This window comes from Triticum urartu, chromosome 1, assembly GCF_003073215.2.
Source record: "Triticum urartu cultivar G1812 chromosome 1, Tu2.1, whole genome shotgun sequence".
Lineage (NCBI taxonomy): Eukaryota > Viridiplantae > Streptophyta > Magnoliopsida > Poales > Poaceae > Triticum > Triticum urartu.
The window spans coordinates 442221323-442293411 of NC_053022.1; the positions used below are offsets into that span (position 1 = coordinate 442221323).

General features: G+C 46.6%; 1 protein-coding gene and 1 long non-coding RNA gene across 4 annotated transcripts; both read left to right on the forward strand.

Moving 5' to 3' along the window:
• The first annotated feature begins 2280 nt into the window (after nt 1-2280).
• LOC125535174 lies at nt 2281-57552 on the forward strand. Of its 3 annotated transcripts, none has more exons than XR_007294594.1 (3): nt 2281-2652; nt 56135-56770; nt 57121-57552. It is a non-coding gene; the product is annotated as an uncharacterized LOC125535174 (long non-coding RNA). The 3 variants fall into 3 exon arrangements; XR_007294595.1 differs by lacking the exon at nt 2281-2652 and having other exon boundaries at nt 55921-56260; nt 56461-56770; XR_007294593.1 differs by lacking the exon at nt 2281-2652 and having other exon boundaries at nt 55285-56770.
• A 2279-nt stretch (nt 57553-59831) lies between these two features.
• Nucleotides 59832-64160, forward strand: LOC125517172 (probable serine/threonine-protein kinase PBL7). Its single transcript, XM_048682362.1, has 6 exons — nt 59832-60342; nt 60431-60678; nt 62361-62764; nt 62832-62964; nt 63408-63497; nt 63603-64160. Exons 1-6 carry the CDS (start codon nt 59982-59984, stop codon nt 63786-63788), a joined length of 1422 nt encoding a protein of 473 aa, XP_048538319.1. The 5' UTR covers nt 59832-59981; the 3' UTR covers nt 63789-64160.
• The last annotated feature ends 7929 nt before the right edge of the window (nt 64161-72089 follow it).

Consider the following 72089-nt stretch of genomic DNA (forward strand, 5'->3'; position numbering starts at 1 on the left):
CTCCAAAAATCTGTGAGTTCTCTATTCCGAGTACCTTATCTGCAGAGGCTCGGGTTACACTGGAAAGCAGAGAACACTTGATACAAAAACTCAAGGAAAATCTCTTGCAAGCTCAAAACAGGATCAAGTACTATGCTCACATGAAAAGATCAGAAAGACACTTTGAAATTGGGGATATGGTGTATCTGAAGGTCCAACATATAGACAGAATGCATTTGGATTGAGAGGATCTCTCAAACTCCGATCGAAATTATATGGACCTTTCAAAGTACTGCAAAAAGTGGGAAATGTATCATACAAGCTACATCTGCCAAAAGGGGCTGATATACATCATGTGTTCCATGTCAGCCAATTGAAGAAGCACATTGGGCATCGTGCCGTTCCTTTGCCCCATGTTCCCTTGGTTACTCCGGAAGGATATGTCAAGACATACCCAGTAGCTGTCCTTGACAGGCGCATCATACAACGGAACAAACAACCTGTCGGCCAATGCTTAGTGCAATGGGAAAGTTTAGCTCCAGATGATGCTACATGGGAAGATGCAACTTTTCTCAACAACCATTTTCCAGGTCATCGGCTTTTTCACCTTGAGGACAAGGCGATTCTAAAGAGGGCGGCATTGTCAGGACCACGACCTTGCCTGACAGGAGCTACCAACCTAAAGAAGAAACCAGCCACTCTGAAGAAACGACAGCCAAAACAGATTCAGAAGAAGGACGGCCCAGATCGCTCGAGAACGCTTCAAGTCAACACGGACGGTCCAGATCGAAGGACGCGCCAGATTCCACTGTTCCTTGTCAAGCTGCTGTCATTCCTGGGTTTTAACCCACTGTAACATTCTGGAGAAGGACTTGTAATATAAACCCGACTCGCCTGTGAGGAGGGGGACAAAAAAGAATCATCTAGCTTATCTCTAGTCTAGCTTAGGGTTCGTCCTTACCATGTACCCACACTCGTCCCCAATTCGGGGTATCTACTAGTAAAATTCCCCTAATCAAGACGAGCGCTTACAAATTCGTGCCCCGGGTGCCTCAAATCATCCCCGAGGTCTCACAGTCCTCCTGACATCTTCTTCCTTCTCCAAAAATATTTTCTTTTATGTTCAATTCTTCGTCATATGATCATTTCCTATCACCCCAGTGCCTTTCGCTTGAATTCTTGCTGATGCTGGTTGTAGCTTCAAACGGCTTCGCCTGCGTGCCTACGTAAATTTGTACTGAGCGATGTCATTTTGAAATAAATAAAAAAACTGAATAAACTACAGCCCATCAGACGAGAAAAGGCTGATTCTGCTAATTCAAGTTTGATGTCTGGCTAGGTGTCTTGTGTAGACTTGACATAGGCTATGTTGGACACTAGCAAGTGTTCCCAATCACATCTTAGAGAAATTCAAGTTCGATGCAGGAAACGTTTGCTCTTTCAAAATCAATGCATTGGTGAGTACCAAGCTGAATAAGGTTTATTATGCATGCTGAATAAGGTACTGAAATGATCTGAATTTCAAACTCTGTTTTCTTTGCTTGCTTGGTAGTACAGTCTGCAGTACATAACACATCTTCTCATTTCTTCTGTTATAGTTACATTTTTCAGAAACTTCTCAGAGGAAGAGACAATGGGCTTTAGAGAATTTGACTCCCAGTATAGTGATAAATAGAGGGATAATTAACCTTGAGGTCCTAAGGGCTGCTTTATAAAAGCTTTGTACCAAATTTACTGAATTAGAAATAATAGTTGATAGAGCTGGTATGTTAATCTCATAGCCCTGACGTTGAACATTTTCTTCTTTTGTCCTGTATATGCACACTTACCTTCCTATAAGTGTATGTACATCCTCTGTAAGGAAATATAGGAGCGTTTAGAATACTAAAGTAGTGATCTAAATGCTCTTATATTTCTTTATGGAGGGATTATTAACTAGCCAATTGCTTTCATTTAATTATCATTATTCTGGAACATGTTGCTCACTTGATATTAAACATTTTAATTAGAATAAGCTATCCAAGGAGGTTTTATTAGGAAAATTAGTTTATGTGACTTTTTTTATTTGAACAAGCATATGCATCTCCATTTTTTCATTATTAGTTGTTTATTTGTATAGTTGGAACATTAGTTTGATGTGAATTTCAGCTACCTGCTTGTTATTGGAACTGCAAGAACTCGCTAGCTTTTGTTAAAAGAAATGGAATGTGATGGAAGTAAAAGAAGATAAGGTGTTTTTGTTGATCCTTGTGTCTGATTTTAGGGTGTGTGTGTGTGTATGTGTGTGCCTAATCACTGTAAATAGTAAATACTCTACACTTATGACAGCGAAATCCTTGTGAATATGGACAGATGGAGATGTATGAACGGGTAGTTCTTGCAGTTACTTATTCAGTGGACATATGGTGTAATTATTGTCAGTTTGCGATTTCAACATACAATGACCCAGATGTCATCAGAAGATAGCAATTGAATACCGAGACTATTCTGATGAAGTTTTTTTAAATATATTTTTATAGTGTCTTGAGTTTTGTTAACTACCGCATTTTAGGCTGTATGTGTATAGGAATACATACATGGCAAGAAGGGATTTTACAATACCTAGGACCTGAACAGGAATGCTTAATGAAATGCTTTATAATATTTTAGCACTGTTTTTCGGCAGTCCTTGTGGTAGGGAAGTGATCCATTCTTCGAAAACTCATCTACTACTACTCACCTTGTAGAATTTTTTATTTTGCTGCATATTTGATTTTATCATAAAATGAATGGATTATTCTGAAGTACAGTGTAACCCCCCCCCCTCAACGATTATTATTTGAGCATTTATTGATTATTATTCTTTTGCCTCTTGCTATTGCTTGCTAAAGGCACATGCATACACAAATCTTTCCTTGTGACATTATTTCTTCTGCAAACACCTAGCAGTGTAATTTCATGAATCAAGTAAGATTCTGCTATTTGTCCCAAAGAATTATCTGATGATACCTTTTCCCCTTTCCTTGCTATATCTACTGGATGTTTATTCTTTTTGAGACAAGAACACTTACTTTTGGCCTACTTATACTATCGTGTCGATTCCTAATTTATGAGTGAATATGGATTGTGGACTGCTTTTCTTGCGTTTGTGGTGCGTTTGTTCATACCCTTTCCAGGTAGAGTAACATGAAAGATCCATACACTACAAAAACAATACACTTCCATGATGATACGTGTTTGTCACAGTACGTCGCGTTTTTTGTCATGCATGTACATCCATGACAAATTTATGACAGAATCAAGATAGTCATACCTGTGTTGTCATAGAAGTGTTCCATGACATTACCAAAATTATCATCACGGAAGTGTCCACTTCCATGATGATTAATCGCGCGTCACAGAAGTGCTTTCGTCAAGGGTGACCGACATGTGGCATCCACCGTAACGGAACGACGTTAAGCTATCGCATCGGGTTTTGGATCCGATAACCCGTTAACAGCCCCGACCAATGGGCATTTTCCACGTGTAAAATCATCATTGGCTGGAGGAAACACGTGTCGGCTCATCGTTGGGACAGATGTCATCCGCTCATTGGACCGAAGGCGCCTATGATACGGCGACACGTGGCACGGCCCAACAGAGGCCCATTCATGTGAAAAGGCCGGCCCGTTTGACTTGGTCAAAAGGTGGCGGGCCGGCCCATGGAAAGTCTGTTAACGACCTATTCGCATATAGCCCATTTACAGCCCGCTAACCCAGGGCCCGTTACGCCCTATCCGAATTAGGCCCAGTAGCGTCATCTGGGCCGTCCAATATGATTCAGCATGTTTTAACTTCCGGCCCATGTGTGGCCCATGACTTCTTTCGGCCCATATGAGGACCTTTATAACACTTGGCCCATTAACGGCCTGTGGTGAAACTGGCCTGTAATGAACAGTGTATCACTTTATACCCATTAACGGCCCGTTATTCCATTAGGCCGTTTCCAGCCCAAGTTATCTTTCAGCCTTCTCAGGGCCCATTGATTCTTGGGCTCATTTGCAGCATTCGGTTACATACGGCCCATTACTGTCATTTTCTGCTTGTGGGCCAAATTCAGGCCATCATTACAGTCGGCCCGTTTGCGGACCGTTAATACGTTGGGCCGTTTTCATGTGAAAAAACTCGTTGCGCTGTTTTCATAGAGTTATCAAATACGGCCTATTAACGGCCCGTTATGGTCCACGAATAGTACGGCCCATGATTGGCAAAATGATGATACGCCTGTTAGAAGGCCCATGGATCCTACGGCCCGTATGAGGCCCATGGATAGTACGGCCCGAAGAAGGCCCATGGACCCTACGGCCCGTAGAAGGCCCATGGACCCTAAGGCCCGTATAGAAGGCCGATGGATCCTACGGTCGGACGAAGGCCCATGGATCATACGGCCTGCAGGAGTCCCATGGTTACAACAGTCCGTGTGTTGCCATGATTATTTTGGCCTAGTTACCAAAAATAGGCTATTGTGGCCACTAGAAAAAAACAGAAAAAGAACTGCAGTGACTACAAGAAAACAACTAAACAAGACAATAAGGAAATAAATAAGCAAGCAATTAACGCTAGCCTATTACCGCTATTACACATATTACATCCATTGGGCATCAAAGTTCGCCACCAGTGCAAATATAGGGAACAAAGCAGCACATTACATACACTGGCCGTCAAAATTGGCCACCAGTGCAAATAAACGTGGTAGCAAAACAAGAGCATAACTGAAAAAACTTCAGAAGAGCTCAAGAAACGTTATCCTGGGTATCCATCATGCTGGCAATAAGCTTAGCAAGCTGATTAGCTTTGTCCTGTTTGGCGCTAAAATCCTCCAACGCTTGCTGTTGCACCAGAAAGTATGCACCTGAATGCTCCAGGGACTTCCACAGTCCTTCCACTTCTTGTCGCAGCACAGCTGATCGATGTCTTTCAGCTTGTAGTTGAGACTCAAGAAAACCGAACTGATTCAGACAGTGAGTTTGAATAGCTTGTCCAAGCGGTAGTGGCCAGTAACTCGAACACTAAACCAAGACAGGACTTTGGGGTTGTCTCACTGTCTTCAAGATAGTCTTCCTTAGCTGTTTTATCAGCTTTGTTGGAGACCAACAAGGATGTGTCACTATCCTGAACCTTATCTGCATTACTTCCTTTACCATTGCTTAATAAGGCACTCTTCCCCAATATTTTGTCAGCATTCTAAAAGAAGAAACAAGCAGACACATAACAAGTTTAGCATGTACTAGTATATGAAACTCATTTCGGTGAACCAGTTCATTAGTAAGGTGGACAGGATTAAACTACCAAGTCTTATATTGCCAAGTGCTAGTACATAATAAAAGCATCAAACAAACATATATCTATGTCCTATGGTCACTGCATTGTCTTGCCAAATCAAAATAGAGACACGGTTCAAATCATGTCAGTTCAAGACAAAGCAGCAGTGAAAGAATACAAAGCGTGGGAAACTACACGCCACAACAAGATTTCAGATGGGTGCCACGGGTCTACATGTACAACAACATTATTGGCTTTGTTGTGATGCTAGTAATGTGCATGATATGAAAGTCAACTGTATACACAATTGAAATTGAAATCAACAGAGCTATTGATAAGAGCAAACCTGTTAAAGAAACATGCGTGAACATACCTGTTGTGCCATTGGAGTTTCGATTGGATCCTTCAATTTAAAAATAAGTTTGTATGAGTAAATACAGTGATACAAGAGCAAAGCAATCATAGTTAAAAAAGGCGCGCTTAAGCGCGCCTAGGCTCTAGGCGTTGGCAAAACGCATTGCGCATAACTACGCATAATCTTGCATAACTGCGCATAAGCATGCGCTTTGGTCAGTAAAGCACAAGGCGGTGGAAAAACGCACAATTAACGCCTAGCGCTTTTTTGAACTATGATAGCAATGGAATCTTAAATTAGAACCGTTGTTCTTCAAGTTTAGGCACTTGTTCTACATGAACAGAGTACAGTAAGACGCAATAATATAATACTTAAAATAGAAAATGAGCTCATAGACCTTACCACATTCTTGGTTCAGGACCAGTACAGAACAAGGTGTTCCCAGTCATCGTCTAGTAAATGTGTCTCGGGAGAACGTAAGGGAATTTGATGAGTTTCCTTGCCGGTGAAGTACGTTTTCTTCAGGTAATTCCGATACTGCTACCAAGCATTCTTGAAGATAGCAGAGGTATTAGCACAGGTTACCTCATCCTGAGTTTCCAAATCGGTCCTTCTCTATAGAGAAAAATGGGAAAAATTGATGTATTATAACCATCATGGAGGTAGGATGTATGGGACGAAGCAAAGTAATTGCCATGAATAACATTACTTACACATAACTCCTGGACAAACACCTGCAACTGGCATTTTCCTTCATCTTCAGTATAATATTTCCAAGATGGGAAGATACGCACATATGATTTAACAACATCAAATGCGATAGATGCTAAACTACGACTAGCTGCTTGTGCTTCCTCCACAGGAATAGGCGTACTAACTGGTGGAGTTGGGGTTCGCCGTGATAGTACTGGCCCTTTGGGCACTGGAGCTGCCTTACTAACTGCTCTTGTTGGGGAGCTCTGTGGTGGAGATGGTGCTGTGTCAACAGGAACTGGGTTACTATCGGCTGGGGTTGGGGTTAATTGGGTGAAGCTGGTTCTCTGTCCATCGCAGTAGGGGTACAATCTGCGAGAGTTTGGGTTATGTGTGGTAGGGCTGGTTCTTGTGCATGTACAATCGGGGTGCTATCTCCACCAAGAGGTAGCACTGCTTTATTTGAAGACCCTTTTTTAGTCCGCTAGATACTGGCATCACCCGCTCCAATTCAAATGGCTGATAAACAAGAAACATAGTTGAATGTACAGACATTGTATGAGAGACAGATGCAATAGATAGTGTGGAAAAAAGAGGGCATGAAATAGTTGACATGTATATTGTTTAACTAAAATGGATAGCATGACATAATTTCACATATATGATGTCTATCTAAACTGGATAGCATAGCACAGCATAATTCAAAGATATGATGAATAACTAAACAAGATCGCATGACATAATTCACCTACATGTTATCTAAGTAATCAGGATCGCATCATTTAATTCACATATGTGATTTATATGTTAAGCAGAGGGCATTCGATATGATGTCTGAACTAAGAACATGGTGTTGAATATTGTGTATATGATGTCTAAACTATGCAATGCAAGACACCGTATCCATGATATGAGAGGTATAACCATGCAAGTTAGAGCATACACCTCAGTGGGGGAATAGGACTGGTCATCTGTCTCTGAATCCATCTCTAAGGAGCTATCGGGACCCAACAAGAGATTTGCTTCGACAGGTAGCACTGTCTTCTCTGAAGGCCTTGTTTTCACTTCAGATTTTTCCATCTCCCACCCAAATGGATGATTCACAGGAAGAGTAGTTTAATGTACAAACATTGTCAACAAATGGAAATGTAATGAAGAAAAGGATGGGCAAGATATCATTCAAATATATGATGCCTAGTTAAACAGGATGGCATTGCACATTTCACATATATTATGGCTGGCTAAAAGACATGAGACTGCATAATTCCCATATATGATATAGAAACTAAACAGGTGGCATTACAGAACATGTCTAAACTAAGCAGATGACATATATGATGTCAAAAGTAGGCACTGCAAGGCAACATATGCATGATATGACTAACATCATCATGCCAAGGTAGAGCAAACACCTTGGGGGGTAAATAGGACTGGTCAGTGGCGTCTGAATCCGCCTCAGAACAGATATCTTCCTCTGGATTACAATCTCGAGAGGGTGGGGAGGGTTTGCCATTGAACCCACCATGGAGCGATGTCTGCACGACATTGTATTGCCGCGCAAAACTCTTCTCTTTTTCTCTACATGTTCAGCATGACTGTGTACAATATCTGGCATGCATACGAAAAAAATATGGTGATATTATGTAAGGAGAGCATGCAGAAATTTAGAGTGATGGTAACAACCAGTGGATCGACGTTTTTCCATTGAACCAAAATAGCCCTAATGGATCAACGTGAATGTATAGTAATAAGTGATGCAACAAGTGTACAACCTCTTTGCCGTAGTCGTGTCGACCTCAGCATCATTGGGTTGGTCGCTGAAGCAGTTGAGGCAGAGGTGGTTGTCGGAGGTGTGGAGGAAGATCTGAGGAATCTGTAGACGGCGTCCAGGGCACTGCTCTGTTGTGATGGATCGTTCTGTCGTTGGAGCAGCTCCGGTGAGCCGTAAGACGTCAAGGCTGAAGCAGCACAAGACAGATATCGTCAATCTCAAGTGGGATTCTAATAGCATCTCCAATAGATGATGTAAAATGGATGTAAAATTAACATCGCCAAAAACCACCTGACTACAACAGATGAGGTAAAAACTGTTGACTATGAACTTAACTGTCAAAACTGAAATTTACTGTGGAATATGAATGCTACTGTCGAAACTGAACGCAATGGTAGCAAAGAGGCACTTGACATGTATTTTAGGGAGGGCCTGCAGTTCATCCTCAACCTGCACCCCCTGAGCCGCCAGGCACCACCGGCCGAACCGCCGGCCCCAACGCCGCCTCACCGCCCCGAAACAACTCGCCACCGCCGCCCCGGCCAGCCCTCTAGGTCCCCCGCCCCCACCCTGAACCCTAAGATAGATAGTGGGGTACCTCTCCGGCGAGCCCCCGTCCCCGCTGCGGGTGGTTCTTCTTTAACTCCGGCGAGCCCCCCCCCCTGTTGGGGAACGTAGCAGAAATTCAAAATTTTCTACGCATCACCAAGATCAATCTATGGAGAGACTAGCAACGAGGGGAAGGAGAGTGCATCTACATACCCTTGTAGATCGCTAAGCGGAAGCGTTCAAGTGAACGGGGTTGATGGAGTCGTACTCGTCGTGATTCAAATCACCGATGATCCTAGCGCCGAACGGACGGCACCTCCGCGTTCAACACACGTACGGAAGGGAGACGTCTCCCATGCCTTGATCCAGCAAGGAGGAGGGAGAGGTTGATGGAGATCCAGCAGCACGACGGCGTGGTGGAAGTAGCGGGATTCCAACAGGGCTTCGCTAAGCGCTGCGGGAGGAGGTAGATGTGTCACGGGAGGGAGAGGGAGGCGCCAGGCCTTAGATTGGTTTGCTCCTCCTTTTTCCTCACTATATATAGGGCCAAGGGAGAGGGGGAGGCGCAGCCCTTGCCCCTTCCTCCAAGGAAGGGTGCGGCCAAGGGTGGGGAGGAGTCCATCCTCCCCAAGGCACCTCGGAGGTGCCTTCCCCTTTTAGGACTCTCCTCTTTTCCCATCTCTTGGCGCATGGGCCTCTTGGGGCTGGTGCCCTTGGCCCATATAGGCCAAGGCACACCCCCTACAGCCCATGTGGCCCCCCGGGGCAGGTGGCCCCACCCGGTGGGCCCCCGGGACCCTTCCGGTGGTCCCGGTACAATACCGATGACACCGAAACTTGTCCCGATGGCCGAAATAGCACTTCCTATATATAATTCTTTACCTCGGACCATTCCGGAACTCCTCGTGACGTCCGGGATCTCATCCGGGACTCCGAACAACATTCGGGTTACCGCATACTAATATCTCTACAACCCTAGCGTCACCGAACCTTAAGTGTGTAGACCCTACGGGTTCGGGAGACATGCAGACATGACCGAGACGTTCTCCGGTCAATAACCAACAGCGGGATCTGGATACCCATGATGGCTCCCACATGTTCCACGATGATCTCATCGGATGAACCACGATGTCAAGGACGTAATCAATCCCGTATACAATTCCCTTTGTCTATCGGTATGTTACTTGCCCGAGATTCGATCGTCGGTATCCAATACCTAGTTCAATCTCGTTACCAGCAAGTCTCTTTACTCGTTCTGTAACACATCATCCCGTGATCAACTCCTTGGTCACATTGCGCATATGATGATGTCCTACCGAGTGGGCCCAGAGATACCTCTCCGCTTACACGGAGTGACAAATCCCAGTCTCGATTCGTGCCAACCCAACAGACACTTTCGGAGATACCTGTAATGCACCTTTATAGTCACCCAGTTACGTTGTGACATTTGATACACCCAAAGCATTCCTACGGTATCCGGGAGTTGCACAATCTCATGGTCTAAGGAAATGATACTTGACATTAGAAAAGCTATAGCATATGAACTACACAATCTAGTGCTATGCTTAGGATTAGGTCTTGTCCATCACATCATTCTCCTAATGATGTGATCCCGTTATCAACGACATTCAATGTCCATGGTTAGGAAACCGTAACCATCTATTGATCAACGAGCTAGTCAACTAGAGGCTTACTAGGGACATTGTGTTGTCTATGTATCCACACATGTATCTGAGTTTCCTATCAATACAATTATAGCATGGATAATAAACGATTATCATGAACAAGGAAATATAATAATAACCAATTTATTATTGCCTCTAGGGCATATTTCCAACACCCCCCCCCCCAACCCCTGAAAATCGACTGACCCAAAAGTCGATTCAGTCGACTGAAATGTGGCTTAATCGGAGCAGAGCAGCAACAGGAGCGAGGGGGAGAGCAGCAGCAGCAGCAGCTGGGCGAGCGAGCGATCGAGCGAGAGCCGGAGCAGCAGCAGCGCGAGCGTGCGAGAGCCGGAGCAGCAGCAGCAGATTCGGCTGGTATGGACGCTGCCGCCGAAGGGGCCTCGCACTGGGGGAGAGCCGCCGTGGAGATGTCGCCCGCGGCGCCGGCTTCAAGGTAGCCGCTCCATGGCGGTGCGGGATGGAGCACTGTCGGCGCCGGGAGGTCGAGTTAAGGAGAAGGTGCAATGCGATGAGTGTACAACCTTTTTGGTGGCGCCGAGTAGGCCTTGGCTTCGTCCGAGGAGTCGGTGAGGATGCTGCGGTTCCGGTGGAGCAGGTTAAGGCGGCTCTGTGGGGATGGAGCAGCCGCGATAGACGAGGCGATCGTCGGAGCAGCTCCTTGGAGGTATAGGACGGGGCGGCTGAACCGGCGGGACGGCGAGATGGACGACGGATCCTCATCCGGGGAGGTGGACGAGGGACGTCGAGCTGTTGCGGTGGACGACGTCGTCGGGGAAGAGGCTCTGGCTGGGCAGCGGTGACGTGGCGGACGGAGGAGGGTGGGGTTTCGCGGCTGGAGCGGAGAGGTTATGGTGGCCTGGGATTTCGAATGGCGAAAAGGGGGCGATGGGTGGGGGTGAAGCATGAATTAGGGACGCGCTTGTCCAAAATGTAGGGTGTGTTACAAAAGTACCCCCCACCGATTTGAACTAGCGGCCCTTTCGGCTCAGGGTTAGAAGGGGGATTTCGCGTGTCGAGATTTGGCAGCTGGAGGGAGTTTTCGCGCGTGTTGTAATTTCGGGATAGCAAGGCGCGGGTTGTGAAGGCGCCAGTTTTGGGAGCACGATATCTGAATTTTCAGGATATAACAAGACGCGGGTTGAATTTTAGGGACAAGCCTAACGTGTAGTAATATTGTGCTTGTACGTACCAAATCAATTCGCACTTCCCTCAACCAAAAAGAAAACGAAAAAAATAAAACTATTCACACCACACAAAGAGAGAGTCTTGCCTCGTTTTACTATACAAATGCTATTCAAAGCTACTCCCTCCTTCCATCTATATAGGGCCTAATACGTTTTTCGATGCTAACTTTGACCAAATATTAGAGCAATGATATATGACATGCAACTTACACAAAGCACACCGTTAAATTCGTCTGTAAAAGGTTCTTTCAATGATATAATTTTCACATTGTGCATGTCATGTACTATTAATCTTGTCAATAGTCAAAGGCGGTCTTAAAAATCTCATTACGCCCTATATAGATGGAAGGAGGGAGTATGAATCCATGTTATGTCCGATTAAAAAATGTCGCTTGCTGTATAATGCATGTAACCTACTCATACCAACATTTGAGTGCATTCCAAATGTCTATACTACCGCTGCAATTCGAACTAAATTTGAATTCGTTTCTCTGTTTCAATAAGAATCTACAATCATGATTGTTGCCAACTTCAACCATCATAGTGTCCTTGCTATCTGCCAGATATAAATCGGACGGCCTATAATGTAGGATGGCAGGCACACCATCATTAACAACTCTGTTTTTTTATAAGAGTAGAGATAAAATATATTAAATGTAGTATAACATGTTCATAACCACACCATGTGTATCACCGTTATATATATTCACACATGCGTCGGTTTGAAACACTATGATAAATTCTTCAAATATCCGAATTCGCTTTTTGTAATGAAGTATATATGATCTCTATTCGTCTTTTACACCCACACAACCCTCTTATCTTTGTAGCTAGCGCTAACTTTCTCTTGTGCATGCACACCCCCGCATCCCTCTCACCCTCCCTCATCATTCTCTAGCTCCATCGCGCAAATTCGTCTTTTCACTTTAGGTCATTCACCCACGGTGTGTGTAGGCCCCCCAGCTCCTTCTTTACGGCACACATCGATCGATATGCCTCTCTAGCCAAGTGTGCCTAGCACAAACACAAGCTTCCCCTCTTCTCTTGTCACCGTCCATGCCTCACTCCCACCACTCTTTTCATCGTTCTCGTACTCGCACACTCCTCCCCCCTCGATATAGTATTCCTCTCGTACCACCTCCTACATGCATCCCTCTCTCTCTATCCTTCTCCTCGTGCCACATTTGCTTCTAACACACACATGCATGTATACCGATCGATCTCCCAACATATACCTAGATCGACTTTAACTACCCCCCCCCCCTCGATCGACGTACCTCACAAGTTATGTCTCTCTTTTCTCTAACAAAGGGCGATTGATCTTCCTATGTAGTTACGTCTGCTTACCACAGCCACATCGTCCCCCCTCATCATTCGTGCATGCCTCCTGACCCGTCTCTCACACGCACATGCACAGACAACAAGAATCCATCTCCTCTCTTATTGATATTGCGGGCGTGCCCTCCGTTTGTCTAGCAAGCCTATCCCACCATTTGTTAGAAGCAACTCCACTACCACCCCCTCCAACACTATAGCTCTGTCTCCCTCCCAACCTTATTCCTCTCCTGCACATATGCATGGATGCCGATCGATCTCCCTTAATACATGAGGCAGATCGATCCCCTTAATACATGAGGTAGGCCTCTCTCCTCCTCCACACGTATACCAGCCATTGTACCTCTATAGTTAATTGGGTCTCCCTCTTCCCCCACCACACACCGATAGTCGAGCGCTGCAGGTAGGTATCCATGCCACAGAGACAAACTGCACATGCCCCATCTCACGTTCCAGTAGGCCAGCCACTCTATATCTTTGACGTGGGCACACACAAATTCGATGGCACTCTTTATCGATCGCGCGCGCACACACACACATCATCATCCCTCTCTTCGATTCTATGGACACCTCAAGATGCATTTGTATGAGTAGTTTATCTTGTGAGAGAAAAGGTTGAACGAGAGAAGGCCTTATTTGCGAACGTGGAGAGACGTGTGGGTATTTTTTTGCAAAATTGCCATAGTTTCTTTCCTATCCGTTAGATATAAATCCGACGGCCGATATTGCAGGATGGCACGCACACCATCATCACCAACTCTGTTTTCTACTCCCTTCGTCTGAAAATATTTTTCATCGAAATGGATAAAAAGAGATGTATCTAAAACTAAAATACGTCTAGATACATTTCCTTTTATCCACTTTGATGACAAGTATTTTCGGACAGAGGGAGTATTTGTCTTTTCAGAGATTTCAACAAATGACTGTGACCGGACTTTACCAACATACTCAAAAAAGTAGTCCATAATTTTGATGTTACCCTCTTTTCTTGGCGGTGCAGTGCCATCTGGATACCTCATAAATAAATAAAGTACTACATGATACTAATATATGATACATGGCACAGGAGTACTAAGTATTATTAATACAGTTTTGCTAGAACTCATCTAGATGAGATATAATTTGGTCTCATTCATCTTTTATAGCCATTGGATGTGATGCTATATAAGATGCGTGTGTGCTGACGTGGGTTGTATTTGTTCTTGTGCAACGAACTAACCACTGCATGTCATGTTTGATAGTCTCAAGTCATTAAAAGCATACAAGCCCCACATCTCTTCTTGGTTGATTCCTCTATTTATGTCAAAAAATAAGAAACAACGTGAGAGTTAATGCACCACGCCTATGTGTTTACTATTTGGTTTTTGTAAGATGACTTAATACTCACCTAGACGGAGCGAGTATTCGATTTGACAGCGGGCGGCGCAGTTCCCGATACGGCTTTAATGCAGACGAGGGAGGGAGTAGCGGTTCCCGATATGTTGAACAGCCAATGCATCCTCCTTCAATTAATGCATGGGGGAAGTAATGGGAGGAGGTCCATATGTGATAGTCCATTTGAAATCTCAAAAAAGACAAATATTTAGGTACGGAGGGAGTAATATATTAGGAGTATATCAAAACAATAGTGATTTCTTTCAAGTTTGTTAACAAATACTACTATTCTGCTACTTTGGATCCGTCACAATGCACGGGCGCATTGCTGCTAAAAGGAAAAGGCATGTCGCGTTCGCGTCACACCCCCACACGCCCGAGAATCGGGCGTACAACACGGCCCGTCTGGCACGACACATAGCTTAGGGAAGGCATGTTGCCTAGCATTTTCACTTTCATGTGGGACCGGTGTTGAGCAAACCGACACCCCGCCCGCCGCCGGGTTGGAAAACAGAAATAAGGGGAAGATCTAGTTGTAGCACGGAAGCCAAGAAATTTGGTGTCAGACGGGGCTCGTTGATAGAGTAGGAGCATTCCGTACTAGTACTACTCCTACTAGTACCAAGTTTGTACTCCTAATACTATATTACTAGTACTACCACTATACAACTAGTAGGTACGTGCACGGCACAGCATCGTAGTTACAAAAAACAGGAAGATCTTGTTTTGGGTGATTTATCTTTTTTTCAATCAACGTAGTATGAATAATATGATGTGGGGGGCACCCATGAAGCTTATGTGGCTTGGTTGAATGGCTACGGAAGGTTAGAGAAAAATGAATAGATAATGTGTTTAGAGTGCACTCCACTAAATAGATATACTTTGGATCCATTGCAATGGACCGGCACATCTATATCTATACCCCCTATATAGTGTGTGAAAAACTTTGAAAGTTGGTTGTTGGATGAAGCCAATCCGACGGTACAAAGATGGCAAATCCAAGCACTACTGGCTGTTGGATATCATCCACCAGATTCTGCCACATGTATAATCTAGAAGAGTCCATGGTTGAACTTAATTCATGACTAACTTTGCCACAACTAAGCTTAGGCAAAGTTATTAGTTCTTCAAAATGAGAGCCACAAGTTGGCAAGCCTAAGGGAATCTTGCCACATTTTTTGTGTGTATGTCATGTGGGGCCTTAGTGTGGCTTGCCTAAGGTGTGGCTTGAACCAAACACTCACCTAAGTTAATCAAACTTGCCTAACCTTACATTCCACCAGATTTTGCCACATGTTAGAATCCAGAAAGCTCCACATGTAGAAGCATAATGCACAAACCACCAAAATCTCATGCGCGCAATGCATGTGTACCTTACTAGTACTGGTTGGTAGTAGTAAGAAACAAATTCCAGTTTTGGCACGAGCTCGTACTGCGGGAGCACCACAAGGCCTGTCGCGGGAGTTACATTTCCCTCTCGGGGCCCACGGGACTGAACTTTAGTGGCTTAGTGCCCGGCCTATGAGTCAATGACATGCGGACCTTAAATGCGGCTAGCCCACATGTCATTCTCATGGTGGTGGCGTGGTTCGCGACTCACTCGTTCGAGATGAACCGGCGGGTGGTGGCATGGCCGTGGCAAGGGTGCCACAGCTGGGCGTCGGGGCGCTACAAGGCGTAGATGGCCACACCAGCGGGTACTACCAGTAGTACATAAGTACTCCAGCTGAGGATTGATGCCAGGGACGAAATGTGTCACAGCCGCTGGATGAAAATTCGATGGTGCGGGAGTACGGATCGGAGCACAGCAGCGGAGCAGGCAAACCGCGTCCAATCGGGTGTGTCTGTGGTAGAAAGTTGATGGTTGCCGCAATTCAGCTGGCCCGCATGTCATGCACACAAAGGCTAATGAGCGGTGGGGCCGAGAGGGATGAGGGGAACATCGGGGGATGAGGATCCCCTGACGCGAACAATCCTACCATTCTGTCACTGACATGTGGGACCCATAAGCGTGGGTCCCACCTGTCAGCGAAGGAAAGGCAGGGCAAGGCAGTGATAGGATTAGATGGCTAGTCTAACTGAAGTAGTAGATGATTATTTAAAGAGGTTTGAAGGATTAGGATTAGATGGCTAGTCTAACTGAAGTAGTAGATGATTATTTAAAGAGGTTAAAACAATGTGAACGCAGTGGGGTTTGGATGCAAATGAAGACGAAGGGGAGGTGAAGAAGCCGAGGAGAATCGGTTCCCGATGGAGAAGTAAATGGGAGAAGTGGCGTGCAGGCGGTTCATTAGACGACTAGGTAGACTAAACAAAAAGGCTATGCAGGTAGATTAATGAGTCCTACCTGTTCGTGTACGTGCCCATCCTTCCTGATAGGTGGGACCTATGCAAACAGATAAAAAAATGTGTCATAGTTTTTTTTGAGCGCGTGAGTGGGAGACACAACATTCTCTGGTTAAGGAATACTCCCTCCGTTTAGGTGAGTATAAGTCACCTTATGAAAATCGGGTTTTCCCAAAACCTTTAGGCGTGGAGCATTAACTTCCTGCTCGATCCCCTCCCAGCCTCGTTAGCCAGTGTTCTCTTCCTCTGTTGCCGTGTTCTACCTTTCCATTTTTCCTCTTCTCAAGTGTGGAATGATCTGCATGCCGCCCTTGATGCACCAGAACGACCACTGCATGCATCACGGAAGGGCCTTGATTGGGCATGCACGAGAATTTGGTTCTGCTCGCAATATGGATGATACCTGAACGATGAAGTGAACAGGCATGCTAGCAAGGGAGACCTATTTCCGCTATAGAATACTGGAGTACTCATGTTCCTACTACAACTACTACTACTACTAGTAGTAGTAGTAGTAGTAGTAGTAGTAGTAGTAGTAGTAGTAGTAGTAGTAGTAGTAGTAGTAGTAGTACAACTGTGGTACACTTGATGGTCAAAATACTATTCATCCGGTCCTCACAGTGAAGTGACAACACCCTGCGCCTGACACTAGTCCAGGCGGTGTGTTCGGGTTACCAAAGTCAGCCTCACCCTGTGCACTGTGCAGTCTGTCACCGCCGATGTACAGCACATTGGCGCCTCGCCTCGTCTCCCTCTCCGCTCCCATAGCACCACTCCATCTCCATCTCCTTCTCCGTCTTCGTATCCGTCTCCATCTCACTGTGCCCCCGTGTACCGTTGCCTCACTCGCCTCCCCCCAGTACCACTATTCCCTCGCTAGCCGCTCCAGCACTGACATCCTTCTCCCCCGTAAATCAAGCCCCCTTCCAAACTCCACCATGGCCGAACGCGAACCGCGCAGCATCCATATGAGCCGCGATTGGAGCAATCTCCCCAGTGACATCCTCGACCTCTGTTGTTCATGTATGGATATGTTGAGCGCCCTGCGGCTGGCTGCATGCTCGAGGGACATGCACACGGCCATCGTCAAAGCGAGGCCTAAGCTTTTGAAGACACCCTGCTTGCTGCTATCTGGTTTTGCGAGATTGGCTCACCATGATACGGAGGTGTGCATGATGCCCCTCGACTTCAATCCGATCTCCATTAGCCGAAACTTCTTTGCAAGTATGTAGTGGGTCGCCGTACATCATTTCCCTCGACATCGATCCGATCACCATCGCCCGAAACTTCTTGGCAGGTATGTACTGGGTTGGCATGAACTCCCACTAGATGGCTGCCTTCAGAGAAGACGGTAAAAAGTTGGTGCTCGTGAACTTCCAGACCTCCCATGAGATTATCCTTCCTCCGTTGGATTATATAGAGTATTACCATCGCGGTCCAAGTCATCTAGATTACTACGTCATTTGGACGGACCTTGTTTTGCAGAAGATTGTAGAAACATGCACCACACTGTTGGTTTCATCTAACCATACATTAAGGAAGTAAATGTGCATATGGAGAACTTTATATTTGGAAGTAGTGAAATCCTGCAATGCTTACCATGTGTACATACCTATACTTGCCCTTCAGCAATCAATGGCTAGAATAATATCCTCACAAAAAATTTGCCCACAGAACACGAGTATATAACAATGCATGGTCTGTTAGTTCCCTTAAAGAATTTGTTTGTGAGGACAGAACATGATTACATAACATGCATGACATGGTAGTTTCCTGTGAAGAATCGATTGCGAGATAACATGAGTATAACCATGCATGGCACTTCGATATTTTTGAACCCAGTATACATTTCCCTGTATTTTCCTCCCAGTTCCAACAGGGACATATCAATGATGTTTCTTGCATTATCCTACTCATACTCTGAACAATGTTGATCTTACATTAACAATGTCTGTCCTTTTTGATATGATGCAGTGTCCCTACAGTTACTGCCCTTTGTAATCACACCACCTTTGCCAAAAATAGGGAAGCACAACTGGTTCCTCACTCGATCAGACGACGGCAAAAGACTGATGATCATTCGGACACATGAGCCGGAAAAGTTATATTGCAAAAACCCCACTGTATACAAGCACCGTGTAATATGTGTGTATCCGGACAGTGGATGTTATGTCTATGAGCAGGATACCAGCTTTTTGGGGCCTTTAGGATTTTTTAGTTGGAGGCGGGTAGACAGCCTTGGTTCACATTCTCTGTTTCTTGGACTCAATTATCCGATTAACCAGGAGATCACCGTTGGCAAGGACCTTGATGGCAGATAGGCTCTGTTTGCTATGGAAAACTGTGTCTACACGGCGAGCCCAAGGAGTTCAGGAGCAAACTCCCCTGATTGTCAACGATACAGCCTGCAGCCAAAAGAAGGTGAGAATGACAAAGGCATCCAGATTAACTTTGATCCTTGGATGTCTCAATTACGATAGGCAGTGATGTGGTTCAAGCCTTCAGGTTGATAGGTAATTGGGTTGTTGCATCGAAAGGGTGGAGTACTGGTGTCTCCGGATCACTGGTCGCTGGAGCGGGGCTGCAAATTATGATGGTGTTGGATCATCTCTTTGAATGACTTTGTTGTCTTTGCTGCTGGTTCTGGATGGGTAGTTCTTTCTTTTGTTATGCATATTCCTTATCATTTGGTCATCCTCGTCTATGTCACTCTTAATATGTAATAGTTGCTTCTGTTTAGAATGTCATTCTCGTCTGGATCACGAGAGTCTGAGCGTTGTAGATGGGTGCGTTTTGCTGGTGTAGCAAGACTTCTTATGAACTATCATGTCTTGATGTTTATGTCAGTAGTAGTCACTAGTCAGTGTTTGAGTGTTGTATATATCGTTGTTTCGAACTGTTTATTGTCTCGAACTACTGGTGGGCTAAATGAGGGCATCACAATTCTCCAGTGTTCAGAGTATATCTCCTTTTTTTCAAGTTATATAATTTGAGCTCAGTGTCTTTTCGATGATGTACACTTGTTTGGGCCAGTGAGGTGTCGTTGAATATGGGCCGAGTAGTAACGCAATGCCAAACAGGTCAATTATGACTCTCAGGCCGGGCTCTCAAAATATCTTGGAAAAAAAGGTCGGGCTCTCCAAAAAAGAAAGAATAAGGACTCTTAGGCCGACATGTGGGTGCCACCGGTGTTATTGTGCGCTTGCGCGCCGAGAGCATATTGGCGCGTGCTCGAAATTCATGCTACCTTTTCATCCCTAGTCTCCCGCCCCTCCCCCACCTCTGGAATCTCGATTCCTACTCCAGTTCCCCCAAATCCCCCTCCTGTACTCCCTGTACTCAAGCGCACTATCATGTCGCCGGTCAATGCGGATCTCCGAGCCGGAGATCCTGAGGTCCGTCCTACCTTCGGTCGCTGCGTGCTGTCGCTCAATAGTGGCATGGCGGCGCTTGACGACCTGTTTGCCGGCAAAGTGTTGTGGTAACCATCAACCGCGACCGGCCTCCCGTCTCGTCGGACGACCTTGTCAAAGCTCTTGTGTAACACCCCGGATGTAACTTTCCCAATTTGTACTCCAACTCTTGACGTTTCCGGCGTTAAGTTAATTTATATTCTCGGGTTCGGGTCTTTGTCTCCATGTGTTGTTGTCATTGTCATGCATCTCATATCATGTCATCATGTGCATTGCATTTGCATACGTGTTCGTCTCATGCATTCGAGCATTTTCCCCGTTGTCCGTTTTGCATTCCGGCGCTTCATTCTCCTCCGGTGGTCATTTCTAGCTTTCTTTCGTGTGTGGGGATTAAACATTTACGGATTGGACCGAGACTTGCCAAGCGGCCTTGGTTTACTACCGGTAGACCGCCTGTCAAGTTTCGTATCATTTGGACTTCGTTTGCTACTCCAACGGTTAACCGAGGGACCGAAAAGGCCTCGTGTGTGTTGCATCCCAACACCCCTCCAATTTGGCCCAAAACCCACCAAACTCTGCTCCATCATCTAGAGCGTTCGATCACGATCGCGTGGCCGAAAACCGCACCTCATTTGGACTCTCCTAGCTCCCTCTATGCCTATTTAAACACCCCCCGATTTTCGGATCTTCCCGTACCTCCGAAACCCTAAAAATCATATCCACGCACCGGACACGTCCGTCCGCATGCCGGACACCGCCGCCGTCCTCTCCCGCGTAGCCACGTGGCACCCGCCGCCGCCTCCCACCGCGCGGCCCGGGAGCCCACGGCTGGCCCCCGCGGCCCGCTTCCCGCGCCGCCCCGCTCCGCCTCTCGCCGCCCTGCCGCGCCGCCCCGCTCCGGTGGCCGCCGCCCGAGCCGCCGCATGCCGCCGCCTCTCCACACCGGCGACGAGCAACACCGCCCCGCCACGCCTTCGCCGCCCGGCCACCGCGGCCGGCCCGAGCCGCCGCCGCCACCGCGGTCGTCGCCGCCACCACCGCGGCCGGCCCGAGCCGCCGCCACCGCCTTCACCATCGCCGGCCCCAGCCATCTCCCCCTCCGGACGCCGCCCCGCCCGTCTCCGGTGAACAGTGCCCGCGCCGCCGCTACAGTGTTTTGCCCGATCCAGATCTGGAAACCCTAGGTCGTTTTTTTCTCTAACTCCCGAAATTTGCAGATCCAAGTGCCTCTGTTCGTGGCCCCGTAACTTTGCATCCGTAGCTCCGATTCATGCATATAGCATATAAAAATGTTCATCTCAGAGAATACATCATTTCATTCCATTGCATCCTTTTCATTTGAGTTCATCTTGATGCCCGAAATGCTGTTAGAAGAGGGCTACTTGAGTTAATTGTCAGATCTGCTACTCCGTTTAGCACTTTTGTCATTTTTGCCATGATTAATGTGTGCATGATATGCCCTGATGCTCTACATATGTTTTGTTAAGGGTTTTGTCATCTTTCCAAAGGTGCAACCCATGTATTTTTGTGATGTGTGTGGTGACTTGTGCAAGCTTGCAAAGTGGTGCACTTGCTAAGTCTGTTTTCAGGGACTTAGTAATTTCACTAAGTCCTTGATCTGTTTATCTCATGTTGCCATATGTTCATGTTGTTTCCTAGTGATCCGTGCCTCTTTTGAGGATGATCAGTAAGGGTGTTTTGTTAATATTGTATTGATCTATCCATCCATGTCTTTGTTTGAAATTATGGAGCACCCTAGCTTGAGTCAATCGAGCTCTACTTTTGCTACTTTGTGAATCTGGGCAGATTGTCAACTTGTTTGCAATTTTGCCGGTGATATTGTAGTTGATCCGTGCATGCTATGCTATTGTTCTTGCCATGTCTAGCTTGAATTTTGTGCCTTATTGATGGGTGTATGCTTGTCTTGCCATGACTTGCACCGTAGTGAGTGCATCGAGCTCGTAAACATGCCTACTTGAGTTATATTTCAGCATGTGTCAGTTTTCACCAAGTCTGAAAATTGATTATGTTTTTGCTATGTTCACGTGCTTGCAATTGTATTTTATAATCACTTTTGGCTCAAGGTCACTAAGGGACTTTTGTTAAGCTCTTTGAGTAGCTCCATGCCATGCTTTACTTTTCCATGTTCAGATCCTGTAGCATGTAGTTTTGTTGCTCCGAAGAGGGCTACCTGATCTGAAATTCCAGACAAGTGTTAATTTCACTAAGTCTGAGATATGTTTGCCATATGCATTTTTGTCATGCTTGTTTGAACCTGTTAATGGATGAATTGGCCGTAGCTCAGTGCTAGACTTTTGTTAAGAATCTTGTATGCATCCCTGCCATGTATTTTGTTGTCATGTTTGGGTGCTGTAGCATGTTCATCTCATTGCATTTAGTTGGATACTTGCTGTAAATCGCAGACCGGTGCCATTTTTGAATCGCTTGCCATTTCCAAACTGTAACTCCGATTCCGGCGTTCTTTATATCGTTTTCAAGCGATTTCATCTCATATTTCCAATGGCATACTTGGTTTTCCAAGTTGAGGCCAGGTTCATGCATTTCCTGTCATATATTGCATTTTGCATCCTGCATCGCATCCCGCATAGCATATCATCTTTGCATTGTGTTGTTTGAGTTCGCACGTGGTTGATTGTGTCCTTGTTGCTTGTTTGTCTTGTTTGGGTAGAGCCGGGAGACGAGTTCGCTAACGAGGAGCCCGTTGAGTTTGCTTTTGAGGATCCAGTCAATTCTGACAACTGTGCAGGCAAGATGATCATACCCTCGAAATCACTACTATCTTTACTATGCTAGCTTGCTCGCTCTTTTGCTATGCCATTGCTATGATGCCTATCACTTGCTTTCAAGCCTCCCAAATTGCCATGTCAAACCTCTAACCCACCATTGTCCTAGCAAACCATTGATTGGCTATGTTACCGCTTTGCTCAGCCCCTCTTATAGCGTTGCTAGTTGCAGGTGAAGATTGGAGGTCGTTCCTTGTTGGAACATCATTTATTTACTTGTTGGGATATCATTATATTATCTTTCTATCTTAATGCATCTATATACTTGGTAAAGGGTGGAAGGCTCGGCCTCTCGCCTAGTGTTTTGTTCCACTCTTGCCGCCCTAGTTTCCGTCATATCGGTGTTATGTTCCCGGATTTTGCGTTCCTTACGCGGTTGGGTTATAATGGGAACCCCTTGACAGTTCTCCTTGATTAAAGCTTTTCCAGCAATGCCCAACCTTGGTTTTACCATTCGCCACCTAGCCTTTTTTCCCTTGGGTTACCGGAGCCCAAGGGTCATCTTATTCTAACCCCCCCCCAGGCCAGTGCTCCCTCTGAGTGTTGGTCCGAACCGGGCAGCCTGCGGGGCCACCTCAGGGAAACTTGAGGGTTGGTTTTACTCGTAGCTTGACCTATCTGAGTGTGCCCTGAGAACGAGATATGTGCAGCTCCTATCGGGATTTGTCGGCACATTCGGGCGGTGTTGCTGGTCTTGTTTTAACCTGTCGAAGTGTCTTGAATTACCGAGATACCGAGTCTGATCGGAACATCTTGGGAGGAGGTCTATTCCTTCATTGACCGTGAGAGCTTGTCATGGGCTAAGTTGGGACTCCCCTGCAGGGATTGAACTTTCGAAAGCCGTGCCCGCGGTTATGGGCAGATGGGAATTTGTTAATGTCCGGTTGTAGATAACTTGAACCTTAACTTAATTAAAATGATTCAACTGAGTGTGTTACCGTGATGGCCTCTTCTCGGCGGAGTCCGGGAAGCGAACACGGTGTTGGAGTAATGTTTGCGCAGGTTGCTCTCTAGTTTCTCGCTCGCGCTTTGCCTCCTCTTCTCGCTCTCTTTTGCGAATAAGTTAGCCACCATACTTGCTAGTCGCTTGCTGCAGCTCCACATATATTTACCTTGCCTTACCTATAAGCTTAAATAGTCTTGATCGCGAGGGTGCGAGATTGCTGAGTCCCTGTGGCTCACAGATTACTATTACACCAGATGCAGGGCCTGATGATTCCGCTCCAGGAGACGCGTATGAGCTCAAGTGGGAGTTCGACGAAGACTCTCAACGTTACTATGTTTCCTTTCCCGAGGATCAGTAGTGGTGCCCAGTTGGGGGTGAACGGGACCGTGTCGCATGTTGGGTTCTCTTTTATTTTGGTGCCTTAGTCGGGCCATGAGTGTTTGGATGATGTAATGTTATTTATGTACTTGATTGACGTGACGAGTGTAAGCCAACTATGTTATCTCCCCTTTATTATTATTTATATTACATGGGATGTTGTGAAGATTGCCTAACTTGCGACATATGCCTTCAATGCGGTTATGCCTCTAAGTCGTGCCTCGACACGTGGGAGCTATAGTCGCATCGAGGGTGTTACATCTTGGCATTGCGCACGGCATCCAAATAAGTGACTTGCTCGTCGAAGTCTGTCCGCCACCGGCTAATTTCTTCGTCAGGTTCCGGACAACTTTCGACTGCAGTCGTGTGTTCGAATCTTCTCGGCGTTTGTTCTGCGATGGCGCGCTGGTGAGCTTTGATCGGTGGCACCCAGGATAGGGCTCGGTGCCCTCTGAGCTTGAGTTTTTAACAAAGCTTACCTTCCACGGCATGCCTCGATGTGCTTGGAACAGTGAATCCATGAACGAGCTTATCAACGACCTTGGAGGTGAGCTCGTAAGTATGTTTGTTCCTCCAGACAGCTGGGCTCTGACGGTTATGGCATGGATGAAGAAGTCGTCCACCATACCGAAGGTGATTGGTGTTGAGATACCGGTGCAGGAACCGGGGTTGTACTATTCATCGCCACCAAGGCCGCCGTGGACCACGTTAGGGATGTACCTGTATCGAGTGTTCGTGCATGTCGAAGAAGTGGTCAATCCATCAATCGAAGTCCTGCCACCGCCACTGGTGCCAGGGTCCGTCGACGACGTCCATTATAGGAGTCAACGTCAGACTTTCCCTGTGTTGCTCGGAACGATGAATGGCACAGGGCCTACTCCATTGCGCGGCGGAGGCCACTGCTTCTTTGGGAGAAGAGGCAGGGTTGGCTGCCTGGATGTGCTCTAATTTGAAGTAACAACTGAATCTTATTAGATACTAGTTAAATCCGAGCTATGGGTGTGAAACACTGATATGCCAGTACATTTGATTGTGACATGTTCTAATTTTTTACCTGAACTTTTTTTAGAAAGGGTTGTACGTCAACTTAATGTGCTAGCAGAACTTATTGTGTTGTCTGTCTGTTTTCTTTGCACAACATTCAAGATATTTCCTCGTCATTGATAAAGACGATGAACCGTTATGTATGACTTCGTTGGTTTCAACATAGCCCTCCCCGTAGTGATCCACTGCTTCCATCCTGATTGTGCCGCCTGCGTGAAATTTTTGTATGCAAGTTAAGTGTGCTATCATGTTCTATATGATTGTGTCAACTATATAAGTTTTTTACTGAGCATCAGCAATGCATATGGCTGAAAGATGTATTTACGAGCATCGACCGATGGGTCTCTCTCTCTCTCACACACACACACACACGAGCGCGCGCGCGCACAAGTGGGACCCGTTGAATTATTTATTTGCTCGTGACAGCTTTTAATTAGGTTTCACTGTAATCTAACTTTTTTTCTTAAGTTATTAATTGAGCTCGGTGACTTCAAAACGTTGTACAGAAGCCTTGTTTGGGCCTTTCCGGCGTCGCTGAATGTGGGCTGAGTAACCATGTTAGGTTGTACTGTACTATACAGGCCTTTTTTTCAACATCAGCAATGCAACTGGGCCGACAGTTGTACACAATATCCGGGTCAACTTGTTATTCTCCGCCCCGCTGGGCTGCAAACTTTCCTAGAAGGTATGCATTAGGCTTAACAAAAAATGGAATTTAAAAAATAATAAATGGGATGTAATTATAATAACTGGACAGTTACTATGCACCAAACACGTAATTAGTTTGAAAAATATATTATTTTTGGAATTTGAAAATTTTAATTTCATTACTTGTTGCGCGCGCAATATTTTGTTGGATTTTAACGTAATACAACTTTATTTTGAAATTATATTTAACCTGACTAGAAATTTCGGATAAAAATATTTCGGATCCCATCAAAATGTGGGATTTTTTTTTAATTATGTTTTGAGCGGTTGTTTGAAATTATTAATCGTTGTTCTAGCTAGAAGTTGGGTTGTACTTTTAACAAACTATAAATGGGCTGTAGTAAATTCCATTAGAATTAAAAAATGGGTTGTACATTCTTACAAATTGCAAATGGGCTATATGTTCTCTGCCAAATCCGAGCTGTGGGCCTACTAAGTTGACGCGTACCAAGGGCTTTGTCAACTTAGTCAATATAAACGATTCTAGCTGCAGTGATCGTACGATGTACATCCAACGGCCGTAGTGCTTCTTCAACCTCTGGTATTCTTGCTCCAGCCACCCAAAGCAGCGCCGGTCGTGTCGCGTGCTCCTGCCTTCCGTGGCCGGCTGTGATGCCGCGGAGGCCTCACTGCCCCGTACTACTCCCACCGCTGGTCAGGCCATCCCTCTACTCACCCACACCCCCTGTTATTCTGCGGCGACGGCAGCCTCACACCGCAGCCGAACCAGTGAACCCTCGTACTCCTCTCCACGCGGGCTTCCACTGCTGCGTCTTCCCCGGCTCCGCGTCGTCCCCTTCCAAGGCCTCATCGTCGGCCAGACCACCGCCCTGGTGCTCTCAGCGCGGCGTGGTCAACGTGGTCAATGACCGACTTACATCGGAAGAGTACTGTACGTGGAGAGGCCGACAACTGGGTCCAGGCGGCCGCAAGGAAGTGCCTCCTTATTACGCGTAAAATAATTATTCCTCCACCTGACAGCAGGGACCCACCGGACGGGCCACCTTATTTCGCGAAAAAATGTTTCCCCCCTGACTACTGGGACCCACCAGACGGGCCAGCGTATTTTGTGAAAAAACGTTCCCCCGCTATCAGCTCGGACCCACCGGAAGTGCCTCCTTATTACGCACAAAAAATGAATACTCCCCCTGCTAGCTGGGACCCACCATGGTGGGAGGCTGACTTGTGGGCCTACTAAGTTGACTGGGATGAGGGCCTTTGTCAACTTTAGTCAATATGAACGATTCTAGCTCCAGTGACCGTACGATGTCCATCCAACGGCCGTATTGCTTCTTCAACCTCTGGTCTTCTTGCTCCAGCCGCCCAAAGCAGCGCCGGTCGTGTCGCATGCTCCTGCCTCCCGTGGCCGGCTGTGCTGCCGCGGAGGCCTCACTGCCCCCTACTATTCCCACCGCTGGCTAGGCCCTGCGGCGACGGCAGCCTCACACCGCAGCCGAACCAGTGAACCCTCGTACTCCTCTCCGCGCGGGCTTCCACTGCCGCGTCTTCCCTGGCTCCCTGTCGTCCCCTTCCTAGGCCTCGCCGTCGTCCACCGCCCTGATGCTCTCGGCGCGGCGTGGTCAATGTGGTCAAGGAACGACTTCCATCGGACGTGGACTATACGTGGAGAGGCTGACAGATGGGTGCACGGCCGCAGCAAGGAAGTGCCTCCTTATTACGCGGAAAATAATGACTCCACCACCTGACAGCTGGGACCCACCGGACGGGCCACTGTATTTCGCGAAAAAAACGTTTCCCCCTGACTGTTGGGACCCACCAGCTACATCTTCGCACGCATGAAAGTGCGTCCGGGTAAAAAAACGATTCGCCCCCTGACTCCTGGGACCCGCCAGCTACATCTTCGCAGGCAAGGAAGTGCCTGACAGTCGGGACCCACCTGGTCGAAGCGTACGTAGCGTTGTCATTCTGGTCGCGAACGTGTACGTACATATATACTGATGGATGTAGAGGCACACACGTGTCGTAGTGGAGGCGCGTACGTGTCGTAGTAGAGGCGCGCATGTAGCATGTACACGTACGTACAACGACCAGGGTGCAAGAAAGAAAATACGGTCACGTATGTGTACATACGGGCGGGGTCTCGAACGCCTACTCGCGCATACGTACGGCCAGGGCTCGTGTACATGGCTGGGTTGGAACGAAGAAACAGCATCGTCGTCGTGTTCATGGGGAGGCAACGAAATGCGTCGTGTTCATGGGGAGGAAACGGAATACGTCGTGTTCATCGGGAGGCAACGGAACGCGTGGGAGCCAACCGGCTGGGTCGGAACGGAATGTGTGGTCATGTTCATCGGAAGGGCTTGGACGGAACAGGCGATGGAAACGAGGCCTGGCGTACCGCACAACGGAGGAAACGGACCTCCTACGTTCGGAACGGGGTCCTGTTGATCGGGAGGGGTCTGGCGTACCGCAAAACAGAGGAAACGGACCTCCTACGGTCGAAACGGGGGTCCTGTTCATCGGAAGGGGTGTGGCATACCGCAAAACGGATGAAACGGACCTCCTATGGTCGAAACGGGGGTCCTGTTGATCGGGAGGGGTGTGACGTACCTCAAAACGGACGAAACGGACTTCTGTTGGAGTGCTATGGTCGAAACGGGGGTCCTGTTCATCGGGAGGGGTGTGGCGTACTACAAAACGGGACTCCACGAGATACTGTTCATATCCACCGTCGACCTCCTCCAGCCTCCATGGGCTACCGTCGACCTCCTCCAGCATCCACGGGCTCCTGTTCATCCAGCCTCCACCGCGCGCTACTCCACCGGCTACTATTCAACCACCCCTCCACGGGCACCCCTCCACCGTCTACTCTTCATCCATCCCTCCACACCACGGGGTCCTGTTCAACCACCCCTCCACGGGCACCCCTCCACCGTCTACTGTTCATCCAGCCCTCCACCACACCACGGGGTCCTGTTCATCCAGAGGCAATCCCACCGCTCACTGTTCATCCACCCCCCCCCCCCCCCCCCCCCCCCCCCCCCCCTTTCCTCCCCCCCCCCCCCCCCCGCAACGCTCACTGTTCATCCAATCGATCGGCTTCAATTAGCAGCAGTAGCGAAGGAATCGCTCGATCGGGTTCAGTTAACAGCCATCGATCGACCGCTCGGGTTCAGTAACGCGTAGCCTGCAGTGCAATCACTCGGGTTCAGTTAGAGCCCAACTGAAAGTGCGTTATATCGACTAGAGGGGGGGTGAATAGGCGATTTTTATGAAAGTCTTCAAAACATGAGAGTTATGAAGACAAACAGTGAAGATTATGCCTATTATTATGCAGCGGAAGTTAGATTACACTAGGCCAGCCATGGTCATGTTGGAAATATGCCCTAGAGGCAATAATAAATTGGTTATTATTATATTTCCTTGTTCATGATAATCGTTTATTATCCATGCTATAATTGTATTGATAGGAAACTCAGATACATGTGTGGATACATAGACAACACCATGTCCCTGGTAAGCCTCTAGTTGACTAGCTCGTTGATCAATAGATGGTTACGGTTTCCTAACCATGGACATTGGATGTCGTTGATAACGGGATCACATCATTAGGAGAATGATGTGATGGACAAGACCCAATCCTAAGCATAGCACTAGATCGTGTAGTTCGTATGCTAAAGCTTTTCTAATGTCAAGTATCATTTCCTCAGACCATGAGATTGTGCAACTCCCGGATACCGTAGGAATGCTTTGGGTGTATCAAACGTCACAATGTAACTGGGTGACTATAAAGGTGCACTACAGGTATCTCCGAAAGTGTCTGTTGGGTTGGCACGAATCGAGACTGGGATTTGTCACTCCGTGTAAACGGAGAGGTATCTCTGGGCCCACTCGGTAGGACATCATCATATGGGCAATGTGACCAAGGAGTTGATCACGGGATGATGTGTTACGGAACGAGTAAAGAGACTTGCCGGTAACGAGATTGAACTAGGTATTGGATACCGACGATCGAATCTCGGGCAAGTAACATACCGCTAGACAAAGGGAATTGTATACGGGATTGATTAAGTCCTTGACATCGTGGTTCATCCGATGAGATCATCGTGGAACATGTAGGAGCCATCATGGGTATCCAGATCCCGCTGTTGGTTATTGACCGGAGAACGTCTCGGTCATGTCTGCATGTCTCCCGAACCCGTAGGGTCTACACACTTAAGGTTCGGTGACGCTAGGGTTATAGAGATATTAGTATGCGGTAACCCGAAAGTTGTTCGAAGTCCCGGATGAGATCCCGGACATCACGAGGAGTTCCGGAATGGTCCGGAGGTAAAGAATTATATATAGGAAGTGCTGTTTCGGCCATCGGGACAAGTTTCGGGGTTATCGGTATTGTACCGGGACCACCGGAAGGGTCCCGGGGGCCCACCGGGTGGGGCCACCTGCCCTGGGGGGCCACATGGGCTGTAGGGGGTGTGTCTTGGCCTATATGGGCCAAGGGCACCAGCCCCAAGAGGCCCATGCGCCAAGAGAGAAAAAAAGGGAGAGTCCTACAAGGGGAAGGCACCTCCGAGGTGCCTTGGGGAGGATGGACTCCTCCCCACCCTTGGCCGCACCCTTCCTTGGAGGAAGGGGCAAGGGCTGCGCCTCCCCCTCTCCCTTGGCCCTATATATAGTGGGGAAAAAGGAGGAGCAAACCAATCCAAGGCCTGGCGCCTCCCTCTCCCTCCCGTGACACATCTTCCTCCTTCCGCAGCGCTTAGCGAAGTCCTGTTGGAATCCCGCTACTTCCACCACGCCGTCGTGCTGCTGGATCTCCATCAACCTCTCCCTCCTCCTTGCTGGATCAAGGCATGGGAGACGTCTCCGTTCCGTACGTGTGTTGAACGCGGAGGTGCCATCCGTTCGGCGCGAGGATCATCGGTGATTTGAATCACGACGAGTACGACTCCATCAACCCCGTTCTCTTGAACGCTTCTGCATAGCGATCTACAAGGGTATGTAGATGCACTCTCCCTCCCCTCGTTGCAAGTCTCTCAATAGATAGATCTTGGTGATACGTAGGAAAATTTTGAATTTCTGCTACATTCCCCAACAGTGGCATCATGAGCTAGGTCTATTGCGTAGATTCTATGCACGAGTAGAACACAAAGTAGTTGTGGGCGTTGATTTTGTTCAATATGCTTGCCGTTACTAGTCTTATCTTGATTCGGCGGTATCGTGGGATGAAGCGGCCTGGACCGACCTTACACGTACTCTTACGTGAGACAGGTTCCACCGACTGACATGCACTAGTTGCATAAGGTGGCTAGCGGGTGTCTGTCTCTCCTACTTTAGTCGGATCGGATTCGATGAAAAGGGTCCTTATGAAGGGTAAATAGCAATTGGCATATCACGTTGTGGTCTTTGCGTAGGTAAGAAAAGTTCTTGCTAGAAACCCATAGCAGCCACGTAAAACATGCAAACAACAATTAGAGGACGTCTAACTTGTTTTTGCAGGGTACGCTATGTGATGTGATATGGCCAAAAGGATGTGATGAATGATATATGTGATGTATGAGATTGATCATGTTCTTGTCGAAGGAATCACAACTTACATGTCGATGAGTATGCCGGTGACAAGATGATCATGGAGCCCCAAGATGAAGATCAAAGGAGCTATATGATATTGGCCATATCATGTCACTATTTGATTGCATATGATGTTTATCATGTTTATACATCTTATTTGCTTAGATCGACGGTAGTAAATAAGATGATCCCTCATTAAAATTTCAAGAAGTGTTCTCCCCTAACTGTGCACCGTTGCTACAGTTCGTCGTTTCGAAGCACCACGTGATGATCGGGTGTGATAGATCCTTACGTTCACATACAACGGGTGTAAGACAGTTTTACACAGCAAATACACTTGGGGTTAACTTGATGAGCCTAGCATGTGCATAGACATGGCCTCGGAACACAGAAGACCGAAAGGTCGAGCATGAGTCGTATGGTAGATACGATCAACATGAAGATGTTCACCGACGTTGACTAGTCCGTCTCACGTGATGATCGGACACGGCCTAGTTCACTCGGATCATGTAATCACTTAGATGACTAGAGGGATGTCTATCTGAGTGGGAGTTCATAAGATGAACTTAATTATCCTGAACATAGTCAAAAGGATTTTGCAAATTATGTCGTAGCTCACGCTATAGTTCTACTGTTTAGATATGATCCTAGAGAAAAAAAATTAGTTGAAAGTTGATAGTAGCAATTATGCGGACTAGGTCCGTAAACTGAGGATTGTCCTCATTGCTTCATAGAAGGCTTATGTCCTTAATGCACCGCTCAGTGTGCTGAACCTCGAACGTTGTCTGTGGATGTTGCGAACATCTAACATACACATTTTGATAACTACATGATAGTTCAGTTAAACGGTTTAGAGTTGAGGCACCAAAGACGTTTTGAAACGTCACGAAACATATGAGATGTTTTGAGGGCTGAAATTGGAATTTCAGGCTCGTGCCCACGTCAAGAGGTATAAGACCTCCGACGATTTTCTTAACCTGCAAACTAAGGAGAAAAGCTCAATTGTTGAGCTTGTGCTCGGATTGTCTGAGTACAACAATCATTTGAATCAAGTGGGAGTTGATCTTCCAGATAAGATAGTGATGTTTCTCCAAAGTCATTACCACCAAGCTGCTAGAGCTTCGTGATGAACTATAATATATCAGGGACATATATGATGATCCTTGAGTTGTTCGTGATGTATGACACCGCGAAAGTAGAAATCAAGAAGGAGCATCAATTGTTGATGGTTAGTGAAACCACTAGTTTCAAGAAGGGCAAGGGCAAGAAGGGATACTTCATGAAACGGCAATTCAGCTGCTGCTCTAGTGAAGAAACCCAAGGTTGAACCCAAACCCGAGACTAAGTGCTTCTGTAATAAAGGGAACAGCCACTGGAGCAGAATTACCCTAGATACATGGTAGATTAGAAGGCTGGCAAGGTCGATAGAAGTATATTGGATATACATTGTGTTGATGTGTACTTTACTAGTACTCCTAGTAGCACCAGGGTATTAGATACCGGTTCGGTTGCTAAGTGTTAGTAACTCGAAATAAAAGCTACGGAATAAACGGAGACTAGCTAAAGGTGAGCTGACGATATGTGTTGGAAGTGTTTCCAATGTTGATATGATCAAGCATCGCAAGCTCCCTCTACCATCGAGATTGGTGTTTGCATTGAGCATAGACATGATTGGATTATGTCTATTGCAATATGGTTATTCATTTAAGGAGAATAACGGTTACTCTGTTTATTTGAATAATACCTTCAATGGTCTTGCACCTAAAATGAATGGTTTATTGAATCTCGATCGTAGTGATACACATGTTCATGCCAAAAGATAGTAATGATAGTACCACCTACTTGTGGCACTGCCACGTAAGTCATATCGGTATAAAACGCATGAGGAAGCTCCATGTTGATGGATCTTTGGACTCACTCATTTTTGAAAAGTTTGAGACATGTGAACCATGTCTATTGGTGTATATGCATGAAGAAACTCCATGCAAATGGACCATTTGAACTCACTTGATTTTGAATCACTTGAGACATGCAAATCATACCACATGGGCAAGATGACTGAAAGCCTCGTTTTCAGTAAAATGGAACTAGAAAGCAACTTGTTGGAAGTAATACATTTTGATGTGTGCAGTCCAATGAGTGCTGAGGCATGTAGTGGATATCGTTATATTCTTACTTCACAGATGATTTGAGTAGATGTTGAGTATATTTACTTGATGAATCACGAGTCTGAATTATTGAAAGGTTCAAGTAAGTTCAGGGTGAAGTTGAAAGATCGTCGTGACAAGAGGATAAAAGATCTATGATATGATCATAGAGATGAATATCTGAATTGCGAGTTTGGCACAGAATTAAGACATTGTGGAAATTGTTTCACAACTAATACAGCCCGGAACACCATAGTGTGATGGTGTGTCCGAACATCATAACTGCACCCTATTGGATATGATGCATACCATGATGTCTCTTATCGAATTACCACAATAGTTTATGGGTTAGGCATTAGAGACAACCACATTCACTTTAAATAGGGCACCACGTAATTCCGATAAGATGACACCGTATGAACTATGGTTTAGAGAAACCTAAGCTGTCATTTCTTAAAAGTTTGGGACTGCGACGCTTATGTGAAAAAGTTTCAGGCTGATAAGCTCGAACCTAAAGCGGATAAATGCATCTTCATAGGACACCCAAAACAGTTGGGTATACCTCCTGTCTCAGATTCGAAAGCAACAAGGGATTGTTTCTAGAATCAGGTCCTTTCTCGAGGAAAAGTTTCTCTCGAAAGAATTGAGTGGGAGGATGGTGGAGACTTGATGAGGTTATTGAACCGTTACTTCAACTAGTGTATAGCAGGGCACAAAGAGTTGTTCCTGTGGCACCTACACCAATTGAAGTGGAAGCTTATGATATTGATCATGAGACTTCGGATCAAGTCACTCCCAAACCTCGTGGGATGACAAGGATGCGTACTACTTCAGGGTGGTATGTAATCCTGTCTTGGAAGTCATGTTGCTAGACAATAATGAACCTACGAGCTATGGAGAAGCGATGGTGGGCCCGGATTCCGATAAATGGCTCGAGGCCATATAATCCGAGAGAGGATCCATGTATGAAAACAAAGTGTAGACTTTGGAAGAACTACTTGATGGTCGTAAGGCTGTTGGGTACATATGGATTTTAAAAGGAAGACAGACAATGATGGTAAGTGTCACCATTAAGAAAGCTCGACTTGTCGTTAAGAAGTTTCCCGACAAGTTCAAGGAGTTGACTACGGTGAGACTTTCTCACTCGTTGCAATGCTAAGAGTCTGTTGGAATTATATTAGCGATTACTGCATTATTTATGAAATCTTGCAGATAGGATGTCAAAACATTGTCTCCTCGACGTTTTTTTGAGGAAAGGTTGTATGTGATACAACCGGAAGGTTTTGTCAATCCTGAAAGATGCTAATAAGTATGCAAAGCTCCAGCAATCCTTCTGAGGACTGGAGTAAGCATCTCGGAGTTGGAATGTATGCTTTGATGAGATGATCAAAGATTTTGGGTGTATACAAAGTTTATGAGAAACTGGTATTTCCAAAGAAGTGAGTGGGAGCACTATAGAATTTCTGATGAATATATGTTGTTGATCGGAAATGACGTAGAATTTCTGGAAAGCATATAGGGTTGTTTGGAAAGTGTTTTTCAATGGAAAGCCTGGATTAAGCTACTTGAGCATTGAGCATCAAGATCTATAAGGATAGATCAAAACTCTTAATAGTACTTTCAAGTGAGCGCATACCTTGACATGATCTTGAAGGTGTTCAAGATGGATCAGTCAAAGAAGGAGTTCTTGCCTGAGTTGTAAGGTATGAAGTTAAGACTTAAAGCTCGACCACGGCAGAATAGAGAGAAAGGACGGAAGTCGTCCCCTATGCTTAAGACGTAGGCTCTACAGTATGCTATGCTGTGTACCGCACCTGAAGTGTGCCTTGCCATGAGTCAGTAAAGGGGTACAAGAGTGATCCATGAATGGATCACAAGACAGCGGACAAAGTTATCCTTAGTAACTAGTGGACTAAGGAAGTTTCTCGGTTATGGAGGTGGTAAAAGAGTTCATCGTAAAGGGTTACGTCGATGCAAGCTTAACACCTATCCGGATAGCTCTAAGTAGAGATACCGGATGCATATAATGGAGCAACAATTTAGAATAGCTCCAAGTAGAACAGTTATTTGGAATAGCTCCAAATAGAGCGTGGGAGCTACATCAGGAGATGACATAGAGATTTGTAAAGCACACACGGATCTGAAAGGTTCGGACCCGTTGACTAAAACCTCTCTCACAAGCAACATGATCAAACCTAAAACTCATTGAGTGTTAATCACATAGTGATGTGAACTAGACTACTGACTCTGGTAAACTCTTGGGTGTTAGTCACATGGCGATGTGACCTGTGAGTGTTAATTACATGGCGATGTGAACTAGATTATTGACTCTAGTGCAAGTGGGAGACTGTTGGAAATATGCCCTAGAGGCAATAATAAATTGGTTATTATTATATTTCCTTGTTCATGATAATCGTTTATTATCCATGCTATAATTGTATTGATAGGAAACTCAGATACATGTGTGGATACATAGACAACACCATGTCCCTGGTAAGCCTCTAGTTGACTAGCTCGTTGATCAATAGATGGTTACGGTTTCCTAACCATGGACATTGGATGTCGTTGATAACGGGATCACATCATTAGGAGAATGATGTGATGGACAAGACCCAATCCTAAGCATAGCACTAGATCGTGTAGTTCGTATGCTAAAGCTTTTTCTAATGTCAAGTATCATTTCCTTAGACCATGAGATTGTGCAACTCCCGGATACCGTAGGAATGCTTTGGGTGTGCCAAACGTCACAACGTAACTGGGTGACTATAAGAAGTGCACTACAGGTATCTCCGAAAGTGTCTGTTGGGTTGGCACGAATCGAGACTGGGATTTGTCACTCCGTGTAAACGGAGAGGTATCTCTGGGCCCACTCGGTAGGACATCATCATAATGTGCACAATGTGACGGAGTTGATCACGGGATGATGTGTTACGGAACGAGTAAAGAGACTTGCCGGTAACGAGATTGAACAAGGTATCGGGATACCGACGATCGAATCTCGGGCAAGTACATACCGCTAGACAAAGGGAATTGTATATGGGATTGATTGAATCCTTGACATCGTGGTTCATCCGATGAGATCATCGTGGAGCATGTGGGAGCCAACATGGGTATCCAGATCCCGCTGTTGGTTATTGACCGGAGAGTCGTCTCGGTCATGTCTGCATGTCTCCCGAACCCGTAGGGTCTACACACTTAGGGTTCGGTGACGCTAGGGTAGAGATATTAGTATGCAGTAACCCGAAAGTTGTTCGGAGTCCCGGCTGAGATCCCGGACGTCACGAGGAGTTCCGGAATGGTCCGGAGGTAAAGAATTATATATAGGAAGTGCTGTTTCGGCCATCGGGACAAGTTTCGGGGTCATCGGTATTGTACCGGGACCACCGGAAGGGTCCCGGGGGTCCACCGGGTGGGGCCACCTGCCCCGGGGGGCCACATGGGCTGTAGGGGGTGCGCCTTGGCCTATATGGGCCAAGGGCACCCCCAAGAGGCCCATGCGCCAAGAGAGAAAAGGGGAGAGTCCTAAAGGGGGAAGGCACCTCCGAGGTGCCTTGGGGAGGATGGACTCCTCCCCACCTTGGCCGCACCCTTCCTTGGAGGAAGGGGCAAGGGCTGCGCCTCCCCCTCTCCCTTGGCCCTATATATAGTGGGGAAAAAGGAGGAGCAAACCAATCCTAAGGCCTGGCGCCTCCCTCTCCCTCCCGTGACACATCTCCCTCCTCCCGCAGCGCTTAGCGAAGCCCTGTTGGAATCCCGCTACTTCCACCACGCCGTCGTGCTGCTGGATCTCCATCAACCTCTCCCTCCTCCTTGCTGGATCAAGGCATGGGAGACGTCTCCGTTCCGTACGTGTGTTGAACGCGGAGGTGCCGTCCGTTCGGCGCTAGGATCATCGGTGATTTGAATCACGACGAGTACGACTCCATCAACCCCGTTCACTTGAACGCTTCCGCTTAGCGATCTACAAGGGTATGTAGATGCACTCTCCTTCCCCTCGTTGCTAGTCTCTCCATAGATAGATCTTGGTGACACGTAGGAAAATTTTGAATTTCTGCTACGTTCCCCAACAGGTCATGTATTCAATGACGTGAAAGCGCAATGACAAACAGCTTCAGTGTAATAAGGATCAGGTAGAAGAAGTTATGAAGCCAAACAGATCATACATTCATGTTGTGAAGACAAAAGATAAAGCAAGCATGCAATGGCTTCACAATGAATAACTGTAATGAAAGGAAGTGAAGATGAAACCAGTGACACGTTGAAGACAATGATTTGTTGGACCAGTTCCAGTTGCTGTGACAACTGTACGTCTGGTTGGAGCGGCTAGGTATTTAAACCAAAGGACACACAGTCCCGGACACCCAGTCAAGGACACTTAGTCCAAGACACCCAGTCCTCACCGTTTTCTCCTTGAGCTAAGGTCACACAGACCTCGCGCAATCACTCAGGTAAGTCTTCAAGGTAGACTCCCAAACCTTCACAGACTTCGTTCACTAGCAATCCACAATTTCTCTTGGATGCTCAGAACGCGATGCCTAACCGTCTGGAGGATGCACAGTCCTCAAGTGTAATAAGTCTTCAAATCACACAGACACGAAGACTTAAGTGATGCCCAATTTACTCTGGCTCTGGGTGGTTAGGGCTTTTCTCCTCACTAGGAATTTTCTCTCAAAGGCTTCGAGGTGGGTTGCTCTCAAACGACAAAAGCCGTGCACTGAAATCTGAGCAGCCAACCGTTTATGGTTGTGGGGGTGGACTATTTATAGCCACTTGGCAACCCGACCTGATCTGTCCGGAATGACCCTGGGTCACTGAGGAACTGACACGTGTACCAACGGTCGAATTTTGAACTCACACGGCAACTTTACTTGGGCTGCAAGTAAAGCTGACTTGTCTGACTCTGGACAAGATTTTCTCTCAAAGTCTTCGCTCGAAGACATAGGATTTGAATTAGGCATCACTATAGTCATTCTGACTGGTTCTTTTGGACCCCACTTAACAGTATGGTGATTCCTATGACACTACATAAATGAAATAAAACTACGAAGGATCTAAGTCTTCGAGTTCAATAAGCTTCATAGGGAGTCTTCTCATGTCATTGTCTTCAATATGAATATCTTCATAAACCACCATTGTCTTCAATGTCTTCGTACATTTTTAGGGGTCATCTCTGGTAATATAAAACCGAATCAATGAGGGACTTCTACCTGTGTTTTGCCTGCAATTCTCACAAACAGCACATTAGTCCCTCAACTAGGTTTGTCGTCAATACTCCAAAACCAACTAGGGGTGGCACTAGATGCACTTACAATCTCCCCCTTTTTGGTGATTGATGACAAACTAGTTGAAGTTTTCAACGGGGAACATAATTTGTGAAATTGTAAAGGAATTGTCTTCATAAGTTGCAAGGGCTCCCCCTAAAGATGTGCATATAAGTAATTTTGCTTCTTGAACGCAAATGCACATGGCAGGTTGTACTTGTGGAGATCCACTTCAACTTATGATGACAATCCACTATGCATGTGAAAGTATATGAAGATAATGACATGCATAATGGAAAATGGACGTCTACAGTATGAGATGAGTGCGGAATTTATCGTCACACATGCGGAATTTATCTTCGCATAACAGAGTGACAAACAGGTAGCAGACGGCCATCAAGGCTAAGTGTTACAACTCAAAGAAGCAAATGTAGCAAAAATGAGAGTTGTAAGCACGAAGCAAAATGTAGCAAAATATAGAGGCACCCGCCCAAGTGACCCGCGCTTGAAGACTATAAACATACATGCTTCTCCCCCTTTTGTCAGTGATGACCAAAAAGGTTTGAAGACATAGAGTTTTCTACAGCGTTCCCAGGCGCAGCAGGGTCGGTGGAGTTGTTTGGTGGCGGTGCAGATGAGCTTGGTGCAGATTCGACGTGTGTTGAAGCAGGTGGAGATGATGTCGCGTCGTCGTCTTCTTCAATAATCCGGGCAGACACGGTGGCAGCAGAAGAAGAGAATTCTGACTCTTCAAGTGATGGTGTGCTTCGCATCACAGCTCTTCTTGGAGGCGTGGAGTCAAATTGGAATCTCTCTCTGAAGCCATCCTCTTGCAGTTCAGCTTCATTGCTCATCATGGTGAGGCCTTTCCAAGTGCGGCGACAGGTCTCGTGTGCGACAAACGCATTCTTGGTTGCCAGATTTCTGATGCGATTGACGTCTTGCATGATGCTTCTCATCTGCCGTTTGAGCCAGTCGTGATGCCTATCTTGCTTTTGGTGAAGAGCCACAAGAAGCTCTCGGTCATTGAGTGCTCGAGCGCGCTTCTTGGGTCTCTTGGCAGCTGTGCTGTCAGTGGCTTCAGTTGATGCAGGGGCACGTGTGGTGCCAGCCATTGGATACACTCGGGAGAGAGCTTCAACACCTTCAATATTTTGAGTGAAGCTCTGGTGTTCTGCATTTTGAAGACTTAATGGTTGCTTGCCAGGCTCTGGATATATTGCTTCAGCAGATGTGTCCACATCTGGCAAAAATATCCTATGGTTGCGGGCTGAGGGTTGATAGGAGATTGCAGAGTGAAGCTTGATCAGCCTCATAACCCAAGGAGCATAGAACTTTAATCCAAACAGTTCTGAGGCAGATGCTGCAAAGTGACGGATGAAGAGATCCTGTGCATTGAAGCATTTGCCATGAAGAATGCAGAAGATGAGAGTCTTCATTGCACCATCAATTGTTGCATATCGAGAGTGTCCCTTTACAGGCCATAGAGTCCGCCTTATGATGTGATATATTGTTCTGGGCAGGTACTCTAAGTCTTCAACGAAGAACCTAGTTGGATAGGGTGCATTAGGAGGCAGTGGCTTCATTATTGAGAGCATCTGACTCATATCTGGCTCAGGACGCTGAAATATGCTCTCAATTGCTTCAGCATGGAGTTGGCACCCTTCTTCAAAGAATTCGCCAGGAGTGGGAAGGCCGGTAAGCTCAATTAGGTCGAAAGCATTGGCTTCATGATGGATATTGCCTGTCATCCACTCCAGAATCCATGTCTTCGGATCTCTGTTATAGCCTTTGATATGCAAAGTGGCATAGAACTGGAGCAGAAGCTCTTCGTTCCAGTGCTCTTCATCAGTGATAAATGGCAGCAAACCCACTTGCTTGAAGCAATCCAGTGCTTCTTCCAGACCAGGCAGACCAGCAACAGCTTCAACCTCAAGGCGCTTGTGAGGAAAGATGCGGCCTTGGTTGTATAGGATGCATGAATAGTAGCTGCGCTGTTGATGGCTCCAGAACCTATCTGATACAATCCGTTCCCATGAATAAGGGTTCTTGGAGCGGTCGAAAAACGTGTTATCTGCCCTGAAGCCGTTGATGTTGAAGGAACCAGGAGCTGATGCAGGACCTGGGAACCTTGGTAGTCGTGGGATCGGCTTCTGGACCTGGGGTCTGTACGCAATATGATAGTTGAATTGTGGTCCGGCAACAGACTCAGGCACAGAATGTTCAGGAGCAGTAGCTTCATTGTCTTCTGAAGCTATTGTTGGGTTGGGCTCCACATTTGCTTCGGCGTTGTTTGTGGCAGCCTCAACATTTGCAGACTCAGGCACGTTCTCCTGGAGAACTGCTTCTTGTTGGTGTGGGGGAGTTGGAGCTTGTGGTATCTCTGCATGCTCTTCGGCTGATGCAGCCGGAATGTCGTCGGCAGCCTGAGCCCTTGGCCCTTTGCGAAGCCTACGGAATGTAGGCGCCGGTGGAGTTGTACTGGGTTGGAGCTCATCTTCCTCCTGTGGGCGATCTGCCCACGATGCATCTTGTGTGATTGGCGTCAATGGACGACCAATACTGATCAGTTCGCTTGTCTCAAGCTGAGGAAGGGCTGCATCACCTTGCACATTGTCTTGGAGACCAATGTCTTCAGCAGCGTTGGGTTCGTGCACAGTCAACTGACGATCTGCGTCAGGATAGCGGACGGAGAGGGGTTCAACTGTCAAGGGCTCTGTGGGAGCAGCCCGAGATTTCTTGGTCTTGCGCTTCTTGATGATGGGTTCAGAAGGAGAGGCTTCAGAATGTTTTCTCTTCTTAGCTTCAGCCTCTGCAGTCCGTTTCTTCTTGTGCTGTGAGGCGGTTGATAGACTCTTTGGCTTCGAGCCAGTCGTTGCAGCGGGGAAGACAATCGGAGCAGTTTCTGACCTTGGCGCTTCAGGTTCAGGCACAGCAACCTTCTTTTTCTTCTTCGCGGCCATCCTGGGGTCAATGCCGGGACGCCCAAGTGCCTTGCGTTTCTCTGCCTCATTGTAGGCCTGCATGCAGCGATCAGCCAAAGTCTTCATGCGTTCTCGCGAGCCTTGAGCTTCGGCACACGTCTTCAGGAAGTTCTCTTTCAGCTCATGCAACATGATCTTGAAGTTTCTCACTTCTTGCACACTGAGCTTGGCCACGTGCTTCTTGAACTGATCCTTTTCATAATCAATTTTCTGCTTCAGTTCTACAATGCGCTGGGCTATTGCAAGTTCTGAAGCAATTGCGCCTTGAAAAGCAACGCTGAGGCCTATGGGCAGCTGCAGATCGTTGAAGCTGATGTCCGGTGAGGCAAACCATTCATCGATGAAGTTGTGGATGATGGCGACATCAAACAGAGGCAGATTGTTGAAGATTTCAGCCTCCTCCTTGCTCTTGATGAGCTGCTCAAGAGCATCATCTCCAAGATCTTCATCGCTTGAGAGATCAATGGCTTCGCAGCGCAGAATGTCAGCAGCTGTGAGCTCTTTGCCTGTGTGTGGCTGAGGCTTCTTGGCTTCTTGGGGCTTGGACACTCGTGATAAGCCTTCTGACTGCATACTGGCTTCAGGAGGTGCAGTTGCTAAAGGCTTCACTCTTGCGATCTTGGGAGAAGCGGCTGGCTTTGAAGCTTTTGGCTTCTTCTGCTTCGGCTTCGGCGCAGCAGGGGCGTCATCTGACTCAGTATCTGCTGGAGGGTCATTCACAGCAGTCCCTTGGACTAGGATGCGAGTTATGAGGCCTGCAAGATTGGCATACGGCCCGATGATATTGGGATCGGCGTCGCGTGTGCCATCTGCCCTTGGTGAGGAGGGACCAGGGTTGAAGTCAAGCCCAAATTTCTTCTTATTTATCTTCGCTGATTGTTGTGCAAACTGAAGGTTGCGCTTGAAGAGATTATCATCGCGGCACCATAGAAGTGATGACGGATGTGCTTCAGCTGGCTGTGGTCCTCTCACCATGCATGGATAGAAGCCTTGAGCAATGGCTTCGACTCTGGACCTGGGTACGAGATTTTTGTATAGTATGTCTCCCCACGGTCTCTTGATGGCGCACTTCTCCGCATATTCCTGAGTGACGAAGCGGTAGTGGAACCATTGCTCTGCCCAATATCTTCGAATCCATTGGATTCGTGTCTTGCGCTGACCATAGCTTTCTTCAGGATCAGTTTTGTACATCTCTGCCAATTCATCAGGCAGATCTTTGGACGTTTCACCACGTCGTTGTCTGCCTCCCTTCCTTGCTGATGTTTCTGAAGCCATGAATAACTTGGAAGGCTTCAAGATGTTGAAAGGCTTCAAAGGCTTCCTTTTGCAAGAACTGGCTTCAGGAGAGTTGATGTGATGCTGCAAGTACTCTGCAAATGAATGCAGACTATGAGAACCAAAGGATTCTCCCACGGACATGTACCTGTGACAGCATTAAGGTGCGAGGGAAGGGGAAGAGGTCATATGCATTCTCAGAAGATTTTGAAGATAAATCGGTTTAGAAGACATAGACCTCATTGTGCGAAGACATTCACTCACAGATAAGAAGTTGGTTCCAGATTTGTACGAACCCACAGATCAGTACAAGTGAGGAATCTAACTACCTTATGAAGCACAAGTGAATATACTAGGCATGTCATGAGATGTAGCGAGATAACTAATTGATGTGAAGAGAAACTCCTTATGGCAAAAAGTGACTGAACTATGGGATCAAAAGAGGCTGTAAAAAGAGGTTTTATTTACCACACTTGGAACTGCTAGACGAAGTGAGAGTTGAGGTCGAGCAGTTCGATCCTCCGTGCCCTAACTTGGTGACGGAAGACACCTACGGCGACGGCGGAGAGAGCGATGTCCGCTGTCGGCGTGAAAACGGCGTCGGAGAGGTTGCGGCAGTGAAGCGCTTCGTCGCCGGCGTCGTCGAGTGCTAGCGGTGGTGCTAGGGTTCGTGCGAGGGTGGAAGAAGGAGATAATGATCGCAGTGAATCGTGTATTTATAGGGATAGAGGCGGCACTGCGCTATTACGCAGGTACCCCTGGCGGTTCACATTTGAGGCACGCGTGGCCAGTTAGAGGAAGATTGGGATTTGTTCCACGTCCCACGCACGCCTAAATTGTCGGGCGGTCATTCCTACTTCTCCGGAGGAATGAGCATTAAAAACGGACTTTTATGGTTGTGACTATGTCTTCAGCTGACAAGGACACAGTGAAGACATTTGACAGTTTCAACAGAATGCATATGACTTGGAGAGATAGAGTTTGAGATAGAAAGCATAGAGAGGTTAGGGTCCGATCACATTCACTTAGTTCAAAAGATTCAACTAAGAAGACATAACTATAAGTGAATGCTGTAGAGGACAGAACATCAGTACATATATATCCAGATAATCAACGCAGAGAAGATAATCATGAATACATATTGAGAATGAAGCCAAACCAAATGTGAAGACATTGAGAGGTAACGCCATGAGAGAAACACTTCAAAATGGAACGTTTGGTGGTGGCGTTACCCACCGTATAGGAAGTATTAGACCCAGACACGGCGCACAATTATCGTGGCGCTCCGAAGTCAAATTCCACATTAATGTATTCACACTTAGAATGTATGTCTTCATTGTTTGAAGATATACGCTACTTCGTGTGTTGCACATCTAAGTCATCAATATGCTTAAGTGTTAGGATGTGTGCCTGATCACAGGACATTTGAGGATTCCAAGATATTTAGCTCACACCGTAACTTGCAAAATCTCTTCTCATCCAAGGGCTTTGTGAAGATATCTGCCAATTTCTCTTCAGTGTTGACGTGTATGATATCAATGTCTTCCTTCACAACATGATCTCTGAGAAAGTGATGACGAATTTCAATGTGCTTTGTCTTCGAGTGCTGAACTGGGTTGTTGGCAATCTTGATGGCGCTTTCGTTGTCGCAGTAAAGTGGCACTTGCTTCAGATGAATGCCATAATCCTTGAGTGTTTGCTTCATCCACAGAAGCTGAGCGCAGCAAGATCCAGCAGCAATGTATTCAGATTCAGCAGTGGAGAGTGATACACAGTTCTGCTTCTTTGAAGACCAACATACAAGTGATCGTCCCAGAAAGTGACATGTGCCTGATGTAGACTTGCGATCAACCTTGTCACCAGCATAATCAACATCCGAAAATCCAACCAAATCAAACTCTGAGCCCTTTGGATACCATAATCCTAGAGTTGGGGTGTGAGCCAAATATCGAAGAATTCGCTTCACAGCTAAGTGATGCGACTCCTTTGGTGTCGCTTGAAATCGAGCACACATGCAAACACTAAGCATGATATCTGGCCTAGATGCACATAAATAAAGCAAAGACCCAATCATGGAGCGGTATACCTTTTGATCGAACTCTTTACCATTGTCGTCGGGACCCAGATGATGCTTGGCTGGCATTGGTGTTGTGAAGCCTTTGCAGTCTTGCATACCGAACTTCTTCAGGCACTCTTTAAGATATTTCTCTTGAGATATGAAGATGCCGTTGCATTGTTGCCGTATTTGAAGACCGAGGAAGAACTTCAGCTCCCCCATCATGGACATCTGATATTGCTCTTGCATCATATATCCAAACTCTTCACTATACTTCTGATTGGTGCAGCCGAAGATAATGTCATCCACATATATTTAGCACACAAACAGTTCACCATCATATGTCTTCGTGAAAAGAGTGGGATCCAGGGAACCAGGTATGAAGCCTTTGCTTTTCAGAAAGTACTTGAGTGTATCATACCAGGCCCTAGGGGCTTGTTTGAGGCCATACAGTGCCTTGTTGAGCTTGTATACCATATCAGGATGTTTTGGATTTTCAAAGCCAGGTGGTTGTGCAACATACACTTCTTCTTCAATCTTGCCATTGAGAAAGGCACTTTTCACATCCATCTGATAGAGAAGTATGTTATGATGATTTGCATAGGCCAGCAGTATGCGTATGGCTTCAAGCCTAGCCACAGGAGCAAATGTTTCATCGAAGTCAATGCCCTCCACTTGAGTATATCCTTGAGCAACGAGACGAGCTTTGTTTCTGACAACTTGACCATGCTCATCTTGCTTGTTGCGGTATATCCATTTGGTGCCTATTATGTTGTGCTTCCGTGGATCGGGACGCTTAACCAGTTCCCATACATCATTCAGCTCAAATTGTTGAAGCTCTTCTTGCATAGCTTGAATCCATTCAGGTTCCATGAAGGCTTCTTCAACTTTCTTGGGTTCTGATATTGAGACGAATGCGAAATGCCCACAGAAGTTTGTTAGCTGAGTTGCCCTTGAACGAGTGAGTGGACCAGGTGCATTGATGCTGTCAAGTATTTTTTCAATTTGTACTTCATTTGCAACACGAGGGTGTGTGGGGCGAAGACTTTGCTCTTGCTGATCTATGTGGTCATTTGAAGGTATATCTTCAGGCTGAGCATTGTCTTCATGTGGATCAGGTGCTGAGATGATAAGTTCTTCTTCAGGATGAGCTTCAGAAGGTACAATTTCTCTAGTTCCCATAAGCTTGATTGATTCATTTGCTGGAACTTCATCTAGCACATTTGGCAATTTCTCTCTTTGTGATCCATTGGTTTCATCAAATTGCACATCCACTGTTTCAACCACTTTGTAGTGGAAGAGATTGAAGACTCTGTAGGAGTGCGAATCCTTTCCATATCCAAGCATGAAGCCTTCATGTGCTTTTGGTGCAAACTTTGAGGTGTGATGTGGGTCCTTGATCCAGCATTTTGCGCCAAATACTCTGAAATAACTGACATTTGGCTTCTTGCCAGTTAGGAGTTCATAAGATGTCTTGTTCAGAAGCTTGTGAAGATAAACACGATTGATTGTATGGCATGCAGTATCAATGGCTTCAGTCCAGAATTTTCTTGGAGTCTTGTATTCATCTAGCATTGTTCTGGCCATCTCAATGAGTGTTCTGTTCTTGCGTTCGACGACGCCATTCTGCTGTGGCGTGTATGGAGCTGAGAATTCATGTGTGATGCCCAAGGTATCCAGATATGTATCAAGGCCAGTGTTCTTGAATTCAGTGCCATTGTCACTTCTGATGTGCTTTATCTTGGCGCCAAAATTGTTCATAGCTCGATTTGCGAAGCGTCTGAAGACATCCTGCACTTCAGTCTTGTAAAGGATTATGTGCACTCAAGTATATCTAGAATAATCATCAACAATTACGAAGCCATAGAGGCAAGCAGAAGTAGTAAAAGTTGAGTAGTGAGTGGGACCGAAAAGATCCATGTGAAGCAGTTCGAAGGGTTGAGTAGTGGTCATGATTGTCTTCGAAGGATGTTTTGCCCTTGTCATCTTCCCTGCTTCACAGGCACTGCATAAGTGATCTTTCTTGAACTTGACGCCCTCGATGCCTATGACGTGCTTTTTCTTCGCAAGGGTGTGGAGGTTCCTCATGCCAGCATGCCCAAGCCTTCGATGCCAAAGCCAGCATTCTGAAGCTTTTGCAAGAAGACATACTGCAAGTTGTGGTCCTGCTGAGAAATCTACCACATACAAATCACCTTTCCTATACCCTTCAAACACTAGAGATTTGTCAGATTCCATTAGCACCAGGCAGCGATATTTGCCAAACATTACAATCATATTCAAATCGCAAAGCATTGAGATAGACATTAAGTTGAAGCCAAGGGATTCAACAAGCATGACTTTATCCATGTGTTGATCCTTTGAGATTGCAACTCTACCTAGACCCAATACCTTACTTTTACCAGTGTCAGCGAATGTAATGTGGCTCTTGTCGGATGGACGTAAAGTTGAGTCCATAAGAAGGCTTCTTCTGCCAGTCATGTGATTTGTACACCCACTGTCAATAATCCATTCTGAAGACTTTGAAGTCGCTGGTGTCATACCCTACAGTGCAGTTAGGGGGATAGGCTTCACGAAGAGTGTTGTGAAGCATAAACATTTGACGAACCAGTGGGTTATGAAAACTTAGATCCAGATTAGGACTAATGGGGAGAGTAGCATGCGATTCAGGAACGAAGTACATAATGATGCCATTTGGGCAGTTTATCTTGCGCCCCACAAGATTTTTATGGTCCCCAGCAATAGCATCAGAAGATTTTGTTTTTGTGCTGGAGACCTTTCCCTGCAAAAGAGAGTTAAGCTTTCTTAACCACCCACATCTTCAAGGGTGGCTTAGAAGCTATAAGTCTAAGTGCAGCATCTGAGAATTTTGGCTTTGAAGCCTTAGCAAACAGTCTAGCAGGGGGACAATAATACTCATAGGCATAAGCAGAATAATTTTTGGTCATATGAACATGACGGTTCGATGAACCGCTCTCATATTCATATGCCTGAGTATGGTTTCCCTGCAAAACATTTGCGTTAGTGTGACTCAGGTGAGTCCTCTGTCTGTATGAAGCCTTTGGACCATATGAAGCCTTTGGTCTGAGGTTTGTCTTCTTCAAGTGAGGTGTCATGAAGACATTCACAGGAAGATTTTCCAGACTTGTTTTTGGAACCCAGATCTTCTTCATAGGCGGTCCATTCCTGCAGTTAGTACCAATGTACCTGGCAAACACTTCACCATTCTGATTCTTAAACAGTTTATAGTTTGCATCAAAGGATTCACCAATGATAATTGGGTTAGCACAAGTGAAGCCAGACAGATTGGATGGATCTACTGAGGATTCCTTTGCAGCAACCCATGTGGTTTTGGGGTACTGCTCAGGTTTCCAGTAAGAGCCATCTGCATTAATTCTCCTCTCGAACCCAACACCCTCTTTCCTAGGGTTTCGGTTCAGAATCTGCTTCTTAAGGACATCACATAATGTTTGATTCCCTTTCAGACTTTTGTACATCCCTGTTTCAAGCAATGTCTTCAACCTAGCATTCTCATCAGCAATAGCAGTGGTATCCTCAGCAGAGGGGTTAGTTGCCACATCAATAGTTGAAGATATTGGAACAGTAGTAGCAGTGGAACATTCAGCAACAGAATTAGCATTATTACGCTCAATGCATTTAAGACATGGTGGTTCAAATCCTTCCTGAGCGGGACTGATCTGTTCGGCGCGAAGTGACTCGTTTTCCTTTTGAAGATCTTCATGAGCCACCCTCAATTTCTCAAGTTCTTGCTTCCTTTGAAGATAGTCATAGGAAAGCTTTTCATGAGTTGTTGAGAGAGTATCATGACGATCTTCAAGTTCCTGATACTTAACGTGAAGGTTTTTTATGTCTTCAATTAAGGATTCAGATCGAGTCATTTCAGCACCCAACAGATCATCGCTTCTGTCTAACAGTTTTTGAATATGTTCCATAGCTTTCTGTTGTTCAGTTGCAATTTTAGCAAGTGTTTTGTAGCTAGGTTTTGAATCACATTCAGAGTCATCGTCACTGGATGTTTCATAGCGAGTGGTGCGTGTGTTTACCTTGGCACCGCGTGCCATGAAGCAGTAGGTAGGAGTGGAGTCGTTCTTGTCATTTGCGTCGGTGTTGGTGATGCAGTTATTGTCTTCAGTGTTGAAGATGGACTTGGCGACGTATGCTGTAGCCAGACTCGCAATGCCAGAATCAGACTCCTCCTCAGATTCCACCTCTGCCTCCTCAGATGCGGACTCCTCCTCTGAATCCATCTCCTTGCCAACAAACGCACGTGCCTTGCCAGATGAGCTCTTCTTGTGTGATGAAGACTTTGATGAAGACTTGGAAGAAGACTTTGAGTATTTCTTCTTTTTCTTGTCGTCAGAATCATATTCTTTGCTCTTCTTCTTCCTTCTGTTCTCATTGTCCCACTATGGACACTCAGAAATGAAGTGTCCAGTTTTCTTGCACTTGTGACATGTTTTCTTCTTGTAGTCATGAGCAGAAACTTCATCATCCCTTGAGCTTGATCGTGAAGATTTTCTGAAGCCTTTCTTCTTGGTGAATTTTTGGAACTTCTTCACTAGCATTGCAAGTTCTCTTCCAATGTCTTCAGGATCATCAGAACTGCAGTCAGATTCTTCTTCAGATGAGGAGACAGCTTTTGCCTTCAAAGCACGAGTTCGCCCATAGTTTGGACCGTAGATATCTCTTTTCTCAGAAAGCTGAAACTCATGTGTGTTGAGCCTCTCAAGTATGTCAGACGGATCGAGTGTCTTGAAATCAGGACGTTCTTGAATCATCAGGGCCAGAATGTCAAACGAACTATCAAGTGATCTCAGCAGCATCTTGACGATTTCATGTTTGGTGATCTCAGTAGCGCCGAGGGCTTGAAGCTCATTTGTGATGTCAGTGAGCCGATCAAAGGTGTGCTGGACATTCTCATTGTCATTTCGCTTGAAGCGGTTGAAGAGATTGCGAAGGACACTGATTCTTTGATCTCTCTGGGTTGATATGCCTTCATTAACTTTGGAGAGCCAGTCCCAGACCAGTTTGGATGTCTTCAAGGCACTCACACGGCCATACTGTCCTTTGGTCAGATGACCACAGATGATATTCTTGGCAGTAGAGTCCAGTTGAACGAACTTCTTGACATCAGCAGCAGTGACACCTTCTCCAGCCTTGGGAACGCCATTTTCGACGACATACCATAGGTCGACGTCAATGGCTTCAAGATGCATGCGCATCTTATTCTTCCAGTAGGGATATTCAGTTCCATCGAAGACGGGGCAAGCAGCGGAGACTTTGATTATCCCTGCAGTTGACATAGCTAAAACTCCACGTGGTTAAACCGAATCACACAGAACAAGGGAGCACCTCGCTCTGATACCAATTGAAAGTGCGTTATATCGACTAGAGGGGGGTGAATAGGCGATTTTTATGAAAGTCTTCAAAACGTGAGAGTTATGAAGACAAACAGTGAAGATTATGCCTATTATTATGCAGCGGAAGTTAGATTACACTAGGCCAGCCATGGTCATGTATTCAATAGAATGAAAGCACAATGACAAACAGCTTCAGTGTAATAAGGATCAGGTAGGAAGAAGTTATGAAGCCAAACAGATCATATATTCATGTTGTGAAGACAAAAGATAAAGCAAGCATGCAATGGCTTCACAATGAATAACTGTAAGTGAAAGGAAGTGAAGATGAAACCAGTGACACGTTGAAGACAATGATTTGTTGGACCAGTTCCAGTTGCTGTGACAACTGTACGTCTGGTTGGAGCGGCTAGGTATTTAAACCAAAGGACACACAGTCCCGGACACCCAGTCAAGGACACTTAGTCCAAGACACCCAGTCCTCACCGTTTTCTCCTTGAGCTAAGGTCACACAGACCTCGCGCAATCACTCAGGTAAGTCTTCAAGGTAGACTCCCAAACCTTCACAGACTTCGTTCACTGGCAATCCACAATTTCTCCTGGATGCTCAGAACGCGACGCCTAACCGTCTGGAGGATGCATAGTCCTCAAGTGTAATAAGTCTTCAGATCACATAGACAAGAAGACTTAAGTGATGCCCAATTTACTCTGGCTCTGGGTGGTTAGGGCTTTTCTCCTCACTAGGAATTTTTCTCTCAAAGGGCTTCGAGGTGGGTTGCTCTCAAACGACAAAAGCCCGTGCACTTAAATCTGAGCAGCCAACCGTTTATGGTTGTGGGGGGTGGACTATTTATAGCCACTTGGCAACCCGACCTGATTTGTCCGAAATGACCCTGGGTCACTAAGGAACTGACACGTGTACCAACGGTCGAATTTTGAACTCACACGGCAACTTTACTTGGCTACAAGTAAAGCTGACTTGTCTGACTCTGGACAAGATTTTCTCTCAAAGTCTTCGCTCGAAGACATAGGATTTGAATTAGGCATCACTTCAGTCATTCTGACTGGTTCTCTTGGACCCCACTTAACAGTATGGTGATTCCTATGACACAACATAAATGAAATAAAACTACGAAGGATCTAAGTCTTTGAGTTCCATAAGCTTCATAGGGAGTCTTCTCATGTCATTGTCTTCAATATGAATATCTTCATAAACCACCATTGTCTTCAATGTCTTCGTACATTTTTAGGGGTCATCTCTGGTAATAAAACCGAATCAATGAGGGACTTCTACCTGTGTTTTCCTGCAATTCTCACAAACACGTTAGTCCCTCAACTAGGTTTGTCGTCAATACTCCAAAACCAACTAGGGGTGGCACTAGATGCACTTACGCCAACGCCTCGCTCGAGTTCAGTTAGAGACAACGCCTCGCACACACGCGTGTACGTGTACGAGAGAAACGCGCATCGCTTGGCCCCCGACCTCCCACCATAACCGGGAACTCCCCAAAATTTTCCTCGCCCTCGCTTCTACCACGGCTTTTTCCGTCATGGACGGCCCAAAGAATGTCATGCAGCTGCGTCTCCGGCCCGCCCATGACAAAAAGCCCATTTTCTGTCATGATTTTTTGTCATAGAAGTAGGAGCCCACCACATCTATGATGATACCGGGTTTTGTCACAATTATCGTCATAGAAGTGTCATATGTATGACAGAAAAAAATTTCGTTCAGCCCAAAATGTCACGGATGTGTCTTTTTTTTGTAGTGATACGTCCTGCTTAAAATCAAGTATGCATGATATTTGATAAGACATGGAGCAGATATATTTTACTTATGCCAGTGCGTTTGTCTATTGCATGTGAATATTAGGTGTGAAACATCCTTGCCACATACAAAGACATTATCTTATGTCCAAATTGTTTTCAGTTAGCTTCTAAGAATATGGTATAATACATTAGAAAATATTACATTGTACAGGAATCCAACTCGGAAGGACTCGTGAATTCCGCTGAAAAAACACTCGTTCTAAATAACCTTCCCATGGAATTGTTTGACCTGCATGCAATGTGTCGTCTCTGACTCTACAGCAATTGAGTTTGTGCTGGGATTGCACAAATGAGACAGTTTTCTTGGTATTCAGTGTGTTGTTTGATGAGTACATGGGGTGCTTGCAGGCCCAGGCACCCAGCGGAGCAAGTGCCAGGTCCCGAGTGCCCTACTAAATCATGTTTTCTTCTTTTTGAAACGAGGCAAAAGACTTGCCATTTCATTAATTAAGGGAGAAGGTTTTAGACAGAAGCCGCAAGCGGCAGACAAAGAAAAATTACTCTCGCGGCATTACAATACTCAAGTGCTTGGCACCCGCCAAAGCCCAAAGCGACGCCTCATGCTTGATCTTGTTGTTGATGACCACCGATGGAACCGCCACGTTGCGGAAGACTAGCGTTTCTCTCGGACCAAACCTCCCAAGAGATGAGCATCATCAATGAGGCAAGGGCTTTGGGAGAGCCGAGTCGAATCTGAAGGTTGTTGTCCCACCATTCTTTGACCGATGCGCTGACCGTCCATGTGGTAGTAGAGATGTGGTGCATTCCAAGCCAAGGAAGAATGTCGTTCCAAATGCGCAATGTGAAGCGGCATTGGAAGAGTAGGTGAGCAGCGGATTCCTGTGCTTGCTTACAAAGGGGACACAAGCCGCAGTTGGGCCAGCCACGACGGATCAATCGGTCTGATGTCCATATTCTGTTTTGAAGAACGAGCCAAGCAAAGAATTTGCACCTCGGGGGAGCCCAGACCCTCCACACAGACTTGACAAGATCAGAGGATATGAGACCTTCAAATTGTGCCTTGTATGCCGATGAAGCAGAGTAAATCCCATCCTTAGTGAACTTCCAAATAATGGAGTCTTCCACATCTTCCTCAAGGGCCACCATTGATAATTTTTCCCAAAGGTCAGCAAACTGCTCGATATGCGCGACGGACAGACCATTGGTGCCATCAATATTAGTGATCCACATGTTGTTGGTCATGGCTTGTTGGACCGTTGAGTTCTTCTTGCGAGAAAGGTTAAAGATGTCCGGCGCTATGTCACGGGGGCGCAAGCCATTGAGCCACGTCGAGTTCCAGAATTGCGTCGTTCGTCCGTTGCCGACAAGGACCGTGGTGGCAGCCGCAAAGAAGTGTCGATCATCCTCCGTGCACGGCGTCCCCATGCCAATCCATGGCTTGCTCTTGTCAGTCCATTCAAACCATAGCCATCGGAGCCGTAGAGCCTTGGCGAACTTATCTAGGTTAAGCACTCCGAGCCCACCCTTGTCCTTGGGCTTACAGATGAGCTCCCAGTTAACCTTGCATTTTCCTCCAGACACCTTGTCTGAGCCTGCCCAAAGATATGCACGGTGAATACTATCGATTTTCTTGAGGACCTCCATCGGGATGTCGAGAGGCGTGAGATGGTAGATAGCAATGGCAGTTAGGACGGCCTTAACAAGAACCACACGGCCCGCAGAGCCCACATGTCTTCCCTGCCAGGGAGGGAGCTTGCCCGCAATTTTATCTTCCAGGTACTGGAAGTGGATACGCTTGAGGCGCTTGACGGATAACGGAAGTCCAAGGTAGCGCATCGGGAACGAGGTGCGCACCGCCGGAAAATCATGAAGAACATCGTCAAGGTTGATGTTGTCGCATCGGATGGGAGCAACCAGACTTTGGCACAATTAGTGACGAGGCCAGACACCTCTCCAAAAGAGGCCAGGGTAGCAGCAAGGAATTGGACGTCTTCCTTAATGGGCTTCACAAAGATGGCGGCATCGTCAGCATAGAGCGAGGCCCGAACGGGTGAAGATCTACCACACAGAGGGTGTAGTTGTCCTTGGGCCATGGCCTTGCAGAGGAGGTGGTGGAGCGGATCTATAGCCAGGACGAAGAGAAGACGGGAAAGCGGGTTCCCCTGGCGAAGGCCACATCCATGCTTCAGTGGATCACCCAAAACTCCATTGATCAACACCCTTGATGTGGCGGTAGAGAGAAAAGCTGAAACCCAGTCATGAAATCTGTCCGGGAAGCGGAGGTGTTTCAGCAGATCCATAAGGAAGTCCCAACGTACAGAATCAAACGCCTTTTTAATGTCTAGTTTGAACAAGAGCGTCGGGGAGTGGTTGCGATGGAACTTTCTTGCCAAGTCCCTGACGAACAAAAAATTGTCATGGATGCTTCTCTTTTTGATGAATGCACTCTGGGCGTTGGAGACAAGATCATGCATGTGGGGGGCCAGACAGTTGGCCATCATCTTAGCAATGATCTTCGCGATGGCGTGGATGAGGCTAATGGGGCGAAAATCCGAGATGCATTCCGCACCATCCTTCTTGAGGATGAGAGCAATGTTCGCCGAGTTGAGCCAGTTTAAGTTCGTGGAGCGCAGATTGGAAAAGTGATTGACAGCAAGCAAAACATCATCTTTTATAATCTCCCAACACGCTTTGAAAAAGGCCCCAGAGAAGCCATCCGGTCCCGGTGCTTTGTCACTGGGGAGATCAAAAATCGCCTTTTTCACCTCTTCCTCCGTGAAGGCAGCTCCAAGCTCAGTGAGATCGCCGGTCGGCACCGGGATGTTGTCCCAGTTGATGTCGATGCTGCACAGCAAATCATGTTTTCTTAGCTATACTGATTAACGTCGGTGAACTAAGATTAATCTGGATGTGTGCAAGTAAGATATGCATTGTTTAGCAAGAGGAACTGTAGTTATTAAATCATTTTGTAGCATCTGGACGGGAAAATGTTTTTGTCATCCGAGGAAGCTAAAATTCTTTCTCAGAAGTGCAGGGTTTCCTTTGTTTTTGCTTGGTCACGAAACTGCACGCCACTATGGCCTTTGTATACTCAATTGAAGAATGGATGTTTCCCGTTTACTGTACATCATGGTACGACTACAAGGCAACTCAAATTTAGTTTCAGTTCTCTTCAGTGTGGATCGGTAAGCTGTTTATCTTACTTTCACTTTTAAATTGTTTGCTCTATCACTACACGCATGTGGTCCTATCTACGTCATTTCTCTTAATTCTAAGATGTTATGAATAGGTTATGAGAGTGGATTTTCTACTCTCGGGTGTCGTACACCCGAGTTTGCAAACAATTGGGAAAACAAGATCAAACAAAGTTGAAAAAATCTGAAAATTTGAGACATCAGACTTTATCAAATATTCGAGCTTCTTGCAAAATTTCAGCCAAAAATAACATCAGAGGAGTTCTCGCCAAAAAAATAAAATCAATGTTCAAAGTTTTGTGCACTGTTTGAACAGTGATTTTGTTTTTTATGGTGAGAGTTCCTCGGGTGTTATTTTTCGCTCAAATTTTGCAAGAAGCTCAAACATTTGATTATAATTTGTCTCAAATTTTCAGATTTTTTTAGATTTTGTTTTATCATGTTTTTTCAGTTTTTTTTTTTTGAAATGCGGTGTACTACACTCGAGAGTTGTCACACCTTTCTATATATCTCATGGTTTTGTGGCTTATGCCTTGGAAGCTTTTTGCCAATGCACAAGTGCAAAGTCCTTTCATTTTCCTCCTGCACACCATCTCTCTCTGTATCCTCAGTCGCGTACTATAACATTTGACAACAAGTCAGTGTTGTGTTGGTCTCAATGGGCTGGCACAGTACTATAGACTATGGCTAAAGGCTATGTTTACAAACATAAAATAATGATTCAAAGAAGAGGAGCAGACGGTGCTACGATATTTACCTCAAGGTGGTGAATCAATGAACCGAGGGACTTATTATTCGGTGAGGCCAGCGGGGTATTCCATTTCCTGCATTTCATCTTCAGTATGCTGACTCCAATCTCCAAAGTCCTCGATGCTTCTTTCTTAGTCCATTTAAATGGGTAATTGTTTTTACCAGTTGGTACATGCTTTTCTTTCAATATGCACTCTCACAATAATATACTTTTTCTGTTCTTCAATTTGATTTGTTGATGGTACAAGGGAATCATTGAAAAAATGTCTTCTCATCAAGGATTGGGCTGTGTTCTCATTATAGAACATAATTTATTATGTGAGGCATTTGCCATTTCAACATCTTGTCTAGGGTATATTTTTTTCCACTAAACTGAACTGCCTCGCAAACAAATTGTATGTAATACCCTCTTCTCCATAAATAAATGGCATCTGCTTGGGCAGTAGGTCATGCTTGGCAGAATCGCCTCCTCCCGGTCTTCAGCACTCCTGCAGGAATTGAGCGCCAGTGTGGTCGGGACACACAGAACACCAACAAGCGACAAAAATGCACCACTCCGTAAGTTATTTTGGCTCATGTTTCGCTAAATTTGAAAGCGCGGACCTGCATGTGTATATAACTATATATACTTGTCCTCGTGGAAATTCAAGTTGCTATTCTTCATAGCATTAAACACAATGAATTTTACAAGAATATTGATAGAGGGGTTCTATAAAATTATTTATGACTTTATGATTATGTTTTTACTATAGTTTATGGTTCAATTTGTACCTTGCAAACTGGCAAGTAAATATCACTTATTTAAGAAACAGAGTGCTGTTAAAATGTGGCTGATTACCTTGTAAATGTTTTACAGGATTCAACGATATATGAGTATACTTCCATGTCTACTTGATCCTTTTATACAGAATATGCAGCCAGAGTTTGGGCAATGATCAAAACATCGCTTGGTTTACATGATGTTCATCCTACGGATTGGGGAGGCATGGTTTCCATCAAGGAGTGGTGGCGCAGCAACACTTACGGGAGGTCGCAATCTCGAAGGCTGCTTGTTTCCCATATTCTTAACCCTTGGGAAATCTGGGATGAGTGAAATGCTCGGGTGTTCCGCAACAATGCGACTCCGGTCGTTGTGCTTGTGACACGTCAAAGCGGAGGCATCATCGGGGTGCCTTGCCGGGCGAAATATTTGTGTAATATAATGCCGCGAGAGTGATTCTTAAAATCTTCCTCTTATTCAATGAGAATGACAAGCCTTTTGACATGTTTCAAACAAAATATGGACCCGAATAGAGTGAAATGTTTAATATGTGCATACCATTTCTGGATTGAGAGATCTATTTACTTATGGCTGGTTTTTAAAGATGTCTTAGTCTTATAAAGTTGTGAAATTCTACGAGAAAAGGCTTGTGAGTGGAATTAATGAGTATGGTGCTTGTGAAGTTTCCTCCATAGCTCTTTTGCAATCAATCATTCATCTGTTATTATGGGTAAATGGTCGTCCATATCCGAAATACACAACAGATTTTAGGTTGCATATATCTATGTCTTACAATCTATTTCTTTCATATTTTTCAGTTATTCCATTGTATGCATGCACATTGGAAGGCAGAAAGTAATGTTGGCTAGTGGCCAGAGAAGTAAAAAAGGCTAACATCTTGAGCTGTATGGAGCATGGTTGTTTTCTTGAAGTTTCTGGTGGAAGTAAAAAGGCTAACATCTTGAGCTGTATGGATCATGGTTCTTTTCTTGAAGTTTCTGATGGATTGTATACCATTGACTGAGAGGAATCGTTCATTCCATGAGAATGGGACAAGAGCATTGTTAGATGGAATTCGGCAGAGTGTAAGTACATATGAGAGGTGTGTTTTCATTGATAGAGGAAGGACGAGAGCATGACACTTCTACATGAAAAAGAAAGAAATGAAAACGAAAATTAAAAAGTAAAGAGAAGAATGCTATGATCTCATGATAAGATGTCGGTCACCACCGAGCACCCACATGAGCAAACCTATAATAGGTCCTAAGACACATAATATGTGATTAAGGGGCATAATTGGATTATGAGTTTGGACCAGAGATACTTCCTAAAGTATATGCATTGTAGCCACTGGAAAAAATAGCGCGCTAATAGCACGCTATAGCGTGTAGAGAATTGCTACGCTAAATTAACTTGTGTAGAATGTCTCGCTAATAGCACGTTGTAGCGCGCTATAGCACATTTTTAGGGGCCACGCTATTTTCTGTAGTGTGCTATTTTTTCATTGTTGTAGCCCAGGCAATAAGTTCGAGTTGTCACACCTTTTTATATATCTCATAGTTTTGTGGCTTATGTCTTCTTAAAGTATATGCATTGTAGCCCGTAGAAACGCACGGGCATTCTACTAGTACTCTCTTAATTTGCAGCGACTGCACCCTGTGAAGCACGGTCGCTGAATAGACGTCCTCCCTCTGTCGTTTGCCTAAAAAACTATTTAATGCCTTGTGCTCAAAAAAAAAAAGCTATTCCCTGTCTCTCTTGTCCCGCTTCTTTCCCAAACTCAACCTGCTCCCAGTAGGCAGTCCTAACCCTAGATCGTCGTCACAGAAAGACAGACCCGCAAAAGGAAAAACAGAATCACAGGAAGACATATACCGTCACGGGACGGGGAGAGTGATAACGCTCGTAATCCAGCAAATACATGACGAAGGCACCGTACGTGCCGTCGCGTGACTTCTTCGTTGGAAGCAGGCGCGCCTCGGTTGGACCTGCATGCATGGAAAGCGTATAGGACGTCTGACACGGGCGATTCGGCGGATCTACGCAGCAAATCGCTGCGGCCATGCGTTCGTTCATCTCTGTCAACCTCGGCCGCTTCTCGAAGCTCGCGGGTAAAACGAGCCAGCTCGCAGCCCAATTCACCCTCGATCCGACGTGCAACGAACCTCCGATGACAGCACGACCAGCTCACGTGTGCAGTGCACATACCCTGGTGGTACTGGTGCTGGCACGTACGACCTCCTGACCATGAGAAGAGGGAACTTCTAGGCGTCAGACGTTCCCTCCCTCCCGGGACCAGCCACAGCCAGCGTCTTCTTTCGCCACCTTGGCTCGCATCGCATCCCGTGCGTGCGCGCTCGCGCGCAGCACAAGACACAACCAAACGACGCTCACGAGCCGGGGAATTTAACGGTGGCCGCATCCCCGCACGCGGCATGTGAGCCGAGGTGAGCCCGGCCCTCTTCCCTTTCGGCGCCTTGCCCGCCCGGACCGGCGGCCACGCTCGCGCGCATCTACTCACCGTCAGACTCAGACAACCCCCGATCCGTCGACTGGCTTTTACCCGGTTCATCCCAGCGGAGGCCACGGCGTACGTGCCCGCGCCTGCCGTTCACGTTCGTCCGTTCGCGCGCGCGTGGTCCCTCGCGCGACAAGGCCAGAGCACGTCCGAAGATGCCACCATGGCGACACGCTGAATTCACCTTATTCTACCGCATCGGCGCACCGGCGTTTGGTCCGGCGAGCTGCCGGGCTGTGTCAGGTGCGGTTACATTGCTTCGTGGGTTAAAGTACTGCTAGACCACGCTCAGGTAGATTCAGAGAAGAATGCCCACTTCTATACCCTTCTCGTGCGCCAGCCCCTCGTCTCCTCCCCTCACCTCCTATAATATCTCCCTCCGCGAGCACGCTACGCTTCCGCTACTCCGTTATCTCCCTGTACACCGCCCGCTCCACCACTTGCTCGAGCTGCTGGGTGCTGCTGGCCCGGCCGGCCACCGTCGGGCCGGGATGGCAGACGTGGCAGCGTTCGGTCCCTCGCCGCCGGCACCGTCTCCTCTCGCGGCCGCCGACGTCGCCGCCGACGCGCTCCTCGCGCCTTGGCCGCTGTCCCCGTGGGCGGCGCCCCTCCGGCCCGGCGGCGACGACGGCTGGTCGAACCCGCTCTTCGCGATACTGCCGCTCTCGGCGCTGGCGATAGGGCTGGTGCTGCTGGTCGCCGTGGCGCTCGTCCTGGTGCTGACCCGGCGGGCGAAGCTCAGGCTGCTGGCCGCCGGGGACAGCGTGGACGGTGACAAGCCCGGCGCGCCGGCGTCCAGCTGCGGCAGCAGCGTCCGGGGTTACCAGAACGGCAGGTGCTACGCCGCCACAGGTAAGCCGTAAGCGTGCGCTCGCTCGCTTAGCCAATGCAGCAGTGTGGCCTCGAGGAACGCTGGTGGTGATGGATTGGTGTGGCGCAGGGTGCATATACGGCGGGCGGCTGGGCCCGCTGGGGCTGGCGGCGGTGCAGCCGCGGAGCCGGGGCGCGCAGGTGTTCACGTACCGGGAGCTGGAGCGCGCGACGGACGGGTTCGGCGAGGGCAACGTGCTGGGGCGGGGCGCGTACGGCGTCGTCTTCCGCGGCCGCCTCGGCGACGGCACCCCGGCCGCCATCAAGCGCCTGCAGCTCGACCCCCGCCGCCAGGGCGAGCGCGAGTTCCGCGTCGAGGTAATTCATTCATTTGTTCAAGCTGCACATGCATCTGCACATCGATCGGCTCACGTCTCGTCCAAGTCCATGTGCGCGGGCGGGCGTGCGCACGCACGCCGCCTTTGTTGCGCGTACCAACCTTAAGCTTAGTTTCTACACGCAAACGAACCACCAGCGGCAGCAGCAGCAGAGAGGAGAGGGAGCGGTTCGTTTGGGTACGTGGTTGCTGCTGTTTGTTGTTGAGGGGCGCCTGGGAATGGGATGGATCATGCACGGGTCGGGGGAGCTTGTGGCACGCGTACGTAACCAGGGAAGGGAAGGAAGGCATCCAAGTACGCATTCTGGTTGGGTCATTCCGTGGCCACGGGCGGGCGTTGGTGACAGACTGTTGGCGTTGTCTTTAGTTGGGGGAGTGAGAGAGACGCATCACCACCAGCATCAGCCAGGGGATGTGTTGCGGACTCAGCAAGGCGAAACCGCAGCAGAATAGCGGTGCGGGTGCCTGACTCCTACGTTCGTTTGGCGGATCATGCGCAACTTGCCGCGCCACGGGTGAAAGGGTCCCTTGCCTTGCTTCCCGACCGGGCCGGAGAGCCGCGCCGTGCCCTGTGCCGTTGCCATTCGGGCAGGGGAGCTCAGTGCCCTTGCAGTACTACTACGTGACTCTGCTAGCAAACCGTGGTCTTATCGCCCTGGCTCGCCGAACCATTTCAGACTAGTATAGCGAGACTAGACTAGGCACACAGTCACATCACAGGCTAATCAAGTTAGTTAACTTCTGAAAATCCAGCTCCACACAGTCTCTTGTAGCCTTGTCTCATCAGCCAAACCATGTTTTGGACTGGGACTGCCATATTCAGTTTCCTGTGGGCAAATTGGGCGCTCCTGTAGCAGTTCACTGCGCCAATGTAGAATTGACTATGCTGTATTTTAACATCACGCATGGAATTGTCTGCAATAGCGTCTGTGGGTCTAGTTCGTTCACGGGCAATGCAATGCATATGCTGGTCTACGGCCGGTTGACTTGAAGGCCCCGGATCCACACCATTAAGATGAAGAACCTGCTAACACCTTCTGCCTCGGTCCATGCGTTTAATTGCCTAGCTAGCAGGGCCATCTTCTAGAGCAGCGGCTAAAGTCCGGGGGCGCACGCTGGCTGCTGCCTAGCTGTTGATACTATCTACGTACCTGCCGTTAACAAATCATACTGTAAGTGGTGATGACTGACACACCTGAGTGCCGCAATGTTGCTCTGTTGGGCCGATTTCATCCATGGATCCGGAGACGAACTGCACCCGCATGTGTCATGCGTGGGCGTGTGGGTCGACGTACGTTCTTGCTTCTTTTGCACTCTTTCCATGTTTATATACGCTCCTACCTACATAGTACTCTTAATTAACAGATGAGATATAATTTGTTCTCATTCATCTTTTATAGCCATGGAATGTGATGCTATAAGATGCTATAAGATGCGTGTGTGCTGACGTGAATGTTATATGTTCTTATTTTCCAAGTGAATAAGACCAAATTATATCTCATCTAGATGAGTTCTAGGTATTCTTCTTAATTAAGCCTGTTTAAGGCATTAACTTCAGTTTCCCCGATTTGGTGGTGTAACCCCATGAATAATGATCAGAGTGTTGATCGAGCCATGCAATGCAATGCAATCAACTATAATTAGCTACGGTTTATTATCACAGGTGGACCTGCTGAGCCGGATGCACTCGCCGCACCTGGTGGGCCTGCTGGGGTACTGCGCCGACCAGAGCCACCGGCTGCTGGTGTTCGAGTTCATGCCCAACGGCAGCCTCAAGGGCCACCTGCACCCCGTCGTCCCTGCCGCCGGCGCCGAGGGGCAGCGGCCGGCGCTGGACTGGCAGACGCGGCTGGGCATCGCGCTGGACTGCGCCCGCGCGCTGGAGTTCCTGCACGAGCACACCTCCCCGGCCGTCATCCACCGCGACTTCAACTGCAGCAACGTCCTCCTCGACCACAACTACCGCGCCCGCGTCTCCGACTTCGGCACCGCCAAGGTCGGCTCCAACAAGGCCAACGGCCAGGTCGTCACCCGCGTCCTCGGCACCACCGGCTACCTCGCGCCAGAGTACGTAGACGAATTTCCCAGCTTCTGGTTAACAAGATCCATGGCTGACGATGCTGTTGCGTTGCAGGTACGCGTCGACGGGGAAGCTGACGACCAAGTCGGACGTGTACAGCTACGGGGTGGTGCTCCTGGAGCTGCTGACGGGCCGGGTGCCGGTGGACACGCAGCGGCCGCCGGGACAGCACGTCCTCGTCTCATGGGTCAGTGCACAACTCACCACACTGTTCAGCAGCGTACCGTCCCTCATGTGGTTTGTCTTAGCCACCTAGGATCCGTGCCATCGGCGGCAACCATGTGGTCGCCGAGATTTAGATGTTCGACACACAGCATAAATGCCGGGGGGGATTACATACATGATAATAGTGACAGTAGCGAGATTAGGACCAACAAGGCAACAACAACAACATACGTGGCGCTCTGGTTTGCTTGCTTGCAACGGAAGCAGGGGACACGAGCATAATAGCACACCCCTCTTGTGTAAGCAGCCGGGGCGCCCTGAAACATGGCGAAATCTGCATGCCATATTGCCATCATATCATCGGTCTTGCTAAGTCTCACTCGACCGAGACTTCGTTATGTCTGGTTCTCATGACGTGGAAATCAAAAATGGTAAATGACTCCTGTGCGTGCGTTGTGATAACAGGCTCTTCCACGGCTGACGAACCGCGAGAGGCTCGTGCAGATGGTGGACCCGGCCCTGAAAGGCCAGTTCGCCGTCAAGGATCTCATCCAGGTGGGTGACCAGCGGCCCCCTCCGTGCATGATCGATCGATTTCCGCCATGGATGTGCAGCTCTGAGCTTCTTATTTTTTTGTATCGTGGACGCGTGTGGGTGCAGGTGGCGGCGATCGCGGCGATGTGCATACAGACCAAGGCGGAGTACCGGCCGCTGATGACGGACGTGGTGCAGTCGCTCATCCCCATCGTCAAGAAGAGCCCCTCCATGTCCTGCTCCTCCACGCCGGCGAGGCCCCTGCAGCACGTCGTCTACATGAGCCCAGCCGCTGCCACCAACACGTCCTAGGCCGCCACACGACACGATCGTACGACGACGACGGGTTGGATTTCTCAGCGAGCTGTTCACGTCAGTAAGGCTGACGCGTCTGAACTGAAGATATCAGATTTCTTTTTTTTCTGCGAGCCCTAAGTGGAAGATATCAGATTTCTTTTACATGGGTTTGCCCGAGCAAGTCCTCATGCTGTATAGAGCACCACAGGTCCTTCACTTCTTCAAGACATGCTGCATTGCAAGCTACCGTTGCAGGTGCACTACATGCGTCGTGATTAGTATATGTGTTTGGTCCATAATACATCATTGTTCTTTGTATAAAAATGTAGGAATACACATTAAATAAAAATTATAACTAATTATTAGTTTCCTTTTTGGGAGCACTCAGTTGAGTGTTGTTTGATGGAGTGTAAAATTCATGCACCACATTAAGTTTTTTTTAGTATAGTAGTACCACATTGTAGACCTTTTCTCTTTGGGTGCGGTTAGGTCTCAGTCGACTGAAATTTAACCAAGTCTCAGTAAAATGACATAACATACTAGAGAGAAAAAAAACTGAAAAAAATTACACAGATCTCAATATAAGATCTCACGGATATAGTATCGATTGAGACTTTCTCAGTCGGCTGAAACTTAGCAAGACTGTTTACCTATCGGTGAGAGTATTATGGAAACAAAACTCAACGAGGATGAATTGATGGACAAGAAAACCGGTATGCACCACCAAGGCATGATTGTTTCCGGCTATGGTTGAAAGTAAGTGGTTTCCCCTTTTTTTGGCAAACAATAACCCTCGAAAGAGGGGTGTACTTATATTATTAGCAACTAAGGCAGTGTACAGAGATCAAGTTTCCTCTAGGAAATGAGATGGCTTCAAAAGCCATTTTGGATTTACATCTTGAGCCTTTGCTGCAAAGAAAGCTACAGTTATAAGGAATTCTACTGGAATTGGAGATGGCTTTCTTTGCAAGAATTCTATTGAAGATAGCTTTCTTTGCAAGATTATGAGCAATAAGATTCTTGAACCTAGGACTATGGTAGTAAAGCGGTTTCTTATTTGTCTTGAATGCATAAATAGTACTCCCTCCGTTTCAAATTACTTGTCTTAGATTTGTTTAGATACAGAAGTATCTAGCACTAAAATAAGTCTAGATACATCCGTATTTAGACAAATCTAAAACAAGTAATTCAAAACGAAGGAAGTACTTCGACTACATGAGCCCGCAGCAGCAGCGGCACGGACCAGCTGCTGGCAGCTAGCAAACGTCGAAAATCACAACACGTACGTACGAACGACGGGCAGGATTTTTCAGCTGGCTGCGCTGCACTGCACCTGCACGTCACTAGGGCTGCCGCGTCTGAACTGAATATATCAAGATATTTCTTAGGGCAACGATCTGCGTCGGTGCGCCGGCCCAACTGTTGGGCCGGTCGCACCGCAGCCGTTGGATCGCGCGCGCGTGGGCTGTTAGATCCTGTCAATAAAAACGGTTCCTCCTTACCTTCTTCTTCCTTGCACCGTGCCGTGTCCATCGCTCCAAGCGTTGCGCCGCCGCCCCTCCCCCCTCCCCCACCCCCCCCCCCCCCCCCCCCCCCCCCCCCCCCCCCCCCCCCCCCCCCCCCCCCCCCCCCCCCGTCGTGCTTGCAACGCCCTCCGCGCAAGTCGCTACCGTCGTGGATCGAGCCCCGCCACGCCGCCTCCGCCTCCGCACCCAATTGAAGCTTTTTTTCATGGCTGGTCGAAGCAAAACCGAGACATAGTTGTAGCAAAAATATTGAGGCCGATAGCTGCCGGTTGTAGCTCACCGTGCAGGTCCCAAAACACGGCTGCCATCATGGGAACAAATTTCAATGTTGGTTGTAGCAAAAACGTGGTCACGATTGTAGCAAAAAACTTCATGGCCGCTGCCATGCTCGCACCCGGTTGAAGCTTTTTTCCACGCTGATTGAAGCTTTTTTCACGCTGACTGAATCTTTTTCCACCCGTGGGCGCTCGTGCACGGGTTGAACGAACGACGACGACTGCCAATGAACGCCATCTAAACGGATGTAGCAAAAATCCTCGCAGGTTGTAGCAAAAAACAGGTACTGTTGGAGCAAAAACGTCGCTCACACAAGGACCACCAGCGTAGCATGCAGCACGCGACGAAGCCGGTTGTAGCTAAGTAGTGTGTCGGTGGTAGCAAAATGTGACATCGGTTGTAGCATGCAGCAAAAAACACGACATTTACAAAATTCTTTCAGGACAGCGCCGCCATCCTCGCAGCTCGCGGTCACCTTGCTCGCCTCCGTGGATGACAAATGAAAAGCTGCAACCGGCGGTTACGAAAGCTACAACCGGCATTGAAAAAAGCTTCAAACTTCTTGTCTAGCTGCGACCTCCGCGACGATGATGATGCAGTTTTGCTACAACCATAGTCGATGTTTGCTACAACCGGTGATGGAATTTGCTACATCCATTTCACAGCTGGTGCTACTGCTCCGCTGAGCTCCCACGCCCGCCCATGACCATCACCGCCGTGGCGCCGTTCCGAGAGGTGCCTGATGACGCAGTGGCCGAGATCCCTGTGCGATGCTCATCCTCGCTCGTGCGCGCCGCCATGGCCTGCGCCTCCTCGTATCATCCCCGCGATTCCTCCGCGGCCATCAGTCGACGGCGCGACCATGGAGATGAGCGCAGCCATGGAAACCGCACGGCAGCGTTGTCCCTGAGGGGCGCACGAACAACACAGGAGGCAGGAGCTGATCGCCAGCCTGGATCCATGGAGTTTCCTGCCTGGGCGAATGCGAGGAAGAAAGAGTGGATGGGGTGTTGGGGAGAGGATAAGGTACACGTGTTGCCTTCCTGGTGGCTAGCGCCAGCGAGGCGAAAGCGATCGGCCAGAGTGTTCCGTCGGCGCACCGCGCGTACCTTCATTTTTTGAAGACAAGCATTGCAAGCCATCCTTGCGCCGTGATTACACCATTGTATGGTTCTTTGATTTCTCTCTTTTGTACGATATAAAATGTAAACAAAAGGTAATATCTACACTACTATATAGTGTGTGAATAACTTTTACTATTGGCCGTTGGATGAAACCCATCTAACGGCTGACAGGTGACAAATGAGAGTAGTATTAGCTGTTAGATATTCTATTCACTACAGTACTACACTAGATTTTGCCACATGTAATATCCAGAAGATTCTACTTGAGCTTAGACACAATCGTAATATGCACAAAGCTCAAAACAAAGATGCTTCTCCTTTGCTCTAGATTCTTCCATACTTCAATTCTCCAACTTTTTTAATAAGATATTCATTGTTCATTTTTATATCATTTACATTGCATAATATGAACAAAATGCAACCATTTCTCATTTATCTAGATTCTTCCCCCAATTTTTTTCTTACAAAATAATTGACATGTGTTTTTACTATATGATTTTTTGTTTGTTTTGTTTCAAATATGTGGCAACATCTCCCTAAAGTTCACTTTGTCTTTGTATTTGACATTAGTTTTGTGTAGTATATGCCACACAATCATCAAACATTCTATACTCATAATTTAATTTTAATGGATTGAGCGTTCAAACTTAAACCTATATCGTGTACTTCATCGTCCATGACTCCAAATTTATATGTTTTGCCTATTATGACGTGGTAAATCGGTATCCGTCCGCACTTATTCTCACGTGCAAGGCACATGTAACTTACTAGTGATTACTAGTAGCTTCTTTTTGGGGGGCTCTTAACTTACTAGTGATTACTAGTAGCTTCTTTTTGGGGGGCTCTCGAGTTGTTGATAGTTTTCTTTTAGGCTTGTTGAGTGTTGTTTATGACTTCTAGATTTGTAACAAGCCTCCTATTAGTGAGAATATTATTGAAGCAATGGTTGAGATAGAGAACATTGTCAGACAACTAATTTGCATAAATGCATGATTGTTTAACCCCTACAGTCGAAAATAAGTGGTCTTAGTACATTTTGCTATGTTTCTCTTAGTGCATAGTACTTCCTTTGTAAACACCTTCTTTCTATTGAACGGACTTTACGAGCACAATCTTGTGGGAAAATAAAGATTGGAACTATAGTCAATCTACACAAAACTTACATATTTTAAGCCTCCTTGTTTGTTAGATTGCAATATGGGTTCGTATTTGTCAAGTGTTTTTTGTTATTCCTAAATCATCACTTTACACATTGTCAAGTTTGGGGGGGGGGGGGGGGGGGCTAATTAAGTCTACAATTTAATAAAATGATGAGTATATAGGTATATGAGTGTTTGAGTGCCCACGTTTTCTGAATCTAAAGTTGCATACCCTTACCAACTCATTCCACTACCAAAATTCCCTTAGATAACATCATTGCTCATCATTTACAACCCAAAGAGAAAGGATTTCGTATAGTAGAGTTAAGAAAAAAGGGACCTTTACGACCTCCCTAATTATATGAAGCGCTTTTAAGAGAAAAGGACTTGCACTGGTGAAGAATCATACAAGGCCGCAATAAGATGCATTATTTCTATGACACGGTGTACCGCAATAATCACAAACTAGCATAAGAGGAAGCTCGAGAAAGAATCCAAAGGGATGTCTATATTTCCATCTTCTGAATTTCTTATATCATGTCATAGAGAAGTTCATATCAACATGGTTTCGATGGAGGGTAAGCTTCATATTGGACATCAGTACTTGAGTGTATTACAAAGATTATGGTTGCTTATGCCCGTTTTTTCTAGTTAGTAATGTTGCAAGTTAAGACAACAACTTCAAATGTTTTTTTAAAGATGTGATCATCTAAATACACAATGAACTTGAATTGATCAAAACGGGAGTTCAATACGTGCACGAGGGGTGCTCACGATAGCAATTGAGTCCACAACTGCCTCTTATGGTCGCATCAAACTGCATCAAAGCATTCATTGCATGGTTGTTGAGCCACATGGGGCATCAGACGACAACGTAATGATAATCCTATTTAAATGTTAGAAGAGAGATGGAATAGGATCACGATTTACAAAGAAGTCATCCCATATACCGGAGGTCAAGATAGGGGTAGAGCTTGGTCGTTGCTAGGTCGTATCAAACTAATCCACATATCTAATGGATATAAGTTTTTGTACTTAGTTGGAATGACCTTAAAAATGTAGTTCTCGAGCCCTCAGACATCTCGGGACTTGGAAACCCCAGGATTTATGACATCACTGATGTGTAAGATAGGATTTTCTTTAAGGTCATCATCTAACGTGTTTGATGCGGCAAGCATCCTTGATTCATGTGTGCTAGTGCATATGTGTTTGTGTCCTCATGCCAAGATAATATAAAGTATACAAATAACCATGACTGTAAATTACGTACCAAATGATTTAATGTTTATTTTCTTGGGACTACCCTTGCAGATACATGAGCTATGGTTATGTGTTTTTGGCCGACAATACATCCCTGTACGATTTTCATTTTGTTTTTGTTTTGCACGAACTTCCTATACATCACAAAATGTGAGAAATGTTAATAATTACTTAATTTCTTTTTAGGAGCTCTCAGGGTTCTAGTGTTTGAGGAATGTAGTAATTTCAAAAATTTCCTACGCACACGCAAGATCATGGTGATGCACAGCAACGAGAGGGGAGAGTGTTGTCTACGTACCCTCGTAGACCGAAAGTGGAAGCGTTAGCACAACGCGGTTGATGTAGTCGTACGTCTTCACGGCCCGACCGATCAAGCACCGAAACTACGGCACCTCCGAGTTCTAGCACACGTTCAGCTCGATGACGATCCCGGACTCCGATCCAGCAGAATGTCGGGGAAGAGTTCCGTCAGCACGATGGCGTGGTGACGATCTTGATGTTCTACCGTCGCAGGGCTTCGCCTAAGCACCGCTACAATATTATCGAGGATTATGGTGGAAGGGGGCACCGCACACGGCTAAGAGATCAATGATCAATTGTTGTGTCTTTGGGGTGCCCCCCTACACCCGTATATAAAGGAGCAAGGGAGGAGGAGGCCGGCCCTAGGAGGGGGCGCGCCAAGTGTGGAGTCCTACTAGAACTCCCTAGTCCTAGTAGGATTCCACCTCCCATATGGAATAGGAAAATAGGAAGGGAAAAGGAGAAGGAAGGAAGGGGGCGCCCCCTTCCCTAGTCCAATTCGGACCAGACCAAGGGGAGGGGTGCGGCCACCCTTGAGGCCCTTTTCCTTCTTTCCCGTATGGCCCAATAAGGCCCAATATGTATTCCCGTAACTCTCCGATACTCCAAAAAATACCCGAATCACTCGGAACCTTTCCGATGTCCGAATATAGTCGTCCAATATATTGATCTTTACGTCTCGACCATTTCGAGACTCCTCGTCATGTCCCCGATCTCATCCGGGACTCCGAACTCCTTCGGTACATCAAAACTCATAAACTCATAATATAACTGTCATCGAAACCTTAAGCGTGCGGACCCTACGAGTTCGAGAACAATGTAGACATGACCGAGACACGTCTCCGGTCAATAACCAATAGCGGAACCTGGATGCTCATATTGGCTCCCACATATTCTACGAAGATCTTTTTCGGTCAGACCGCATAACAACATACGTTGTTCCCTTTGTCATCGGTATGTTACTTGCCCGAGATTTGATCGTCGGTATCTCAATACCTAGTTCAATCTCGTTACCGGCAAGTCTCTTTACTCGTTTCGTAATACATCATCCTGCAACTAACTCATTAGTTGTAATGCTTGCAAGGCTTAAGTGATGTGCATTACCGAGAGGGCCCAGAGATACCTCTCCGACAATCGGAGTGACAAATCCTAATCTCAAAATACGCCAACCCAACAAGTATCTTCGGAGACACCTGTAGAGCACATTTATAATCACCCAGTTACGTTGTGACGTTTGGTGGCACACAAAGTGTTCCTTCGGTAAACGGGAGTTGCATAATCTCATAGTCATAGGAACATGTATAAGTCATGAAGAAAGCAATAGCAACAAACTAAACGATCAAGTGCCTGCTAACGGAATGGGTCAAGTCAATCACATCATTCTCCTAATGATGTGATCCCGTTAATCAAATGACAACTCATGTCTATGGTTAGGAAACATAACCATCTTTGATCAACGAGCTAGTCAAGTAGAGGCATACTAGTGACCACTCTGTTTGTCTATGTATTCACACATGTATTATGTTTCCGGATAATACAATTATAGCATGAATAATAAACATTTATCATGATATAAGGAAATAAATAATAACTTTATTATTGCCTCTAGGGCATATTTCCTTCAGTCTCCCACTTGCACTAGAGTCAATAATCTAGTTCACATCGCCATGTGATTTAACATCAATAGTTCACATCACCATGTGATTAACACCCATAGTTCACATCGACATGTGACCAACACCCAAAGGGTTTACTAGAGTCAATAATCTAGTTCACATCGCTATGTGATTAACACCCAAAGAGTACTGAGGTGTGATCATATTTTGCTTGTGAGAGAAGTTTAGTCAACGGGTCTGCCACATTCAGATCCGTAAGTATTTTGCAAATTTCTATGTCAACAATGCTCTACATGGAGCTACTCTAGCTAATTGCTCCCACTTTCAATATGTATCCAGATTGAGACTTAGAGTCATCTGGATCAGTGTCAAAACTTGCATCGACGTAACCCTTTACGACGAACCTTTTGTCACCTCCATAATCGAGAAACATATCCTTATTCCACTAAGGATAATTTTGACCAATGTCCAGTGATCTACTCCTAGATCACTATTGTACTCCCTTGCCAAACTCAAGGTAGGGTATACAATAGGTCTGGTACACAGCATGGCATACTTTATAGAACCTATGGGTGAGGCATAGGGAATAACTTTCATTCTCTCTCTATCTTCTGCCGTGGTCGGGTTTTGAGTCTTACTCAAATTCACACCTTTGTAACACAGGCAAGAACTCCTTCTTTGACTGTTCCATTTTGAACGACTTCAAAATCTTGTCAAGATATGTACTTATTGAAAAACTCATCAAGCGTCTTGATCTATCTCTATAGATCTTGATGCTCAATATGTAAGCAGCTTCACCGAGGTCTTTCTTTGAAAAACTCCTTTCAAACATTCCTTTATGCTTTGTAGAATAATTCTACATTATCTCCGATCAACAATATGTCTTTCACATATACTTATCAGAAATGCTGTAGTGCTCCCACTCACTTTCTTATAAATACAGGCTTCATCGCAAGTCTGTATAAAACTATATGCTTTGATCAACTTATCAAAGCGTATATTCCAACTCCGAGATGCTTGCACCAGTCCATAGATGGATTGCTGGAGCTTGCATATTTTGTTAGTACCTTTAGTA

Excerpts from the sequence above, each read along its gene's own strand:
- LOC125517172 (XM_048682362.1), top strand. The coding sequence starts at position 59,982 with ATGGCAGACGTGGCAGCGTTCGGTCCCTCGCCGCCGGCACCGTCTCCT. Across the intron at positions 60,679-62,360 it reads AGCGCGAGTTCCGCGTCGAG|GTGGACCTGCTGAGCCGGAT; the intron begins GTAATTCATTCA and ends TTATTATCACAG. Across the intron at positions 62,765-62,831 it reads ACCGGCTACCTCGCGCCAGA|GTACGCGTCGACGGGGAAGC; the intron begins GTACGTAGACGA and ends GTTGCGTTGCAG.